The sequence below is a fragment of the Papaver somniferum genome, chromosome 7 (assembly GCF_003573695.1).
Source record: "Papaver somniferum cultivar HN1 chromosome 7, ASM357369v1, whole genome shotgun sequence".
Lineage (NCBI taxonomy): Eukaryota > Viridiplantae > Streptophyta > Magnoliopsida > Ranunculales > Papaveraceae > Papaver > Papaver somniferum.
Window position 1 is genome coordinate 245619560 of NC_039364.1, and position 70512 is coordinate 245690071.

At 36.5% G+C, this 70512-nt stretch overlaps 5 protein-coding genes and 1 long non-coding RNA gene across 19 annotated transcripts; 4 read left to right on the top strand and 2 right to left on the bottom strand.

The window, feature by feature from the left end:
* Positions 1-1454: 1454 nt before the first annotated feature.
* LOC113293592 lies at positions 1455-7526 on the top strand. Of its 3 annotated transcripts, none has more exons than XR_003332383.1 (6): positions 1455-1569; positions 3646-3734; positions 3920-4007; positions 4504-4730; positions 5470-5601; positions 7139-7526. It is a non-coding gene; the product is annotated as an uncharacterized LOC113293592 (long non-coding RNA). The 3 variants fall into 3 exon arrangements; XR_003332384.1 differs by having other exon boundaries at positions 4541-4730; XR_003332385.1 differs by having other exon boundaries at positions 4629-4730.
* Positions 7527-20702: 13176 nt separating this feature from the next.
* LOC113300040 (ubiquitin-like-specific protease 1D) lies at positions 20703-28176 on the top strand. Of its 3 annotated transcripts, XR_003335371.1 has the most exons (14): positions 20703-21102; positions 21386-21463; positions 21585-21853; positions 22356-22404; positions 23081-23163; positions 23247-23279; positions 23394-23489; positions 24612-24714; positions 25159-25253; positions 25861-25983; positions 26511-26637; positions 26975-27061; positions 27321-27428; positions 27504-27530. XR_003335371.1 is itself a non-coding variant. In XM_026549176.1 (13 exons), exons 1-13 carry the CDS (start codon positions 20770-20772, stop codon positions 27720-27722), a joined length of 1716 nt encoding a protein of 571 aa, XP_026404961.1. In that variant the 5' UTR covers positions 20703-20769; the 3' UTR covers positions 27723-28176. The 3 variants fall into 3 exon arrangements, 2 of the variants coding, with proteins under 2 accessions (XP_026404961.1, XP_026404962.1); XM_026549176.1 differs by lacking the exon at positions 26975-27061 and having other exon boundaries at positions 27504-28176; XM_026549177.1 differs by lacking the exon at positions 26975-27061 and having other exon boundaries at positions 27512-27708.
* Positions 28177-28446: 270 nt separating this feature from the next.
* On the top strand, positions 28447-32026 carry LOC113300041 (phosphoglucan phosphatase LSF1, chloroplastic-like). Of its 2 annotated transcripts, none has more exons than XM_026549179.1 (10): positions 28447-28935; positions 29226-29332; positions 29433-29892; positions 30010-30081; positions 30248-30342; positions 30443-30658; positions 30801-30906; positions 31067-31179; positions 31253-31400; positions 31485-32026. In XM_026549179.1, exons 1-10 carry the CDS (start codon positions 28609-28611, stop codon positions 31602-31604), a joined length of 1764 nt encoding a protein of 587 aa, XP_026404964.1. In that variant the 5' UTR covers positions 28447-28608; the 3' UTR covers positions 31605-32026. The 2 variants fall into 2 exon arrangements, with proteins under 2 accessions (XP_026404964.1, XP_026404963.1); XM_026549178.1 differs by having other exon boundaries at positions 28448-28935; positions 30221-30342.
* A 176-nt stretch (positions 32027-32202) lies between these two features.
* LOC113300042 (AMSH-like ubiquitin thioesterase 2) lies at positions 32203-35083 on the bottom strand. 3 transcript variants are annotated; one of them, XM_026549181.1, is made up of 11 exons: positions 34877-35083; positions 34734-34798; positions 34340-34412; positions 34088-34188; positions 33705-33960; positions 33499-33588; positions 33308-33370; positions 33119-33193; positions 32983-33045; positions 32843-32895; positions 32203-32683 (listed from the first exon to the last, which is right to left on the bottom strand). In XM_026549181.1, exons 1-11 carry the CDS (start codon positions 34946-34948, stop codon positions 32509-32511), a joined length of 1086 nt encoding a protein of 361 aa, XP_026404966.1. In that variant the 5' UTR covers positions 34949-35083; the 3' UTR covers positions 32203-32508. The 3 variants fall into 3 exon arrangements, with proteins under 3 accessions (XP_026404966.1, XP_026404965.1, XP_026404967.1); XM_026549180.1 differs by having other exon boundaries at positions 33119-33370; XM_026549182.1 differs by having other exon boundaries at positions 32800-32895; positions 33119-33370.
* Positions 35084-41358: 6275 nt separating this feature from the next.
* Positions 41359-45981, bottom strand: LOC113300044 (peroxisomal membrane protein PEX14-like). Of its 5 annotated transcripts, none has more exons than XM_026549188.1 (13): positions 45849-45981; positions 45613-45707; positions 44631-44779; positions 44424-44472; positions 44084-44265; positions 43708-43900; positions 43453-43608; positions 43150-43223; positions 42968-43010; positions 42787-42854; positions 42391-42435; positions 42220-42288; positions 41359-42046 (listed from the first exon to the last, which is right to left on the bottom strand). In XM_026549188.1, exons 2-13 carry the CDS (start codon positions 45671-45673, stop codon positions 41576-41578), a joined length of 1560 nt encoding a protein of 519 aa, XP_026404973.1. In that variant the 5' UTR covers positions 45674-45707; positions 45849-45981; the 3' UTR covers positions 41359-41575. The 5 variants fall into 5 exon arrangements, with proteins under 5 accessions (XP_026404973.1, XP_026404970.1, XP_026404972.1 ...); XM_026549185.1 differs by having other exon boundaries at positions 44631-44875; XM_026549187.1 differs by having other exon boundaries at positions 45613-45931.
* Positions 45982-56374: 10393 nt separating this feature from the next.
* On the top strand, positions 56375-60617 carry LOC113300045 (L-aspartate oxidase, chloroplastic-like). 3 transcript variants are annotated; one of them, XM_026549190.1, is made up of 9 exons: positions 56375-56562; positions 56999-57128; positions 57267-57386; positions 57628-57985; positions 58075-58317; positions 58500-58556; positions 58730-58810; positions 59238-59299; positions 59434-60617. In XM_026549190.1, exons 3-9 carry the CDS (start codon positions 57277-57279, stop codon positions 60443-60445), a joined length of 1923 nt encoding a protein of 640 aa, XP_026404975.1. In that variant the 5' UTR covers positions 56375-56562; positions 56999-57128; positions 57267-57276; the 3' UTR covers positions 60446-60617. The 3 variants fall into 3 exon arrangements, with proteins under 3 accessions (XP_026404975.1, XP_026404976.1, XP_026404977.1); XM_026549191.1 differs by having other exon boundaries at positions 57008-57128; XM_026549192.1 differs by having other exon boundaries at positions 57019-57128.
* The last annotated feature ends 9895 nt before the right edge of the window (positions 60618-70512 follow it).

Sequence of the window (70512 nt, forward strand, 5' to 3'; positions counted from 1 at the left end):
CCAGCGCCACCTCCTATGATTATTTGAAGCAGCGAAGAAAGAAATTGGCGGCCTTTTAGGTGGGGAAGGAATGAAGAAGATTAAAATGATTTTTAATTTTTTTTTTTTGCGAAGTCAGAAGATTAAAATGAAAAAAAGGATCTGAAGATTATATGGAAAGAGTGTTTGTGGCCATCCACGTGTAGGTATGATAAACGGTTTAAAAAATATAAGATAAAAACATTGATTTTTATTAACTGATATTAGATTTAACCAGTCAACTATGGTCAACGTCCATTTCCGAATACCAAACGCCAACCTGGACAAATGTTGGACCAAACTCAAAAGCTGGACAAAACTTGAGTATCAAAAACAAAATAACCCACCAGTTATAGGTGATAAAAAAGGAAAATTAAGTACTAAAATTATCAAGGTCTTGGTATCCAACATTGTCACTAGGGCTGCACATGGGCGGGTATGGGCGGGTATAAGCTAAAACCAACCTCGCACCCACAGACTGCGGGTTTTTTTTTTCAAAACCAACCCCGCACCCACAAACAGCGGGCGGGTTTTGTTACCCGCCCGCTACGGGTTGGGCGGGTATGGGTTTAAACGGGTTTAAACCCGCTTTATATTCAAGTATTTAGAGTAACTTCTATTCTCCTTGATTAAGTGAGAAAAAAAAACCAAAACCCCCAAAATATTCATATCTAGGAAGTTCACAGATGAAGATTAAGTGTTGAATCTGTTGATTTTTCGATTGTTGTCGATTTCTGGTGAAGATTTGAAGTTGTTGTTGTCGATTTCTAGTGAAGATTTCTGGTAATTGTCGTTCGTAGGTGAAGAAGAAGAACTGAGGAGGAAGAAGAGGAGAGGCCGAACAGAGAGAAGAGTGTAGAAAGTGAATGAGGGTTATCAGTTATCCTATCTACTAGTATTAGGGTTTCATAATGGACGACTAGGATTAGTTTTATCTAATGATATATAATCTGCGGGTTTTTTGGGCGGGTATTAGCTTAAACCAACCTCGCACCCACAGACAGCGGGTTTTTTTTTCTTCATAACCAACCCCGCACCCACAACGGGCGGGTATGGATTAAAAACCCACGGATTTAGCGGGTACGGGTGGGTTTGGGTATCGTGGGCGGGTCTTGTGCAGCCCTAATTGTCAGTGGCATTTCTATATGATTTTGAAACTTTTTACCCAAACATGAAGACGGAAAAATCGATTAGGCCAAAGGCAGTTGACCCGATTAATTTTGCAATTTTTCTGAGTAGAAATTGACGATTAGTCCCAAAATTAGTGGGCTTTGAACGCTTTAGTCCACTCATCCGAAGTCTGGTACTAGTTAGTCCAAATATTCCCCGTCCCCGGCAGTTTGGTCCAAATCGGACAAGTTACTCCAAATTCTACCGATTCAGAAAATATAAGTTTTTTCGTAATACCCCTAATAACGTTTTAAGCTGTTTCACATATAAAATTCTATTTTGGAAAAATTTTCATTTTTAGATTTCAGAATTTCAGGATAGAGAAACAAAGGGGAGAGACATCATGTTTTGAAACTAAAGAAGACGACTCTTTTCTCCCAGGTTAGTGGTTGATTTTTTATTACCTTTTATTGATTTTTCATTGATTCTGTATCTTTTGATCGACTTTTTTTTATGTTTGTTTGTCTTTTGATCTTTTGGTTACTGTTTTTTTTATGTTTGATTTTTTTTTGATCGGTTCTTATTTTTCATTTTTCATTTTTATGATTAATTTGATTTTTCTTTCTTTCAGTTAATTTGTTTTCTAGGCTTTAGATTTTGATAGATCTGTGATTTATTTATTTTTTATTTTAGGCTTAATTTGAAGATTAGAGAAATGATTTTGGTAGAATTTTCTAGATCTAATTGTTTTTGTTATGTGATATAAGACCTAATTGTTTCTGCCTTTTTGTGTTTTTCGGGTTCAATTTGAAGAACAATTTTGTGAGTAGATTTCATATGATTTCAATCTTGTTTTGTGGTTTAGAATCAATTAATCGAAGTTTATTTTGACTGGAAGATATTGAATTACATTTTGAACTGTGTAAACGATAAACACTAAGAGGAATATGAACAATTTTTTATTTATTCTACTCTATTATAAAAGCACAATTATTATGTAGTGCTTAATTAGTCTAGATTGAATATTCGATCATGAATTGTTCTGGTAACGTATTTAGCTAGTTTGGATCATTTAATAGTCACTACATACATGAACCTAATTTTTTACTATACAATTAAACTCCTTGAACAATTTATTGATAACTCTGTAGGCTAGGGGACGTTGATTATGCCGTTTGGAGCCGGAGTTCTAGTAATTCTTTGTCATAGAGATAAGTTATTGTTATCATTTTTATAGTCTTTGTTCATTTGGGAAGCAATGCGTAATTGATGTGTACATCTTTGTTCTCAGGATTTTATTAGATGTGTACATCTTTGTACACCATTGTCCCTTCTCATTGATGCATAACAAGTTTTATAGATATAAATGTTGGATTTTCAGGATTTTTGTAGATGTGTACATAGTTGTACACTATTGTCCTGTCTCGTGAATATATGTGCCATGTTTTACGCGTATGGATGTTGGATCCTCATGCTTTTTTGTAGATGTGTTTTGTACATAGTTTTACACAAGTGTAATAAATATGCATTTGGTTTTCAATCCCACCCAGTACCAATCACTTCTGCACATGCATTTCAGTGTTAAAAATGAACTTTCGGTCAACATTTTATCAAAATAAGTTAGAGTTAATTGGACAACAATATAGATTTCGGCATGAAATGTCTAAATGGGAGGGTTCAGTTCTTGTTAAAAGGAACTAATATTGCAGTCCACTTTTTTGTTAGTTCAGCTGAACCACTGTAGCTTGTCATCTTTATGCATCTGATAGCTCATTTAGGAGAATTATTGAAATTCGTACGGTCATTTCTAGGGGTGTCAACGGGTCCGGGTCCTCCCGGGTATCACTAGACCCGGACCCGGACCCTACTTATAAAGGTCGGGTCCGGGTCCTAACGGTTCCGGGTCTGATTCCTAAATTTGTGGACCCAGAACCGGACCCGTTTAAATATCCGGGTACCCATTGGGTCTTAAGAAAACTATTAAAAAAACCTCAAAAACTTAATATTTTTCTCTTTTTGGCTTGGATTTAAATAACTTTTATAAAAATTTATTATTATTTCTTATTAATGTACTAAATAAAGATTAAATGTAAGAGAAAAATTTAAAACGAGTAAAATATCAAAGCTAAAACTAGCAAAAACATGAATAGAGTATGAATAAACGGGTACCCAACGGGTATTACCCGTTTGGACCCGATTAGATTCGGGTCCAATCGGGTAATTACCCGTCGGGTCCTAAGTTGTTAATGGGTCCAACTTTAGGACCCGAAACCGGACCCAAGTCTACCGGATCCGGTTCCGGTTTCGGGTAATGGGTACCCATTGACAACCCTAATCATTTCCATGATGTTGACTATTGTGAGTCCAAATTAGTATAATAAAATTGGGACCAGGTAGCTCTTAGTGTCCTTCGATCATTTTTGGTGAGGTGATTACATGTACATGTATAGTTGCTTCTGCCAGCACAATAGTTCTTGGTATTCCATCTGCTGACTGGCTGTTATATTTCTACTTCAGGTACTCTCCAAAATTTCAAGTTTGGGTACAACGCTGCAACTGGTAAATAGTAGAATTTGATGGCAGCTGGAATCATTGACCATACTAAGGTAAAGATAGCGTACTGGTGTTAGGAAAATTTGATGGCAGCTGGAATCATTGACCCTGCTAAAGTAAAGATAGCGTACTGGTGTTTAGGGGGTTTATCATGCCTGGATTTTGACAAGTTGAAACCATATACCAGTTGGATTTTTCTCTAGCATGTTCTGATTCTCATATCTAATTTTACTATCAGGTTGTGAGATGCCTGGCTAACGAAGGTATTATAAGTGGATTTCGGAACCAACTTTCATGACTTGAACAAAGGAGTCTGTGGGAATCAGGTGAGGACTGTTTTTGAAGCAAAATGATCTAAGTTAGTACTATCATGTTATCTTGATTATCATGTGATGTGATACTTTAAACACTTTTCTTTCCAGTTTGTGCACATTTTTTTATTGAATTGTTAACATGTACAAAGTTGTACACATATTGGTCGTTAATGTGTACATAGTTGTACACCTTTTGATGTTTAATGTTCACATAGTTAGTACACTTGTTGACTGTTAATGTGTGAGACTGTCTCATTTTGAATCTGATTTCCTTCATTTTTACGATGTTGACTTGTTTTTGAATAAATAAAATATGCCTAGAGTTCCTTCTATGCAGGAGAGCTCCCCTCGCTTCTTTTATAAGTTCAGATAATACTTCTTTAAGATGTAATTATAAGCTTTACATGAATTGATTACAATGATTGCTTAATCTGAAAAAGAAACTCCTAACTATTTTCTAAATTACATAAAAAGTTATCTAATTTTAGAGTTGTCTTAATTGTGACAGAACATTTCTCATTTGCCTATTGATTCTTTGCACCCAGTGTTTTGAGCATCAATCGAATGTGGTTATCAGATGTCATTCTCATTTTTTTTGTCCCTCTTTGTCCTTCATTGGGATGGGTACTTCAGTTTCCAATTGCTATAGATTCTGATCGGTTCATTCGAGCACTTGAACTTCCAAAAGTCCAAGATCATATTAGAGAACTGAAAGAAAGATTTGTTGGTAGAAAGGTACACCTTCTTAACGTTCTTAAAGAATGTCTTCCATTTCTTAATGAATATCTTGATTGTTATGCAATCATATAACTATGAGAAAGCGACCATAAGGTAACTATAAGTATGCAAAACTTGCATTATCTGTGCGTCAACTGGGGCACATAAATGAGTAAGTTGCGCAAACTTTCACACAATCGAGCCAGTAAGACGAGCACCTTTTTTTGTGAACATCAGGATACTGTTCTGCTGATATAATCATGATTATGCTAATCTGATTACTTTAGCAAATGAATGATGGATGAATATCCGATTAAGTGCTTCAAATGAACAAGCTGAACTTGTGTGAGAGCCTTATTGTTATTTTGATAGAGATAGCATTTATTTTTATATATTTATTGATAAATTATATGTGTCCATATTGGTACACCAATGATATAAGTGTACATTGTTGTACACATGTGACATAAATTACATGTGTGCATAATATTCCACTTTAGGACTCTTAATTAAATTTTGGTGAACAATGTTTTTTCATTTCTTGGATGCCGAATCAGTGATGCTATGAGTCACTGGCCGTTGGTTACGACAGAAATTATACGTGTACATATTAGTACACTTATATTGTAAGTGTACATTATTGTACACATGTCACACAAATTACATATATACATAACAGCGCACCCTTTATAGATCCAATTCAGAGTGTGAATAATATTGTGCTTTCTTTCGTTCTGGCCTACTATTGGTCATGCAGATTTATGGGGTGAAAACACCAGTAAAGAGATTTCTGCCCCGTTAAGGAACTCATATAGACGTAATGTAAATAAGTTGCTGGATATTTTGTGGAAGATGCTGCTGAGGGTAAAACGTCGGATGATTTTACAAGGTAAAAATATGTAACCAAGTTGTCTGACAACTTTCCGTACTAGTAATTTTATCTAAGGAAAATTTTAAATGATTGATCATTTCAACTAGACTCACAGTTGTTTGTGAAGTTCAGGAAACATATTTACCTTGTAATTATAGCTTTTGAAATAACCAATGATATATCCCTATAACATCGATCATCCTACGACCTAATATACATTACCATTGTAATTATGCATTTCTTTCTCCAAATATCCAAGTCTGATGAGTAGAATAATTTGGATTGCAGTTATTTGGGTAGTTGGTTTTTATCAACATACCACCCTTGTAATGTACCCCTCATATTGTGCTTTATTATCAACATGGACTTTCTTCTTCCATTTCTTTGTAGGCATGCGTTATCATTGCTGTAAGATAATATTAACTGACAGGCTCAGGGAATTTTTTTTGGTTGCCCTGTCTTTTGCAACATTTTTTTTAGCCTACGTAAACCGAACATACATTTATTTCATAAGTTTAGGTATAACATAAAGATTCAACATTGGATGACTTCACTAATTTATTAGAGAAGCATCAACGATGCTTCTCTAGTTTAACTTTCATGCTTTTTTAGTTAATGTGTACATAATTGTACACCTGTTGATTATTTATGTGCACATAAATGTACACATGTTGATTCGTTAATGTGTACTTAGTTGTACACATGTTGATTGCTAGTGCGCGCATAAACGTACACATGCTGATTGTTAAGAATTGTGCACATTATGTTCTCCGGCTCTGCAACTTTGATGAAAACATTCTCACTTGTTACAGTGCCTCTCCTGTTCGGCGCAGTCCTATTCCTAGGAAGAGGAGTGCATCTCCTTGCAAGACTCTTCTTCTAGGGTGAAAACCCTGGTAGATGCAGTCATGAAAGTCCTAGAAAAAGGAGCCCACATTTTTGTTTATTTATCTTTGAAATCTCGAATTAGTAATTAAGCATGTTAGGCTGAACTTATATTGCACGATTGATGTAGGGTTTACATAATGGACAAGTCGTGTCCTTTGAGTAGGCGTGTAATGTGTTGTTTAAAACGCGGTGGGTATTTGCATGTTCTCTTTAAAGTACTGAGTGGGTGTATTAGTATACTTTGTTCGTTTTGAAGGTTGATTATTGCTTTGTTGAACTTATCATAGATGCACTTAATGCAGCAGTTAAGTAGTCTGCGAACCCATTTTCAGTTTCTCAAATATTTAAGTTGTCGGACTTGATCAATGAGTTAAGTAGTCTGTGAACATTTCTTCAGTTCGTAAATATTTAAGATTTTGTACTTGATGAATGAGTTACGTAGTCCGTGAACCTTTTTTTTTTCAGTTTGCCAGATATTTAAGTTGCCGGACTTGATGAAATGCATGTGGTTTGAATGTTTAATGGTTTGTGGCATGAGCTTTTGCTTCACATAATTTCCTACGCGCATTGGTTTTTCTCTATTTCTTTTCTCATATCGTTTTTAACCATGCATCTTTTGGATAGTGGGAGTTCTGACTGTGGTGCATCTTTTATACATGTTTTGCAGGTATACATATTGGTGCAATGTTGCAATCTTATGAAAAAGAAGGTTAGGGTGTGGTTATGAATTATTGATTTTAGGAATGTTTTGCGGGGGTATATGTATTGATGCACTAGTGTATTTTTCCATAAAAAAGTAAATTTGTGTGTGGTTATGTATTTTTAGGGATTTATAAGCTCAAAAAAGTAAATTTGTGTGTGGTTATGTATTTTCTTATGTGGTGTACAAACTGGTGCTCCTTGTACTGTCTTTGGATTTTCTAGATTTTTGTAGATGTGTACATGTTTGTACACCAATGTAAACTAAGATTTTTAAAAAATGAGAATTATATAGTCGTATGTGTACTCTATTTGTAGCTCTTGGAAAGAGCTTTCCGAATATATAAATTTTACGAATTTGGACAAACAGTTTGAAAGATAGATTGTTTTTAATTTTTTTTATATTATTTAAAATTGCCGACATCATCATGAGTTATTTTGGACTAAGCTGTAAATTTTTGGACTAAATTGTAAATCAGAAAGGTTATATGTGTACTTTTCATATTTCAAATAATTTTTGGACTAAATTGTACCTAGTTAACTCAGGATGGACTAATTTGTATTTTTTAACATATTTTTGGACTAAACCGTATTTTTCCTTTTTTCTGAAGGCAAAACAAGTGCTCCAAAATCATTTTGGTTCATGCACAAAACCTAGTTAATCCTCACAAGTTTTTGAAGTTCTTTTTCCGTGTTTTTAGCTTCTAACTTCAAGAAACCGATCTCAAACGACTAAAGCCTAGAATTTCAAGATTTATATAGAAGGTGACGCCTCGTACACCAAAGAACACAAGAGAAGATACAAGGAGATAAAGTTTGCTTTGCAACTTTGAATCCATCTTTATCATTTTAGGATTTTCATTAGCTTCTTCTTTCCATGTATTTTCTACCTGCATTTAGGTGCGACCCCAAAAGAATTAGGGACGACACAAAAAGTAAAAAAGGTCACTCAAACGTAAAATGTAGCTATCCCTTATCTTCCGGTTTTTTTAATGGCCAAACTACCCTTCACAATCGGTAGATAATTTTACAATCGGAAGTTAATCCACAATCGGGAGTCAATTTAGTTTATATAACTTCCGAATATAAAATATTCCCAAAATAAAATCCTATATCTTTTGAATTTTGATTATCCTATAATCGGTAGTAAATAAAGTTATCTTGACTCCCGATTAAAGTAGACCTTTGGCAAAAATGGTACCATAATCGGTAGTGAATTTAGGTTATTTAACTCCCAAATATAGAGTTGCCCCAAAATGAGATTTTGCAAAAATTCTCTATTTTTTGAATTTTGGTGGAGCCTATAATCGGTAGTAAATAAAGTTATCTTGACTCCCGATTATACAATAGACCTTTGGCAAAAATGGTACCATAATCGCTAGTGAATTTAGGTTGTTTAACTCCCGAATATAGAGTCGCCCCAAAATGAGATTTTGCAAAAATTCTCTATTTTTTGAATTTTGGTGGAGCTTATAATCGGTAGTCAATAAAGTTATCTTGACTCCCAATTATACAATAGACCTTTGGCAAAAATGGTACCATAATCGGTAGTGAATTTAGGTTATTTAACTCCCGAATATAGAGTCTCCCAAAATGAGATTTTGCAAAAATTCTCTATTTTTTGAATTTTGGTGGAGCCTATAATCGGTAGTCAAGATAGTTCATATAACTACCGAATATAGAGTAGCCCCAAAATGAGATTATGCCAAAATCCTACCATTATCGGTAGTCAAGATAGTTCATATAACTACCGAATATAGAGTAGTCGTTTTACCAAAATTCTACCGTAATCGGTTGTTTCGTGATGTTATTTATCTGACGATTGTGGTAGATAAAAAAAAATACATGGTTACAATCGGTAGATAAAAAAATACTAAACTACCGATTATGAAGGAACATATAAGTATTTTCAATCTATTTTGTCTTTTTGTGTCGTCCCTAATTCTTTCGGGATCGCTCCTAAAGATCACAGGTAACTAAATTTCATTGGGCCGGCCGACCGTAGGGCCCGAACAGCCCGCAGAGAGGGAGCCACTTTTATGACCACTTTTTTGTCAAATGAAGGGTAACCCAGATTTTCAATTTCACGAAAAGATTGGAAAAGAATATTCCTAAAAGATTTCTGTCACATTTTTGGTTACTTTTTCATTGGACAGGATTATCCCTCAATGTGCAAATCAAAAGACAACTATATCCTTTACCATCTCGTGGTTCACATCAACACGACCATGACTAGCTGCTCCGATAAACCAGCGACACCACCAAATTCATACACCATTATTCATCGCCACCATTTACCATCACCGACACCACCACCACCGTCGCTACTGCTACCACCGCCACACAACATCACCATCACCGCAACCACAACACCTCCTCCAGCTACCACCGCAACCACAACACCACCACCATCATCGTCACAACCCCCGGACAACCAGAACCACCATGGCACCAACAGTGCCACCTCTACTACCAGCAAGACAAAACCACCTCCGACGCCACACAGTACCATTGCAAACTTTTCCAGTTTCGGTTTCTCCAACAAACCACCGCCATCCTCCACCACCGCAACCGTAACTAGCAAAATTACATATTTTTTAAACCATTTCCTATATCACATCGCTTCTTCCTCCTCTCCTCTCCCATTGTCAGCACCACCATCCCACCACATCTTCCAATATTATATCCACATTGTCTCTAGCACCACCTTTATTTTTCACCACCAGAAACCAGCAACACCGTCACAGATTTTTTGCTTTTTTGAATTGAAACCAATTTTCCACCACCAGAAACCAGCAACACCGTCACAGATTTTTTTTTTTTTTTGAATTAAAACCAAACCTGGTATTAAATTTAAACTGAAATTGGGAAAATTGGCCGAAATCAAAATTATCAATTCATACCAATTACGTATTCAATTCATACAACAGATACAACAACCTTACAAATCCAACTTCAATAGATGTCTTGAGTATAAACCAATTGGAAAAAACAGTGGTGATGATAGTGGTAAGATCTACGGGTGGTGGTGTAGAATGAAGTATCGGTTATGGTGGTGATGGTAGAAAGATGAGAAGTCTAGAAATAGGGACGAAAATAATCAAACAAAGATGATCACTTCGTTACTTCTGAGACAAAATTATAACTTAGTTAATATCAAAGAAAATTATGGAGGCATAAGTTTGATGTTCTAAAGTACCTGATTCTTCAATTACTTTATCAGATCCATCAATTAGATAAAATGGTTCAAACTTATCCGAAGCAGGTAAAATTATTCACAAATATTTTTCTAAGGAAAAAGAGATTAGAAATGGAACAGAACATGGGCGGAGAAGATTAAGGTGTTGTTTTGAGTTTTGGTCTTCTGTGTAAATGAAATTACACTGTTGTGTTGGCCTAGGGAAATCAAACCACGCGTTGGTCATCGTATGTCCCACTTCACTTTCACACGTGCAAATAGACCTCAAACCAAATTATCAGATTATGTATCAAATGCATTTACCTAATTATGATTAAGAAAGAAAAAAATGACTCTTATAATGATTATTAAATTTTGTACACTATGTTATTTCGTTTTTCTTCGATCGGCCCTCTCACCGTGACATCGGTATTCTAGTATACTTGTGAAGGATATAATTTAAAATCTTAACTGTTATTTGATTAATATACATTTATTTTATTATCGTTTTTTCTACTAAGTATTTTTGTTAAGCTAAAAAGTGAAATGATATTACATTGTAACATCATTCTTAGTTGGCATCCGAGCAATAAGCTGGGCGCCAACCCCTTTTTGAATAGCAACACCCAATCTATGGAAAATAAAACTACCTAGACCACTACCAGCATCATGATTAACTAAACAGTTCTTCAAACGCTTGAAAAAGCAAGCAATGTCTTCACTGAGTTCCCCTAAGGTGGTGAACGCCAAAACTCCCAAACCAGAACCATGCGAATCACATTCACTCAAATATTTAGAACGTTTGCGCGCAATTGCTTTAGAAATAGCCTGCCCCAGAATGAAAGAACGGACTCCATCACCAGTAAAAGGTGAAACACCCGTGACATCCATGCAAACATCTTGGCCGTTTTCCCAGTTGAGAACAAGGATATCCTCTAGGCGTAAATCCTTGCCAGATTCTGAAGAAAAACCCAAAGAGACCTCTTTGCGTGCAGGAACACCAGCTTTGTAGCAAATACTCGCAATAACATCCCGAACTAAATCATGACGAAACTTCAACCCCACGTCATTAGCACAATGTAATGCATGGTCTCCAAAAATATCCATAGATCTATTACAACAAGAGCACAAACCATCTTCAACAAACAAAGGGATGCCGAGGCGATAACAAACAACTGCTTTAAACTGTCTGGGGCCAAGGCACTGATTCAACCCATTGATAGGGACAGGTAAGAGGTAGTCTTGAGCGTGTTTGATCTGATTGCATTGCCACAGAATGGAATCTCTTGCAGTCAAGGTAAATTGGACAGGGATATGCTTCTTAACTGCATCAAAATAAGTGACTGCCAGAGAATGCATGGAGGGGGGCAGTGTCATCGACGCGGTAAGAAGAAGGCAAACCACATACCTGAATAAATTTCTGAAGAGCCAACTGATAGGCAGTCCCGGTATCCGCTAAGAAAGAGCTACCAAGTATTGTCTTCCGCACTGAAGTAGTCTGACTCTGGGAGGCGAGATAACAGTAGGAACGGGTGTCGGCCATAGTATAAACACCAAGTCCCCCATCTTTGATAGGAAGAGTTGCCAGTCTTTGTTGCAAAGGCCCAAAACCAGGCCCATCCCCCGTGATTAGAAGCCTCAAATATCTGAATAAGTGGTCATCAAAGAGGTCAGAGGCCAGGTGCAGAGCTTCTGGATTGGTGGTGCGCATTGCAAAGTATAACCTGGATACACTGACACAGTTGCGGAGTAACAACAACTCACTTTGAGGATCCTTGAGCTTTTTGATAGCGGACATAAGCTGGATAGTCTTTTTCACCCTATTAAGCACCATGTCGCTCATGAAGTCCAAATCCAAACTCACAGGACCACCCAGCAGCTTAACTCCCTTGCTAGGTCGGCCAATATCGGGGGGAAAAACACCTACCTCAATGCTGCGTGGATCAAGCGTGGGCCAAAAAACCTCAGTCTTCTTCATATTGAGATGTAAGCCCCTACTTGGTCCTTCAGATTCTATAATGCTCAAAGCTCTGGCAACCTCCATCGTGTCACCAATGATAGTGCCATCATCCAGGTACCAAGCGTGCAAATCCAGCTGACAGCGAGAAGCAATAGATTTTACAAGGGGGTGAAGTGTCAGAGCAAACAAAAGGGGACCAAGCGGATCACCTTGTTGAACACCGAGCGCAGAGGAAAAGATGTGTTGGTCATAATAAAATTTAACAGGCCTTGCATAACAAAATTCTACCCAGCGAGAAATACCTGGGCAGTGAATCCGGACCTCCCGAATAAGACAAGACCTGCTTACCATATTGAACGCATTCGAAAAGTCAATAAGCAACATTGATATCTTGTTCGATTGCCCTTTCAATTCCAACAAACCATTGACAGCATGAAGTATACTTTCACCTCCTACCGGCACACCCACACCAAATTGAAAATCCCCCAAGTACGATAACATGTCCTTGCCAACTGAAAAGGCAGCCACCTTGGAGACCAAGCGTCGCCAAATAGTACCTACCGCGATAGGCCGAAGACCACCTCCAGGTTTGAGAAGAGGAGTAAGGGGTGCACTAGCAATTATCTCACCCAAAGCCTTGGGACACTTACCTGCCAACAAAAGGTTGACCACCCCTGTAATCGAGGCCACCAACTCATCCGCAACTGCCGCCGCTGCACCACTCAGCGCATCGACTAGATGTTGTGCACGTAGCCCATCACGACCACAAGACGTACCTTTAGGAAAACCCTTGATGGCCCCCAAAACAACCCTTGGCTCAACCGTGACAGGATCACCAGCAACAACATCGTCTGGAATGGAAGGTGAAGGAGCTTCAGGGTGTTTAGAATGTAGTTCATCCAAGGTTTGCACGCTGCAAGGAGCAACCCCATTCGAGGACAAAAATCGAATAGCTGCAGCAAAATTTCCCTGCTCTATCTTTCTCCGGCAAGCACTTAAATTTGACGCTTCAGGTCTATTATTTTTACTCTCCGGATTGGCTGAGTGTTGTTGGCATGGCTAACGAAATAACTTGGAAATCAGAGTGTAGCATCCTGACGGTTCCTTCCAAGTCAGGAGTGCCTGTTGGATGGCAGCTACTTGCAAGCGCTTCCTGTTGGAAGATTTATCTTCAACTGATCGCCTGGGCCTATACAACAGTAACGTGCATATGGGAAACAACAACAAGCGTATCTAGCCAATTATGTCAGCAGGTTTGCAAAGCACACTGTCAAGGAAAGCCTTCAAGGTGCGAGAAAAGCTTAGTCTACACTGATGGGGTATGCTAGAAACCGTGGTAAAATGACGTTGGAAAACAACGTTAAGTAAATCAGTCGAAAGAAAGAACGACTCATCTGGTTCAGCATCAACAGGCACACTCTCTATAGAGTCCACAAAGGCAGGAAAAACAGCAACATCAGACCTGTCCATGTCTTCTGCGAAAGGAGAAACTTCACTGGTGACAGCAGCAGGCCTATCAATCCCATAGATAAGAAAATCAGTTGTTCCCCCATTGAAAGGACCAGCAACAACACTGTGAAGGACTCCGTCTTTGCCTTTGCAGGGAGTTTTCCAGCCGTGTATGATCATGCAATGACCGCAAAGCCACATACGCGACTGTTGGAGAAATTTTTCCCAGGCACAATATATCTGCAACTCACTGGAGATAATCGCTCTGCAACTGGACCTACTCTCCTAAGTTAGTAAATGCTTGTATTGTAGATGATGTACAATGGATCCCCTAGAATAGCCTCTGCCATTCACACCATTACGACAACCGTCGAAATCTTTGAATGGACAATGGTTGTAGCCCCTCTGTGAAGCAGCATCTTCTGTTGGAGTTTGGCTCAGTTGACAGGATGAAGAAAGTAGCTGAGATGTACGCATATGGGTCTGAGAGCGGCGCGAACCAGAATGTAAAGAAGATGCAGACATGATAGAAAATAAAACTCAAACCCTAAGAACAACATGAAAAACCCTAAACCATGAAATAAAGAAAAACACGAACAAAAATCGTGGAAGGCAGACACAAAAAGGAAAACAAGGAAAAAGGTTGTAAAAATCAAAAAGAAAAAACCATTGGCATGAGACCAATCCATTGGAAAATCCAGGCTTTCAATCGCCGAAGTTTTCCCCTAGAGCTCATCGCCGGAGTTTTCTTTTTGTTTAATTTTTTTAAGTTGCCAATTGGATAAGCCTGAACACATATTTAAAGATATATGGTAAAAAGTTCATATATTGATACTCCATATATTAATAAACTATATATATTAATAAAATATCATAGTCCCAACCTGGGCCAGTTATAAATAGTAATAACATTGACATTTTAATATTAATAGATTTTTCTAGTCCCACCAAAAGGAATTTACCTCCATATATTAATATAATAGTCGTTATTGGAAACTTATAGATCTTGTTACATGAAAATTCAATATGAAATAAATACTTACCCATAGTTGTTTGAGAGAATATTAACTTTATTTGATTATTATCGCATGTTCTGATTTGCATATGTGTAAGATCCCATTACTATGCGCACCTTCTTGGTTGAAGCCAAAATATTTCCAACTTGTCGAGCATTTTAAAGGTTCTTGGCATGAAACATTTGGTATATCCATACTATCATCATCAATATTATCTCCCCCGCTTCTTATCTAATTCCATCGATGATTTCTAATTCGGTTAAGGCATATACGACTTGTTTCTCATTTGGATGATTAAGGAAGACATCTATATCATTTACATACTTTGAATTAGCAAAAAAAAAATCTTTTTTTGATATACCTTCCTATATTAATAAACTCCATATATTAATAATTTTGTGAAGTCCCGAGGCTATTAATATATGGAGTTTTTACTGTATTAGGGTTTGAGTTATGATGCAATCCTTAGAAAACCCTAATAACAAGTACAGTATAACCTCTCTATGTTAATACTCTTGGGCATCCACAAAATTATTAATACACGGAGGTTATTAATATAGAGAGGTACCCATTGAGAAATGTAAAAATTTAAGTTCAATGTATGGGAAATGTATTTGTAGTTGTATTTAGATGATATATATACATTTTTATAGTTCCTGTATACAAGTGCATGTATATATCTTGGAATTTATAGTTCCAAGAAGCTTTAAACATGCTCGACAAGTTGAAAATATTTTGGCTTTAACAAGAAGGTGTCTATGTTGATGAGATATTATGCAAGTTAAAAGATGTTGTAGTAATCCAAAAAATTACTTCTTTTTCTCAAACAATTATAGACAAGTATTTTGTTTAGTCATAAATTTATGTAACTAGATATATATATTTTTTAGTATAATAATGATTATTACTATTTGGAGGTAAATACTCTAATGCGGAACTGGAAAAAATCATTAATATTAAACTGGAGAGGTTATTACTATTTCTCAATGGCCCAAGTTAGGACCATAAATTTTTATTAATATGTAGAGGTTGTTAATATATGGAGGTTCTACTGTAGCATGTTTTGATTATTGTTTAGTTAGAAGGCAAATTATGCTTATGTAACCCATGACATCCAAATATGTGTATTGCATTTTACACCTTATTACGTTTTTACTGAAGGAAAATCAAAATAGAAAAAATTGGCACAAGATAAATAAAAAAAAACTCTACGATTCCAACCTATATGTTGTTGCTCGGAAAAGAGGAGATACACATAAAAAAAAACACCGCTTGTTTTATTTGAAGGAATAAAATCTCTTTTCAGGAAATACAATTCTATTTCCACATTTGAGAAATAAGGAATACGGATATAAATTTTCATCCCCTAAGCCAAACAAATTCAACTTTGTACACATTTTGGTAAAGAGAACATCTCCATACGATTGGTTAAATAGGTGATGATTATCCTCGCTAATATGCGTGCTACAAATATTATCTCTCAACATATAACTCTCGGAATTAAATTAAAGGTAGAAACCAGAATGTTTTACGAACACAACACACGTTACAGAGTGTGCACAAAATCAGACTCACAAACATATCATAAAAACTTAATCTGCCTGGATAGAGTGCAATTTACGACAGCAATCCAATGGTTAGGGAGATTTGCTTACATGGACTTCGGTACTCCGATGGGCAGTGCATCTCACAATTGGTACTCGGCATAGCAAAGGACACCCTGTTCACCACTTGTAATGATCCAGTCACGATATTACCTTATTCTAGTATTCTCCTCATACACCCTAAGATACGTATTATACTCTCTGTTTTTATATGAGATCTTTACTATTTAGTCCAGAAAACCCGACCCGGATTACTGTCTGGTCCAGCGGGATATAACAATTAATGACTAGTCCAATAAAGTTTAAAAACATGTTATTTTACCTATATGCCCTGGACCACGTGATGTGTACAGTTTCCGTCCATTTTCTTTTCATTTTTTTTCCAGTTGCATTTTCTATCTCTTCTGCAACCTAACTCTCAATTGAAAAACGCAAACTGCTTCGTCTTTCTTCACATTCAGAAAACTGCTCCCATCTCTCTTCTGCAACCTAACTCAATTAATCACCATTATCAGAAAAAGATCGAAAAATCACCATTATCAGAAACAGAAACTGCTTCTTCTTTCAGTATCTGACCTAATTTTCATTAAATTCAATTGAAGAAGAAATGGGTACAAGTAGAAAAATTAAGAGGACGATTACAGAAGAAATTACTGAAGTATCTCCATCACCAGTGAAAAGAAGAAAGAAATCTGACGATGATTCACCAACAGAAGCGTCCCCTGCTTCTAAATCTCCTACACTATTGAAAAGAAGAAGCAAATCTGTCGATGATTAAGCAACAGAAACCTCCCCTACTGCTAAATCTCGTACGCCAGTGAAAAGAAGAAGGAAGTCTACCGATGATTCACCAACAGGAACCTCCCCTACTGCTAAATCTCCTACACTATTAAAAAGAAGAAGCAAATCTGTCGATGATTCAGCAACAGAAACCTCCCCTACTGCTAAATCTCGTACACCAGTGAAAAGCAGAAGGAAGTCTACCGATGATTCACCAACAGGAACCTCCCCTACTGCTAAATCTCCAACAACAAGAAGTATGAGTAAGGTTCCTCAGGAAAAAGGTAAATCAAATCAAAAACAAAGCCAAATATGTACTTCATATTGACATGCAATATTCCCAAAACCTAAAATATGTACTGTTACATATTGAAATGTGGTGTTGTTTAACTAATACATAATAAAATTTAGTATGTCAATTTATATGTGTACTACATATCAATATGTTGTCTGCAATTTGTACTTCATTTTGACAAGTTATATGTTGTACCATACTGATATGTAATGTGTACAAAACTTTTTGATATGTAGTCTGCAATTTGTACTTCATTTTGACAAGTTATATGAGTAAGGTTCCTCAGGAAAAAAGTAAATCAAATCAAAAACAAAGCCTAATATGTACTTCATATTGACATGCAATATTCCCAAAACCTAAAATATGTACTGTTACATATTGAAATGTATTGTTGTTTAACTAATACATACTAAAATTTAGTATGTCAATTTATATGTGTACTACATATCAATATGTTTTCTGCAATTTGTACTTCATTTTTACAAGTTATATGTTGTACCATACTGATATGTAATGTGTACAAAACTTTTGGTTTACAAAAACAACAAAAATCAAGGGAAAGAAAGCAGATGATGCTCCTGAAGCAAAAAGAAAAATAAAAACAGCAGCGGCAACTACTAAAGCAAAAGGAAAAAAAGTGACAAAGGCTGCTACTCCTTCACCACCAGCAAAGGGGAACAAAATAATGCATAATGTCTTATGCAGCTAAAACAAAATAATGCATAATGTCTTATGCATCTAAAAAAAACTGATGCATAACCAGAAAAGTGAGAAAAGAAATGCATAAGACATTATGCAGCTAAAACAAAATAATGCATAATGTCTTATGCATCTAAAAAAAACTGATGCATAACCAGAAAAGTGAAAAAAAGTAATGCATAAGACATTATGCAGCTAAAACAAAAATAATGCATAATGTATTATGCATCTAAAAAAAACTGATGCATAACCAGAAAAGTGAAAAAAAAGTAATGCATAAGACATTATGCAGCTAAAACAAAATAATGCATAATGTCTTATGCACTAAACAAAATGATGCAAAAGACATTATGCACGTGCATAAAAATCCATAAATCAGAAAAGTGAAAGAAGTAATGCATAAGACAATATGCAGCTAAAACAAAATAATGCATAATGTCTTATGCATCTAAAAAAACTGATGCATAACCAGAAAAAGTGAGAAAAGTAATGCATAAGACATTATGCAGCAAAAAAAAATTAATGCATAATGTCTTATGCATCTAAAAAAAAACTGATGCATAACCAGAAAAGTGAGAAAAGTAATGCATGAGACATTATGCAGCTAAAACAAAATAATGCATAATGTCTTATACATCTAAAAAAAACTGACACATAACCAGAAAAGTGAAAAAAAGTAATGCATAAGACATTATGCAGCTAAAACAAAAATAATGCATAATGTATTATGCATCTAAAAAAACTGATGCATAACCAGAAAATACTTCAGTATGTAAATACTTCACTACTGGTGATAGATACTGACATTTTGATAGACTTAACAACATATTTCATTATTCGAAAATAACCACAATAACTACATTTTGATAGACTTATAATGTTTCAAAAACCAAAAGATGTTATAAGAAACAACAAAAACAGTATTTTCAGTACACTTGTAATGTATGTACTGTAAATTAAATGCTTATTAACCAAATTCAGTTGGTACTGACAAATCAAAAAGAAAAACGGTAGAATAGAACAAGGGCTAGAGGAAAGAATTGTGGAAAAGGAATCTGGCAACATCATTGATATAACATTCTGTTGCACGTTAAAGCCTGTGATAAAAGAAAAAGAGAAATCAGAACACTACTTGCTTAAAAGTACATTGTATTGTATCAAACTTACTTAATTAAGACATTAATATGTATCTGACTGAAATACATACCTGACACAAAATCATTCTTCAGAAAGTTCATACTGTCGGATAAGATTGCATGCAAAGTTCATACTGTCGGTGAGTCAACCAGCTCCACATATTACAGATGCAAAATTTCAAATCCTCTAAAGTTGAAAACGATGTAACCTCATATGCAAAATGATATTGCTTATGGTATACATGAGAATAGATGGAGAAGTCTGGTTTGGGAGCAACGTCAGACATGTTAACCCTGTAAATGATCAAAAAATTAACTAAGTCTCTGAATGGATATAAGTTATACATATTGATATGTATTGGCATCTACTGTATTGCACGATACATACTAAGAGCGCAGGCTATATGTAGTACGTGTTGGTATGTAACATGTAGAATAACTAAGTCTCTGAATTCCTATACGTTATACATATTGATATGTATTGGCATCTACTGTATTTTAGTAAGATATATTTGCAGGCTATATGCAGTACGTATTGGTATGTAACATGTAGAATATATTTTACAACATATCAATATGTTATGAGTTTCATCTTCTATAAATAGAAGAACTGCAGCTATATCAAAAAGAGAATACAAAATTACTACACGATCTATCTAACAAAACAAACCTATATCAAAAAATACAGTAAAACAAACCTATATCAGATTACAAAGAAACTAAAACAGAACAGCAGCAGAGAAAAGGTGATTATAGTAACATACCTTGTTCGAATCTGAGATTAACCTAATTCGATTTTAAGATACCTAATTGAAACACACAAAAATCACAATGTAAATCGAACGGAAACTGAATTGAACAATGTAAATCATCACAAAACTGAAATCATAAAAGAAAGATAACAATGTACATCATAGACAACTATTCTGATAGAAATCGGATCAGAATAAACCTAATTATTCATCAACATTCCAAGAACAACAGCAGAGGAAGATGATTTACGAGATAAATACCTTGTTCGAATCTGATTTCGAAGCACAGATGATTTACGAGATAATAGCTGTGATGAGCCTAATTGAAAGACGCTACCAGATATTGTGATGAACCAAAACGCAGGAGCAGAGAAAACCAAAGAGAAACAAATCTGAGATGAAAAAAAAGAGAAAGAAACTGAATTTGATTTGTTCGTGGAGTTGCAGAAAGGGTATTTTTGGTACTTTTGAAAACTTGTCTTGTGTGACCCGCACGTTTTGGACTAGAGAATAAACTTGTCATGTTTTTGGACCAACGGATAATTTTATTCTAGGAGTGGATTAGAGAGTATCGGTACTGGGTTTCCAGGACTACCTAGTAATTCGTAGTTTTTATATTTCTGTACAATGAATGAGAAAAAACCCAATTCACCTTCCGCCACACTGGTTGTTTTGTCCTCTTCTCTCTTTCTTTCTTCCCCAAAATCTCTTCCCGTTTTCGGAGATTGAAATGGAAGCAGAGAAGAAAAAACCGTTGGACCTAGATTACAACAAGCTCTTTTCTAAGAAAGATAAAGATGATGAACTTGTAGTTGTTCCAGCAATACAAACACCACAACCATCATCATCATCATCATCATCATCAACATGTGCTCAGCATTTTAAAGATATGTGTAGAACATTTTCTGAGTATGGACTGCAAGAAAAAATCTCTAGAATTAAAAATACTCTCGCAACCGTAGCACATAGCTTGCCTGACAAAGGTGCTAAGCTGAAGGGGAATCTTAAAGCCCTTGAAGCAGAACTGGAGAGTAGACATCACAAAATCGAAATCATCAAGAAGGTTGTTTTGCTTATTGATTTCTCTAGCTTAAATTTCATTATCGCAAGGGTTTCATTTATTTTTTCCAATTAGGTTTTTGTTGATTTTTCTATATGTATGTATCACATTTGGCGTTTGTTTTTTGAAGGATGCTTAGTTCCATTAGGGCATTTTACATGATTTTTAAAATGGGGTTTGCTTTTCTTTCATAGTTGTGGGATAACTGCTATCACTTCATCTTATTACAACTATATAATGTGTATGCTTATTCTCCATGATCTTTAACTTTTATGTTTGTTCTTAGGCTGATGACACTGTGGAGATGACGCCAGTCACGCCATCATCATTTGTCAAGGCATTTTCTAGAAAAATTGATGAAGAGGTAGGGAAGATCTGGATGGTGGATGTACCTTCTGTGTCTTTTTTCCCCATCTTTCTCATTTCTCATTCTCACGAGTATTTGAGCAACAAAGGGTATCTGAGCTTCAATGTCTTATCAACAGTCAGATTTTGTTGCTCGTGATAAAGACAAACCATTTGAAGAGGAACTTAGATATTTGGGCAAGGGTAATCGACAAACTAAACGAATAAATAAGGTCGAGGAAAATGGAGTGGGTTTAAGACAGTTACTTGTTAAATGCAATGCCAGTCTCTCACGCGATAAAGATGTTCATATACCATCTAACGGGGTTCAAAAGCAAAAGACTATTACAGCTGTGAAGTTCTATTCTTCTCAACAAGATGGAGACGTGTCTGATGGTTCTGCAAAGAGGTAACTGTTGTTATGGTTTCTTTTCTAGTATTACAAACTAGCTTGGTTTTCCTCATATGTCGAAACACCAATTCTAAAGTGTAGCCAGTCTAAAGCTGCCACAGAGTACAGTTTTCTAATGGTTTATACTTTCCATGATGTCAATAGTAAAACCTACTTCTATGCTTTGATTTGATAACATCGTCGATTATATATTCACCCAAATTTGATCTTCCATTTGCTGAAAGGATTCTTCTAAACATCAATGTCTCACTATAATAGCTGTACCCAGGGTTTATTATTAGTCTTCGAGAAGTTCGTTTGCAACTTATGGTGCTTAAATGTCACTTGTTTTGCTTTTTAGTTCCCTACCTTCATCCATCTTTGTGAAATGTGATCTGCTACAACATTTTGATTATGAGTAATCTGAATGCTGCTGCACTAGTAATTTGCATAAGCTTTAAATGCATGGATTCAGTTTGGTTTGTTTTTCTAAAAATTATTTGCGTAAATGTTTTACTAGGAGGAGGACTTCTGAACATCAACCCTCTCCTAGGCCCAGAAGGAGCAAGGTAAGTGCTTTGTGTTATTTTCCTCACTCAATTCTTTTAATCTTTCATCCCCAGTGCTTCAAAGAAGGTTATCACACTAGTCTTTAGTTACTTTATATACCCAAGTATGGTGCTGATGTATTATTCTTTAAATTCTTGCACTCTCTCTAGTGTTATTTTCAACTATGTCACTCATTAAGGCTTCTTGATATCCATGAGTTAGCCATCATGACAAAGTGAAGTGAACCTGTCATGAATGAAATTAGAGGTCTTGCTCATTTATGCACTTGTTTTCTAAGCAAAACTCTATACCATGATAAATTTATCGAAGAAGATTAATCCTATTATTGAACTTCTTATGTTTTTCCCCTTTTCTATACTAAATTTCAGTTATGTAATAGTCGATATATTCTATATAATCTATGTAGTCTGAATTTAGATACCTTGATGTCATTTTATAGTTTCATGGACTATATGTTTCTGTGAGGGGTAAATATTCTATTCATTCGGTTACTTAGGTAGCATTGGAAATTCTTACACCGAAGTGCTTGATTTATTATTTAATGCCACTTTCTAAACCTTGTCATGATACAATTGTGCTAACTTCGATTATTGAAATTAAAGGCAGTCTTCATTATTATTCGGTTTCTTAGGATTGAATTTTTCTTTTTGAATTGTTGGGAATGTTGTGAAACAGGTACAGAACGTGGTTGATCTGGACAATGATGATGATTGTCAGCCTATACAGACAGTACAGCAGCAAGACCAGTGCCTTGGACGGTGAATGCCTTTTTTTAGATATCCAAATTAACAAATTTTTGGGTGGTGGCTGTTTCTCATTTTATGAATCTCTGTTATTGCAGGAGAAGGGATTCTAAAATCTATTATCCGTCAAGGTGCACTTAGCTCTTTGACCTGAAGAGTTCATGGAATATGACTACTCGACTCTACATTGTGCTACACTTTCTGTTACATGGTTTTATGCTTATATAGTTGTTCATTTGGAACAGGTTGGAACCTGCGTCTGTTGAGATTTGCTACTCAGACATCGATTGCCTTGCTCCTGAAGCCTTTTTATCGTCAACTATTATGAACTTTTACATTCGGTAATATCCTCTTTACTTTTTATTTTATTATATATATATAAGCAATATCCTCTTTAAATTGAAGATGCCAAAACCTGAACTGAAGTTCCCATGTAATTCCTGTTTTTGTTATCCTTCAATTGTAGGTTGGATAATATTATCCTTTTCAAGTCCACTAGATAATATTATCATCTGGGAGAGAAGTAACCCAGGAATAGAATTAAAAACGTATACACTGGCAAGCGCGTGTGACTAAAATCTTATTAGTGAGAAAGAAAATAAATAATAATTGTAGCACCCCCTGATGCCAACAGAAAGGTCTATAATTCTGTTGACCTGACACTGTTTGTCCAACTAAGTGGATTATATACTGGGTTGCACAGATACTGGTACGGTATCCGATTCCGGTACGTATCGAAGAATCCGATTCGCCATCTCCGAAAATCCGAAAATGGCCGATACGGATACGGATGGATACCACATACATAAATATTTGCAGATGCAATCTTATAGGACTCAAGAATGTATTAGAGCACACAAATTCAATCTAATCCCCAAAACACTCATTGTACCCCTATATATCACAACATTCCAGTCTCACATTGCTAGCAAACTTGAAATTTCCTCTCTCAACCCTCATTATGAGGGAAGTAAACTCCTTCATTTTCTTTTCAAGTGTTTCTCCTCTTCACATGTACAAAGTACATGAAGGAAGAGAGACCTTAAAAAAAAAACTGAAGAAAAAACCTTTAGAAAAACTAATAAATTTTTGATAAGCCTTTTGGGAAGTGTCCGAGGGTATCGGAGAATCCGATTCGTGTACGTACATAATTCTCAAGTATCGGCGCAACCCAGATTATATAGTTCAGGAAATTGAGTTTGTGTTCATCTTTCTGTTTATCTGTTTGTATAGATTTCCTTTTATCATTGCATGTTACACTTCGGGAAGGGAAACGAAAAAAAAATGATTTTTCACGTTAAAGCTTCTTTAACCAAATTGGCCTACTGATTTTGTTCCTTTACATGCTTTTGTAAAGATTTGTTAGTTGCTAAGATGAATTTTTTTCCTGGCCTCTTGTGTGTTCGTCACCATTTAAGTTGTTGGCACCCATGTCCTAATAAGTTGCAATCCTGCTCTTGAAGATATCTGCAACGACCGGTGTCAGCAACTGGTAAATCAAGAGCTGATTACCATTTTTTCAATACCTATTTTTACGAGAAGCTCAAGGAAGCTGTTGCACCCAAGGTAAATCTATTTTCTTGAGTATGCAATTTCATCCACCGATTTAATCATGCTTTGTGCTATTTTATCCACTGAATTAATCATGCTTCTCGGCCGTGACTATGCAGCAATTCAAATGCAATAGGATTCGGTATATATGTTTGTAAGGGTTATTTATGTATTCACATTTATACCAAATTATGTCAATCCAGGTCAATCCAGGCACCTATTTGTAGGCTGTAGGCCCAAACTAGCTTTGAAATGTGGATATGTACGTTTCTTTCCATGCGAAGATAGAAACTACAAGCAATGGATACCTTGATTTATTTGTTATAATTTACCACCTTAACATAACATCTCCCTTTGGGGATTCTACCTTTGTTTGGATCTCTTCATGTAATGCCTTAATTTATCCCAATGTTTTTGTTAATTTTTTCTATAGCTCATCTTTTTCATTAAATTTTGCAGGGCGAAACACGTGCAACTTTTGCCAAGCTCAGGAGGTGGTGGAAAGGTGTTAATATTTTTCAGAAAGCATACATATTTGTACCTATACATGAAAAGTAAGTTGGCGAAGTTTGATACTGATGTTATAGAAGTCAGAGTAATAAATGAATAGAATTCAGCCTTATGCAGAGCCCTAGAAATTTTTTTAAGGGGAGAAAAGAATTAGAAACGTGAGGTTCAGACCCTGCTATTGGGTACTTGAGATTTGCAAATTTAGCTTACTTACTACAAGATTCTTTAAGACCCTCTTTGATTTCCAAGTTATGGGAGGGGAGAAAAGAATTAGAAACATGAGGTTCAGACCCTGCTATTGGGTACTTGAGATTTGCAAATTTAGCTTACTTACTACAAGATTCTTTAAGACCCTCTTTGATTTCCAAGTTATGGGAGGGCTGAAGTTGCTTTTTGATGTTCTTGCAGCTGTTAGCACATTACCAAATTTGGTCATTAATTTTATGTTATCACTATCTGCTTGTTGCTTCCATCAATAGAAGTTGGTACCAAATATGTACTGCTCGGCCTCTGACTTATGAAGTTCAGAAGTTGTATGGTTCTAAATATGTGGATGAAAGTGTGCTTAGCATATGGTTATGTCTATTTCACATTCTCCCATTTTATCTTTTCTCCTCAAGAGACGTAACTTATTTTGTTTCACGGAATCAGCGTTCATTGGAGCTTGGTGATTATATGTATACCAGACAGAGAAGATGAATCAGGACCAATTATACTCCATTTGGATTCATTGGGATGTCACGATGTTGATCAAGTATGTCTGAACATTAAACGGTGAGTCATTGACTGCATGCTCATTATTACTAATTACTTGTTTGACTTTTTTGCATAGTGTTAAAGTAATTTCTCGAATCATTTTATATCATTGATCTCTATCTCGGGGCTTCTCTAAGGATGTTTTAGCATTTAAGTAATTTCCGCTAAAGCTGGAAGTAAATTTGATAAACAGCAAAAACGTTTCAGTGTTCGAAGTTCAAACATAGCCTGAGGAAATTTGTGAGTATCCTCAGGAAGTTCGTAGTTTCCTCTTTGAGTCAGTGGTTGTTGAATCACGTTCAGTTTATATAGGATCATACATCCAGGGAAGCAAAAACTCTTGACAACAATAACTAAGTTGGAACAAATTCATCGTTTTGACATGTTTTGTTTAATCCTATGGGTCAGTATAACCACGACAGACAGACACACTCACGCAGAGATTCTATCTCTCTCTCATCTCAGTTGCATGCCTTCTTGATAATCTATTATTCTTCTTAACCGTTATTTCTTAACCGTGATATGATGTCACTTGTGCTTCCTAGCTTTTTAATCGAAGAGTGGAAATATATAGATCAACAGAGCAGTCAAGGGAGTATTTGTCCAGATACTTCTATTGCAGATAAAATATGGAAATATTTCTCCCGTAGAGTTGAAGATCGAAGCATCAGGGTAAGCTTTTGGAATAAATTCTCAAATTTATGGCAGTAGGTTGCATTTTATATTGCCCTCTGTGTCCCTTTTTATTTTTTTAACGTCTAGAAATATGCTCTAAAAATCCAACTTCTAATTTGTGTTTATACATATACATGATATAGGCAAGAATATATACTTGTAATAAATCATTATTGATTCAATTATTTTGGTCATTAAGTTTCCAGTGGAGCTATAAAGCATAGTGTTTTCCCTGAATACTCCCGTATGATCTTGTTGCTAGGTGCCCCGTCTCCACCTCACCACCTTTGACCGTTTAGGGATTTACATTTTGCTAATTGTTTTTTTGTGCAAGTTTGCGGAGCCTCATACATGATCCCAGGATACGTGTAACCTGTATTCAGAGATGAACCCTTGGAGTTATATTCTGTAGACAGTAAAAGTAAGCTCGTATGTCCATGTCTGTATCAAGTACAATTACTTCAGAAGTTCTCTGGTAGTAGTTTTACAGTTTCTTTGCTAAACTAAGTCAGTTTTGTCGTTCCTTTTCCTGTTTTCCTTGGGAACAATTTGGTGGATCTAATATCTAACACTTTATAGTAATCTAATAGCCAATCAAGTGTTATAAAATTCCTAATAGTATAATCTGAATCATTTCAGTTGGATCATGTTTGTATGATGACCTTTTGTTTTCCCATCAGGTCCCGCAACAGAAAAATGAGTATGATTGTGGCATTTTTGTGCTTTATTTCATGGAGAGGTTCATTGAAGAGGCCCCTGACAGGCTCAAGAAGAAGGATTTGGTGATGGTATATGGTTATTCTAGCTTTTGTCGGTTATTTCTCTATATTCTCTATATATCTGAATTAACCTTTGTAGTTCAGTTTGGCAGGAAATGGTTCGAACCAGAGGAAGCCTCTGGGTTAAGAAAGAGAATCCGTAATTTACTTCTGGAGGAATTTCAAAATGTTGAAATTGAGAGCGATAGTGGAAAGTCTTCTACTGCATCTTCAGATGCCGATGATTCTGCAGACTGCACCCTGCAACCTACTGAAGATGGTGGTGATTCATCAGTATGTGAGGTGCAAACTATTAATTCTTGAAAGAACTCAGCGCGGTAGAAAGTTTTGTTGGCATCACCTCTTGCCAATCGTCTAACATAAGTATAACTATGTGGATTTTGTGAATATAATGCTCTCTGCAGAGGATTAGAGAAATAATTGATCTAGCTTCAATGATATGGGACGAAAATGTTGCGAGTAGTTGAAGGATGTTTACCTTTCCAAGAAGAGGACTAGTAGATTCAGGACTTACTAGTGTTTAGTGGATTTCAAATTGTTCTGTATTCAGGTTGCATTGTGTTCTACGTAACAGTTGCAAACCGTTATGGAACAACTGAAAACAACAAAATGATGTTTTTTGGGTTCAAAAATTGTGATCTCTGTATTTTTTGCTGAATCAGTTTAGGTTCAGGGGCTGAAATTTTACCCTTGTATACTTTGTAAAGGACACTTGAATAGAAATGAGAAGTATTCTGAACTGAAGTTAGGCTGCTCAGCGTGTATAGAGTTGTTTGAGTTAATTTAGTAGTTGCTTATTTGCTAAACACCCTGGGTAATCCTTTGGGTGTTCTTATCATTGTTCTTTGCATAATTATATCTGCGGAGCATGCCTAACATGAATTTTCAACAAGAAGTACATGTGAACACTATCGAAGTAGTACTAGATATAAACCGTTCATTTCCCATGATATCACGTGTTAACATTATCTCGGCTCACACGTCTGCTAACTACATGTCCCGAAAACTAACCTTACCTTGTTTGACATCATTATGTGGCTTCTTTTCTTTCATCTTCGTACTCTCCCTACCATTTCCCTAGAAACATCGAAACCTCAATTTTGTTTTCAGTATATGAACAAAATCTAAGAAACAATTGTTTTTTCGGAAATGATCACCAGTTCAAGAAATCAATTCCAGTTTTTCTGCCATGGTTTCTCTACAACTCTCATCTTGTTGTAGTAGTGCTTCTAATGGATCTTCATTCTTTCTTTACAATATCTCTCGTAATTCTTCTATCGTTAATGGGTTTTCTCCAAATCTTAAAAAATCAAAATTGGGGTTTGATGGAGCAGAGAAAAAGCTCTGTTTCATCAGTAAGAAAAACAAGACTAGTGTTTTTGCAATGGCATCAAATGTACCTTCTCCTTCTAAAATGAATCTTAATGAGTATATGGTTACACTGGATAAACCACTTGGTATTCGTTTTGCTATTTCTGTTGATGGAAAGATCTTCGTACATGCCCTTAAGAAAGGGGTAATTCTCTATCACACACACACACACTCTAGTTTGACATTTAGTAATTGCATTACATAGTTTCATAATTTTTATTTTCTTTTATTGTTGTTGATTTCCATGGAAATGATCTTGTTTTTACTATTTTTGGAAAGGGTCTCGAACTACTGACCTCAAGTAACAGAGTCAGCTCAGCTCAGTAGGTTGAAATCTGGAAATGATCTTGTTTTGTAGTCTATAGTTCATATATGAGAATTTAATGTTGCCCAAGGACAATTTGTTATTAATCAACCAAAATGGTGTTTGCGTAGGGAAATGCGGAGAAAACTAGAATAGTCTTGGTTGGGGATACATTGAAGAAGGCAAGTAATGGGTCTGCTGATGGATTTGTTGAGATCAAGAACTACTCGGACATACAGTATGAAGTTTCATCTTTTGAGTCCTTACACAAATATATATAGAAGATAACATCATATTCAACTCTTGAATCTCTAATGAATTCTTGGGTATTTCTACAGGAAATTTCTTAAGGAAGAGAAAGGATCTTGCAGTTTAGTTCTGGAAAGACCCTTTGCTCCTTTTCCTGTTCAACAATTGCTTAATGCGAGTGTGGACGATATGTTATTCAATAAAGGTCGGGTTTCACTTGTTTCTTGGAATCAAACGGTATTGGCGTCATACTTAGAGCCATCGTCTGAGAACAAAGGGAATTCAGGGTTTGCAGTATTCTCTCCAAAGCTGCTGGCAGCACCAGGGTGGAAGTATCTTAATAATCAGGATGGTCAAGTTTCTTCGCGAAGACAGAGTAACTTTTTTGCTCCTCCAATAAGCCAACTTGTTTGTGTAGTCTCCGAGGAAGAAGTCGAAGAAGCAGAATGGGCTCATGGGAGTTTTCCTTTGGAGGAATATATTAAAGCGCTCGATCGCTCTAAAGGCGAGTTATACTACAATCACTCACTTGGTATGCGTTACAGTAAGGTATGAGTATTTGCTTTATATGCATACTATAGACGTACTGGTTAAGATGTGCCAATAAACTTGTAAAAAACTGCTAAGAAAATAACTCTTGACTGTAGAATCTTTCTTGTATTACAGATTACGGAACAGTTATATGTCGGATCATGTATACAAACAGAAGCTGATGTAGAAACATTGGCTAATGATTTGGTATGCTTAATTCTTTCAACTATTCTACGCTATTTCATTCTATGCTAAAACTGGAAATTTCTTGAATATTGTGAATTTCTCCTGCGGTAGAATTGTTCTACATTTTCTGTTACTACAATGCTACATATCTTTGCATCAGGGAGTTACTGCTGTGTTAAATTTCCAGAGTCCAAATGAATGTGCCAATTGGGGAATTAATTCTGAATCAATCAATGACGCTTGCCGTCGTTCTAATATCCTCATGATCAACTATCCTGTAAGGTAACAATTGACTCGCATAGATGACAATACTGATTTCCATGCAGTGGTTTGTACAAGTACATAGTACATTCCTTAATTTTCTATGTAATTTCTTTTGCAGGGATGTAGACTCATTTGATTTGAGGAAAAAGCTTCCATTTTGTGCAGGACTGTTACTGAGGTTGTTGAAAAAGAACCTTCGAGTTTTTGTAACATGTACTACTGGGTTTGATAGATCCCCAGCTTGTATTGTCGCATATTTGCACTGGATGCAGGATACTGACCTTCAAGACGCATACAATTTTGTCGCTGGCTTACACCCATGCAGGCCCAACAGGTATCTTCATACAAACTTTTAGTTAACTGTTGTACTGATCTGGTAAACTTTTCGCAATGTTTATAGAAAATTAACATGGTTTCGGGACTGTCATAGCAACTAGTTGTCTAGAGACAAAGACTCATGATACAATCTGATGCAGACCAGCAATTGTCTGGGCAACATGGGATCTTATTGCTATGGTAGAAAAAGATAGACATGATGGGCCTCCGACTCATGCCGTGACTTTTGTCTGGAGTGGGAGAGAGGTAAGTGCATACTTCAACTTTTTTCCTCGGCATATTTTTCTAGTTTGATTTTAGGCCTCCGAGATTGATTCAAATACGGACTTGAGATTAAATGAGGACAGAATCTTGTACTGCTTTCTCTTATCAAATGTTTTTCTTTAATGTTCTCTTGTGTCAATAGGGGGAGGATGTATCCTTGGTTGGAGATTTCACTGGTAATTGGAAAGAATCCTTTAAAGCTGTTCACATGGGAGGTCCAAAATATGAGGCTGAAATCAAACTTAACCAGGGAAAGTAAGTTTTGATCCCTGTATCATTTGTCCGAGCATATCCATGTATAACATATAACCATACAATTTGCCATCAGGTATTGCTACAAGTTCATAGTCAATGGGAACTGGAGGCACTCAACAGGGTCACCAACAGTGTGCGATGAACATGGGAATCTGAACAATGTTATTGTGGTAGGAGATACTGCTAGCATACGGCCTGCTACTGTGCAGCAACAAACTAAGGTACTGATATCGTGAGAAGAAAACTATCTTTTATTGATTCCACTATATATATAGATCATTGTTTTTTATGGTGTGATTTTGTAGGATTCCTCGGTTGTGAAGGTGATTGAACGGCCGCTGACAGAATACGAGCGTGTAATGTTGGCAAAAGCTGCTCGATGTCTTGCATTCTCTATCTGTCCTATCAGACTAGCTCCTAAATAGATTATTCTGTGTCCAACTGCATGCTTTTACCCTACATTGAACAAGAGTATATGGGTGAACTTCCATTTCATGTAATCTGCTCCTGCTCAATGCAGCCTTGATTTGAAGCACAAGTGAGCCAAAGTTTCACTTCAGGATCCCCCGGCTCTATAATCCCCAAGTTGCCTTGGCATATTCCTCGACATGTAGGTCACCTTAAAAAGCAAGGTGTTCTATATGTTGTAATTTTCACTTCAGAACCCACTGGCTCTTCCAATCCCCGGTTGTCTTTCTGATTATTCCTCTATATGTAGGTCACCTTAGACAGCAGAGGTGTTCTATATGTTGTAAATTTTGCTATGCGGCTCTGAATTTTGTTGTACTTATTATACTGAAGAATTGAACTCTTTTTAATATAAAAATGTTCAGAGAATTGCCCATTTACAAGTTTTGAGATGCCCGACTGTTTGGACTTCACAATTCCATTTGACGTTTGTATTATTAGGCCTAACCGGTGCCTCGACGGAACAGGCGTTCCTTTGGGATGCGTTATCTTTAAAAAATATGAACTGGGTGTACCCCAAAATTAATCTGAACATTATGTTTGCTATTAGTACACTTCCATAAGTTACATTCATAAGCCTGATTCTCATTCGCATCTTGAGTAGTCATATACGCAACTACAAGTCGAAATGCAATTTGAGAACCGTCTGGTCTTTACCATTTAATACACCGACAAAGAAACAATTATGTTATCTTACAATTTGTTTGGCAGTTCGGCAAAGAGTGAAGTGAGAAGTCGCATGTACATTACAATAGCGAAAAAAACAGGTGAATATCCTTGCTTAGCCTTCTTTGGTGGTTCTTATGGAGCTCTGGACTCAACGAGCAACACACTTTCTTTCACATTCAAGTTGTCCTTGAATCAGCGTAGATCAAAATTTTCCAACCTGAGATTTGGGTTGATATAGACATTGGAGCACTCCTCATAAATGGGACTCCCATCTGATGGTTCTCGATGAGAATGAAAACCTCTCTCATCGCACTCCCTGATGACATTAATGCCCCCTGGGTTGGATAGTCGAAATATACCATAGTTCCTGTGGGGGAACATGATATGTTAGTTTCAGGGTATGCAGCTCATCATTATATAACGTCATGGATCACTAATAAAACAGATTTTGGACCAGGCACAGCATGAACACATCTTAGCAACCTTATATAGCTGATAATTACATTACGGTGCAACACAAGTGCACCTTGAGGGATCTGTTGGAGCCATGACTACAGCAATTGCTTCAGGGAGCATGACCTGGCCACAACCAATACAGCGTGTAAATAGCTCCACATGCACAATGAAAGCATATAAGCAACTGTAAAATACCAACATGTCAGTTACCTGGTAGGAGAACTGAGTATGTAGATCAATGGATGACATAAAACAGGTTTGAGAAGGGTGTGTCTGAAAATTGAAGTAAGATTCGGTAAGGGTGGAATATAACCAACCACGAATTGACTAAGCTAAAGGTACCTACATGGATCCATCCGAGAGAAAAGAGGGAATGCTCATCTTGTATGGCAAAGATCTCTTCCTCATTCCTAGCCTGGCACTGCCATTTGTTATACTCAATGGATTGATTAGTCGATAAAAATTTCAGCACTTCGGAGAATGGTGATATATTGCAGAGACAGACACCACAACAGGGAACTTCAAGGGAGCTTACCGAACTGGAAGTTGCCTCCTGCTTTGGTATTATCAAGGTCGTCACATAAAATATATTGTCCTTCTGTACATAGGAAATACAAAGCAGATAATCACTCAAGTACTTCTGAAACTCAACCATCCTATCTCTTACAAACAGTGGAGATGCATCAAATTAAGCTTGGGATCCATGTGAAAGTGTTGAGATCTTACAAGAAAAGCACCAAGAATACCACAGGTCTCCACATCCTGTTTTGTGTTGTCACTAGCAAGTTCCATAAAATCATCCATCAATCTTGCTGACTGGGGGAGTTAAAAAGTATTCACCCATCATTCACTAAAGAGGACATTCATTAGGAAAGAATTCTAGGAAGGAACCTTGGAAGCTTATTGAACAACAAAGAAATTTTTGTTCTTACAATGTGTATGTCTTTGTAAGCATATCTTGAATACTCGCGGGTCGACTCAGCAATATCGACGTGAGATACACCGGAACCACAGGGCATATCGTGTACGAATGAAAGAGCGCGAGAGGGGAAAGATTGAGTAACAAGATGATTATTGACGATGCAGACAGTCTCTGCGTTTGAGAAGGTTGAAGAAGGCGATGAGCAACTACTGCAAGAGGTCCCTGTAGTAGCAGATGTCAACCCAATATTTCCCTTACTGACAATGCTGAAACCGGAATATGGCGTAGAAAATAAGCACTATTTATAGTGATACTGGTTCTGTTAGTTTCAAAATTCAGTACCCCAAAGAGCAACATCATACAGAAAAAAAGAAAGAAAAGTTAAGTTAATACCTCTGATCACTGTTTGGAGGGGAGTGATCACGTTCACTCAAAGAGATACAGCCCAGTTGAGGTTTCAGAAGTTCCAATTGTTCGGTGAACTCCTCGCATATCTGACCAAATTATTATCCAAGAAATTTCACATTTCAGGTGAAAAAGAGAATCAACAATGGAACAATCTCAAACCGCACAATCAAAGCAAAAAATATACCAATTTTCCTATTGCAGTGGTAATATAATAACTTTGATGAGGTAATTTTATACCTTACTATGATGAAGCTTTTCTTCAGAAGAGTAGGTCGAACAACTTTGGTGTCGAGCTATAATAGAAACCAAACTGCACATAGAGAACAAACACACTCTCATTCGACCGCGATGAAGATACTATTTTACCCAAAATGATTCAAAATGTGCTAGAAAGGTTTGACACCTTAGGGTTTCAAATAACAGGAATTCTACTATGTTTGCACTTTGCACCCAACAATAACTGTTTTACATAAAACTGGACACAAACAGTGCAGAAAATTTACAGCATATACTGTCAATAAACACTACAATAAACAAATATACATGAACATTTGTGATCAAATTTCCGTTCAAATATTGTAGTCTTCATTATTCGATAAAGAAAAAAAAATGAATGAAGAGACGCATGTACCTGCAGTATCTGTTGATAGTCCAGTAAAGATCAGTTATCTTCTTTTCATTTCTACACTGATTTGCCTATAAAAAAAACCACAAAATTATACATCAACGGAATGAAAATTTTCAGTCAAAACTAAAATATGAAGAAAACAAAACCTGGGTAATAAGCTGATCAGCAATTCTATAGTAGAAAGATAGCTTGATGGGATTGGGAACTGAGACTTCCATCTCTCTCCATCTCTCTTACTCTAAAACCTTGTGTTGAATACTTTGATTACAGACGTCTCGTGATATTGAAGAGGCATTAAAGAAGTGGGAGAAAAATGGATGAGCTATGGAAAATGACTATGAGAACAACAGAGAGACGTGACGTTTTGGGGATGCTGGCTTTTCTGTAATACTACTGATTTATTACAGTATTATTGTTGGGTGCAATAATCAAAAACAAGGAAAAATCAAATAAGCAAAAATTATTGATACTTAACTCCTTTATAATGGAAGTGATCGATTTGATGAAACAAATGAGCTCCCTATATCTCCTCAACAGCAACAAGACAAAACTTTGGAAAAACAGAGTGAGTCACGTGTTCAACACGTTGCCCTTAAGACATTAGCGCCCGGATACACTCAAGAGTGATGCTATAGCCCTCGCAGGACGGATATTTCCAGGATAAAACACCCTAATACACCTACTACTAGCATATGTAGTAGATGCTCAACTTGAGCTTGGCAACTCCGAAAAAACCATAAAGGAAAATCTCGAACGCTTGAGACAACAATATAAAATATTTTTTTCCCTTGGGGGTCCCTCTGAATATAGAGCAACCCATTTCCCATAGATTTTACAAAAATAGTGAATTTGTTTATATAATTGACAAATACAACTTAAGAAGAAAAACTCCCCGATGTGGGACTAAAAGGTTTATATAGTTTCTTAAAACTACTAAAAATTGGAAACTCCACGATGTGGGACTAAAAAGTTTCATTCACAAAATAAAACAATAAATTATAATTTTTTATTAAAACTTTAAAAAATTATTTTTTTATTAATCGTTTTCCAACAATCCCCCACATGAATGAAAACTCAATAAAACATGAAAACACAGATAGATCTTGGTAAATCAACATCCCAACCTCACGATCCAAACAGACTGATCGTGCAAGTGTTGAAATCATACTAGTCATTTCTACGTCCTCTCCCTCACACTAAAGTGTGTTGACCCCAGGGTCATATTATGGATTGCATAAATCATAATAGTATTGAGAGCTTTCATCTTTAGTTCTCACATGGTGAGACTATAGGTATCTTTCACCAAAGTGAAAAAGCATGAACTAGTGAACCCTTAGTGACCTTTAGGTCCTAAGTTCCAGTAATACCAAAACCATCAAAACGAAAATCACATAAAAAGCGCAGGAAATACCATTTTAGGCAGAGGTGTCCATGAGGTCTTGAACCTTTGCTTAGTGAGATATTACCGGAATTACTTGCTAGAGACAGTGAACTATGTCTTGAACTGCTAGCATTTGATGTAATTCGTGATAACAACCACGGGTGATATCTCCAAGATTGCTGCCAAGCTCGTGCCGTTTTGTCCAATTTGGCCCTGGACATATCTTGTTTCTCAGAATGCTCTAGAGAATCAAATCTCATATTCTCATAGGAAGCGGCCCACTTCCTCATTCAGATAGGTGAGTTTCCATAAAGAGTGTTACTGCTACACCCCACTTCAATCTTAAATTGAAACTATAGAACTCGTTAAGACTTCTTAAAAGTCATCCTTCACATGCAGTCACACTATCACGTCTACACCATAGGGAAGGGACAGAGAATAAAATTCTCTGATAGTGTTTACCTTTACCCACCACAAATTAGTTGTCTCATTCGAAACCTTGATCTTGGGATCTCCAGTCAGCAAGGTTGAGTATCCTTCATGGCAAGTTTAATTTATGAGCTTAAGCCCCTTCCACCTCAATGCATTTCTAACTATCTCTTGGGATATACCTTTCGTCAAAGATTGCGCGATATTCTCCTTGGACTTTATCCAATCAATGGAAATAACGCCGATTGAGATTAGTTATTTTCAGCTTTAGCTATTATATCTTGGCTAACACAATGTATAGATATAGCTGGAACAGGCCTATGCCAGAGAGGAATGTCTTCTAAAAAACATCTTAGGCACTCAGCCCCTTCTCGTGCTTTATCTAACTCAATACTCTCAGATTCCATAATGAATTGAGCAATATATGTTTGTTTGTAAATCTTCCAAAATCAAACTCTGATGCTGGAGTGAAACATATCCACTCGTAGACTTAGACTCCTTTGAGTCAACTATCCAGTTTACATCACAAAGTCCCTCAAGGACATCAAGATACCTTTGATAAATCAAATAAAAGGTAATAGAGTATTTTAGGTACCATAATACTCTACTCAGTGCATATGAATGCTATTGCTCTGGACTATAATTATATCTACTTAACTTACTCACAATATAGGCAATGTCTGGACTCTTACAGTTCATTAATTCATCAGACATCCTATAACTCTTGAGTATTCAAGTTAAGATACTCCATTACCCTTTTTTCTTGAGTCTACAAGAATAATCGTACGGAGTACAAGAAGGCTTACAATCACACTGATTGTATCTCTTAAGCACAAATTCAAAATAATGAGAATGACTAAGACTACATATGTTAGATTATTTTCTAATCCTCATCCCTAAGATTACATCAACAGGGCCTAAGTCTTTCAAGTCAACGTTCTCATTCAGCGCATGTTTTTAGTGGAATTAATCACATCTATGTTTGTATCAAGTATAAGCATATCATCAACATACAAGCATACAATCACACAGGCATCCTTAACAAGTTACTTGTAAATATACTTGTCAGATTCATTAACTTAAATCCACTACACATTATCACATGATCAAATTTTCCATGTCACTGTTTACGTGCTTATTTTATAAACCATACAAAATTTTGTTCAACTTACAAACTTTGTCATCATAACCTTTCACTACAAAGTCCTCAGGTTGGTCTATGTAAATTTCTTTATCTAATTCACGATTTTAGAAAAGCTGTCTTAACATCCATCTGATGTATCTCTAATTTGTTTATGACAGCAATAACAATTAGCATCTCAACGAAGTAAATCTCGTCACATGTGAATAAGAATCAAGGAAATATACACCTTCTTTTAGTTTATAGCCTTTAGCTACCAACTTAGCCTAATATTTTTCTACAGTTCCATATACCTAATGTTTCCTCTTAAAGACTCATTTACATCTCATGGTCTTACTCTCTGGAGGTAAACTATAAACCTCCCAAGTCAGGTTCCGACGGACTGAGTCCATTTCACTAAATGAAGCTTCTTACCAGAATGGGGTTTCAGTAGATATCAAGGCTTCTTTACAAGTCCAGGGCTTAGACTAGCTAGGCATGTTATGAAGTCGGCTTCATAAGAAGTCTCAAGTCTAATTGTTTTACTTCTCTTAGGCTCAACCTTAACTTCATCTTCCTTTAAGATAAGTTATGACTATTTGAAAATAAATCTAGGGGATCAACAACACATCTCCAATGAGGTACAGGTTTAAGAATAAACATGTTCAAAGAACTCAGCATCCCTAGATTATGTAATAGTATTCACAACAAAGTCAGAAAAATCACACCAAAAGTATGAAAAAATCAGAACACACAACCAAAAATCTATATGTAGAAGTATATCAGCATACCTTATATGAAGACACAATCACCATTTTTGGTTTCTATCTAGTACTTCTAGGAAGAGGAATGACAATCTTAGTCAAACACCCCCACACTTTGACATATTCATAAGAAGGTCATCTACCTTTCCATAAATCATATGGAGTTTCATCTGATCCTTAAGGGTACTATATTCAGGATATACTAGTTAAGAGGACTTCCTCCTCCCACAAGACCGCAAGTAATCCTGAACTAATCAACATGGTAATTATGATCTACTTAAGGATACAATTAATATGTTCAAGGCTTCTAATTGGTTATCAACTTCAATTTTATACATCTTAAGGCTTCTAAGGCATCATCCTTATCCTTAAGCAATTATACAAGATAGTACCTCGTACAATCATCTACGGAAGTTATAAACCATCTTTTACCATAGTGGTTTTGGGTTGAACTCATGTCAACTAGGCCTAACTGAATTAATTCTAAGGGATTAGAATTACTATGAACATTTGTGCTAAAAGATTTTATAGCATATTCATTTCACTTTTGTGTTCAAGATCCAAACTAAATTTGGGTACGAAGCCTATGCTAGGAAGTTTATACATTGACTTATAATTTTACGGTTCCAAGTCTACCATGCAAAACATTCAAAGACACACAAAAGAAAGCACAAGAATCAACTATGTTCACTTCATCAGATTTTCCTTCAAACTTATATAGACCCTAAGTCCTATAACCGTTGCCTAAAAAATCAATACCCTTAGTTATAACAAGTTTTCCACATTTAATTAAGATCTTCAATCTTTTACCATCTTCAAGAGAACAAGATACAATATTATTTCATATGCTCGGAACATGAAAACTTCATTCAGTGTGAGAATATTACAGATATGAACTTATGCTCGACCTTTCCCTTTTATGCAACCTCTGTCGCAGATGAGTTACTCATATAGAGTTTTTCGACATCCCTTATCCTCTGATAAGAGGTGAACAAGTCTCTGTTTCAACAAACATACTTAGTGGCTCCAGAGTCCACCCACCAGTCTCTCACATTGGTTATTAAAATAACTTCCGACATCATGGTTCATTTTGTTTCAACTAAATTAGCATTAACTTTCTACTTATTAAGGTTTTACGTTGTCTATACTTTACTGCCGTATGGCCAGGAATTTTACAAACATAACAATCACCCTTAATTAAAGTAATGTCGGATTCAGTTTTACGAAACATACCTTTATTATGAAGACTATGCTTAGAGTTGTGTTTGATGTTCTCGCCTTTGTCAGCTTTGGAAGACTTGTGTTCATCCACATGCGCCTGGTAGCCATGTTCCTTTTCAATTTCATGTCACAAACTTCGTTTATACTCTGACCACGGACACGGTAATTTCCCAATCACCTAATACACCATATCTCACAAACCTTAGTTCAGATAAAATATGAGTTTTGAAGATAATATCTAGATTTATAAACTTCGTTTAAACCACCATATCAAAAAACTCATGGTTACCCCATAAAAACTACTTTAGTTAACAACTCAGGAACGTTTCTCAGTTTTGTAAAATATCAAAAAAAATACTTTTAAAACTCCAAAATTTCTGAAATTTTACGCGGGTAAATAACAGGATGTCTACTACTTTGTGTCAAAAGGGTTCATCGAAATTCCTTCTAGGTTAAGAGATAAACTCGAAACTCTACAGCTGACCAAAAATTCGTTTTTGTTTTTCACTCCACAATTAACATCCATGACTCACAAACCAACCAACCATTTTTTTATTATTACAAATTCTAATGTCTTAAGATTGTTGGGTGCAACAATCAAAAACAAGGAAAAATCAAATAAGCAAAAGTTATTGATACTTAGCTCCTTTATAATAGAAGTGATCGATTTGATGAAACAAATGAGCTCCCTATATCTCTGCAACAGCAAAAAGGCAAAACTTTGGAAAAACAGAGTGAGTCACGTGTTCAACACGTTTCCCTTAAGACATTAGCGCCCGTCTACACTCAAGAGTGATGCTATATCCCTCGCAGGACGGATATCTCCAGGATAAAACACCCTAATACACCTACTACTAGCATATGTAGTAGATGCTCAACTTGAGCTTGGCAACTCCGAAAAAACCATAAAGGAAAATCTCGAACGCTTGAGACAACAATATAAAATATTTTTTTCCCTTGGGGGTCCCTCTGAATCTAGAGCAACCCCTTTCCCATAGATTTTACAAAAATAGTGAATTTGTTTATATAATTGACAAATACAACTTAAGAAGAAAAACTCCCCGATGTGGGACTAAAAGGTTTATATAGTTTCTTAGAGCGTCCACGATGTGGGACTAAAAAGTTTCATTCATAAAATAAAACAATAAATTATAATTTTTTATTAAAATTTTAAAAAATTATTTTTTTATTAATCGTTTTCCAACAATTATAGTATTATTCCCTATTCTTTTCCCGGCCAAATCATTGGCCTTACAACCCGTTCGGTCGGGGGAATTGGAAATCTAAGAATTCAATTATGGGGTAATCCAAATTCTTGGAATTGGATTCCAAGGAATGTAATTCAAATCCTAAAAATTCATGTTCGGTTGAGGTAATTCAATGATCTTTGTTTTTACTCCGGAATCCAATTCCAATGCACTATTGGACCAATGCAATGAAATTATACTATTTTGGAGGGAATTGGATTCCTAAAGAATCAAAATTCTTAATTACAAAAAGTTCATTTGCACCGTTCGGTTCAAAGAATTGGGTGCATTTCCTAGGAATTAGAATCCAGGGAATCCAATTCCTTGAAATGAACATGCTGTTAGTGTTATTCAGGTGTGCCACCGGACAGGACCATCAATTAAAATTTAGAACCCGTTTTTGTGCCGACGGAGTCGAAGCACAGCGATGATTTTTAGTAATGTAAATCTAATCAATGGACGCACATTGACGCAACCCAGTAAAATGAGCATCAGATAACAACAATCCGACACATTTATTAGTAATTACTACATGACATCAATATTCTGAAACTAGGATCAGACCATGAGAAAGTATGATCTATTTCCCTATCCCTATTATTACTGTTAATACATCAAGGGTTGTATTTCTCACATCAAAATCAGCTGAGATTTCACAATTCCATCCTATTATCACATGCATATCACATAGCCTCAATACCATCAACCTCTTGGTCTCCTCGAACTACGGATAGAGATTCATCTGCATTAACCTCATTGATCTCAACTTGTCCCCCGGATTCAGCTAATTTTGTGATCCTCTGCAACTCATCGACCTCAACCGAAGGGTACGCAATCAGCTTTTCCTCATCTGATCGCGCTGGTTGAATTATTTGTTTTGGCTGTCTAATTGCTGTTGCTGCTTCAGCCATGGCAATAGGTGGGGGTTGTGGAGGAACCCATGCACGCCTAACCACCTGCTCAGTGGCCGGTGCACGGTAGGATGATTTTGATTCGTCTTCAGCTTCGTATTCTGAGATCCTGACATTTTTCCGCTGCCATGAAGGCTCCATACCATCACCATTTAACTGAGATGTGGGCAAGTTAGCTTGTGACCTCATGTTTGAACCCTCAGTATAGTATGATCCATTTTGGGCTTGAGCTGTTTCCCATGGCTGTAGATAAGAAAGACACAGCAAGGAAAAAACCCTAGTTAGCAATTAAATTGACCCGTCGTCATGGGCTGAAGAAAAGTCAGGTAATCCATTTCAAATTTTAAATTTTTTGAATGTAATGATTAAATTGATAATCAGGAAAGAGAATACGATAAACAACTCAGAAGACAAACCTTGACTCTAGGAGCTAACCGAGGATTAGATGGGGGCTGATTAGGGTTTGGAGGTAAATCATTGATCTCCTACAATTCCCAGCCGGGAAAAAAAAGGATTATGTTTACTTGAACTCATAGAAATTTTGGTCAATTACGAATACGGAAAACCGAAGGGCACATGGTGTTTACCTTGATTCCAGGAGGTTTCTCCCCTCGTTGTATCATTTCCATGATCTGCAACACAAAATTTTTGTAATTCATATTCATTGTAGACGATATTTAAAATCGAGAAAGTAACTCTTTATTTATCTGATCAAATATTATGCTTATTTCCAGGACTTTGTAGACTGATTTCTTGGTTCACAAACCATATGTTGGATGTGTTTCTACTTTTTAGATATGCAAGACACGAATCAATCACTTTCAAAGGTTGTGTAGCCAAGCAGTTAAGTAATTGGTGTCTATTATGGTAATGATTGCCTAGTATCCTCAGTGGCCACCTTATTTCCATACTGAAGCGACAGTCATATAGATCGAGAAGTTATCAGATACCACAGAATAAAAGCGGAGAAAATGTATAAATACCTCCATGTAAGATTTAGGATGTGGTGCAACAGAGGGCTCTGTAGAGGCAGGTGCTGATGGAGGTCTACCTGCAGATAGGCCATAACATATAAGAGTAAGGACCTAAACAGGTGGGAAATTTGCGAACAGATGATTAGTTCTATATCAGACGAAAATCAAGTGTTTCGCCAGAAAAGACAACCTGAGCCTAAGTCGATGTTTGCTATGCCGTTTGCTGTAGCTTGCTGAAAAAGAACATTGTTATAGAATCAAAATAACTATTTGAGAAAAGGAAATAGACATAGATAAGCGCAGAAGTAGATCCATACTTAAAAATAAGAATCTTAGTTTGCTATTTTCTTTATAAAGATTTAGGGAAATTACCTTTAAACCTGAGTAAGAGACTGTTTCATAGTCTTGGTCAAACAGAGAATTCATCAACTGGGTATTGCTTGGTCCTGCACATTAGTAGCAAAAAGAAATGGTGAATAGATTAACAGGAAATGAGAGCATAAGGAACTGAGCCCTACAATACAAAGTGACAACTTTGCTGCTATTCCTTCGTCGTTATTTCAAAAATTCAAACTACAAGACCTGTTTTCCTTGTATCTTTAAATATATTTTTATTTGTTTAACCCAAGGGAATTACCAAATGCTCCAAATTCTCTAAATGATAAAATTACTTACCAGTCCTTGATGTAGATCTAACTGCTTCTATATGGTTGTTTGACGAGATAATTGCTTCCCTTGAACTTTCCAATTTGCGGATAGCATTACTCATGTTTTTCATTTCCCCCAATTGGACATCCATCATATTCATAAAGGCCTCTTGGTATTTTCTTTCTGAGAAATACATGCAAAGGTCACAAATTCAAGTAACTGGCGAGAAAATATATACATAGGCAATACTGAAGCCTCAAATCATTCATTAGATAAACCCACCTTCAAGTTTTGAGTTCAACATTTCCTGACTCGCCTTAGCTACATCTGAAGCTGCAGCTGCAGCAGCTTTTGCGGCTGCTGCTGCCTCTTCAGCTGGGTTTGGCTTTAAGGTATTTTTCTCTAGTGAGTCATCACCGTCTTCTTCCAATACGACCTTGCGGATCCAAGACTTCAATCTAGGGACAACAGCATTCTACAAAAGAAATGTCGAATCAGATAGAAGAAGAATGAAGAGTTTTATCTAATATAAATCCAGTAACTGAAAATTCATCTTGCAACTCATACCCATATCCTGAATTCATATCCATGCATGGGTTATATTATCTTGTGCAAGAGGGCTAAAGTAAGTTATATTAAGGAGAAGCTTGAATGATACCTTAAAAACAAGTGCAGTACCAGCTCCTGAAGCAGCAAGAAAGCCTATGGCAAGAATAGCATGAGACCAGTGAAATCGGGCTCGCATTTTGGAAACCACGCCACTTGGGGGAGGAACTGCAGGCTGTGGAGCTTGTGCTTGTACCTGAGGCTGCGAATTGATAGGTAAAGTTGACTGGCCATCTGAAACCAATAATCAAATTAGTAGACACATTAGAGAGTCACACCAGGTAACCAAGAAGGATTCTGCTCAAAGACTTTTTCTTGTAGCATATAAGAAGGTCCATACTAGCTTTCATAGCTCAATTATTTGTAATGAGAAATTATTAACAGCTTCATACCTTTATTTGGGATAGCTGCCGGTGTAGTTGTAGCTGGTGGGGGTGGATCCTGTAATACAAAGAATATCATGAAATTGCTCATGGCTTGAGTAAAGAATTCTGGACTAAAAGTTCCTTTTGTCAAGTTCATTGGTGCAAGCAAGGAATAAAGTTTAAAGGCTAAATATTCTGAATGGCAGTAAAAAGCGGGAAACAAATTTAGCTTACAGGCACTCTACGGAAAGCTTCATCTATCTCCTTGCAAGAGAGTCCCTTCTTCTCCAAAAAAGATCGCCTGTACATGACAGGGGAACCTCGAACTTTTGGGTGTGACAGAAATTTAACAGCATTTTGCACTTGATCCTCTCTTATTGGTTCTGTATTGACAAAAACAGAAGGAGGTGAAGTAATTCTTGTGGTCTCCCCTGGTGCACCTTGCTCAGCTCCATCCAATGGTTTTAGAGGATCTGATCCTGAAGTTAAGGTAATATTATATCCATGTACAATAAAGATTCTGGAATCCAGGAATATTTTTTTTGAATATCTAAAAGAACATATGTCGGGGACAAGTTATGTGTTTCTCACAGAGTAATCTAATTATGCAACAAACCCCATACCATTCTCCATCATTTGACTTGGGCAAAAGCAAATCCCACCTAAAACTAATACTGTATAATTCAGTGACAACTAAACAGATCTCTGTATGCAGTAATACTCGGTTCTAAACAATAAACTGTAAACTAAAATCTAGGGAAACCATCCAGTTTGTGTTGGATGGCTCCCCCAAGAAGGTGGGAATTCAAACAAGTGATGAAGGAGGGAATTCAAAGAAGTTTGTCTAAGCCTCTAATTAGCCCCCTTCTCCAGGTGGTGGAGAAAACTGAAGACATAACCAAATAAATGTACCCAACTATGCAAAAACATTAAATACTAAATAGACATAGAAATTAAGGGTTTCAAATTCTAAACCAAATATTCTAGAACAAACAATCAACTACAACCCATGATATTTTACAGAAGTAAATACTTTGGTTTGCTCTTATAATACATCCTAAAACAACAAAACAGGAACAATTTCTCAACAATTATAGATTACAAACTTAAACTACAGCTAACAATGTCTGAACATACTCTAAAACTGACCTAGAAAGTCGACAAATTTAAAACACAAATTGAAAAGATAGATGAACCAAACAAAGAAAATTAATACCTGGATTTTGTGAATTATCATCAGTAAGAGTAGTTGGAGTAGAATTTGATTCACTCCCCATCAGTCAACCACCAATCTCCTTGGATGAATCCCACCTGCAAGTTAATTTGATAGATGGATAGATGGATCTATTGGGGAATTTTAAATCAGAGAAAAATAACAGTACAAGTACTAGTGAATGGTAGATTTTGGATTTCAGAGGGACAGAGAAAAAAATTGAAGATAAAGAGTACTACACGTCAGATATTGCTCATCTCGAAAATGTCCGAAAGGAGCCAAAAAGGAGTTAAACAACTTTCAGCCTCAACAGAACTCAGGAAAAGGATAATCAATTCTCCGCCATTAAGTAATTTACAGTGTACACATCGAAAATCCTAGGGTTAGTACGTAATTAACACGTCACTCTGGCTGGCTGTCAATATGTCGTGGGATTTTATTGAGATGTGTGCTGGGATGTGATCAGATGGATGATTCTAACTGACTATGCAAAAAGAAGACCCTGATACTCCACAAAAACCGTAGCCAGCTCGGCCAGTCATACTCGTTGCTCAAAAGGTTCAATGTTTTGTTTTCGGGAGGTTTCAGGTTCGAGTTTTTGATGGTGTAATACGACAGAATTTGATATGGAAGGTAGTGTTTAACTTATTCATTATCCAAGTTTTTGATAACGTAATACGACAGAATTTGACATGGAAGGTAGAGTTAGCTTACTCGTTATCCAATAATAATATGTAAAACTTAAGATCTTGAATTTGATTTTCTTTTCCTTTTAAACTGTTAGTTATATAGAAGAAGGAGGATTTCCAGAGATTTCAGGAAAATGAGAGATTCCAGTGAGAAATTTAATATTGGGGAATTTTACCTCACTAAGAAGAAGGTGTTTACGTTGCTTTGATTCTGATTCTCAATTGAAGAGCCACACAAGAAAAATGAAGAAACTAAAGATGCAATTGTACTCCGAATAAACCTTTAGATACTCAGTTATAGGTCCAAATGAGGTTACATATAAAAACAAAATTGTTTGATTCGAATGGTTAATGACGTGGGCAGACCTGGAGTCTGATGAATGTCATGTTGACTTAAGGAATTTGTTCATCATATAGCCATGCTAATAGTAGGTAATTCGTCGATTTATCAGGCAACAAGCGACATAATCAAAGAAATCCAACAATACCTACATAAATGTTGATGGTTGATTTTCGACGGAGGCTAATATCGTAAAATCATAATTTTGTGTATTTCTGACCTAGCTTCAGACGAATGCACGGAATTCATATTTCAAAATCTCGACATGAAAGCTCATGTCGCCATGATCTCTGACTGAGTATCTAACCTCTTCAGAGCATGCATGAATATGCAATTATTAAAACCTCTCAGCTGAGCTTTTAATATTATGCATATTTCATCATTTATACTGAGCAATTCCAGTACACATTTTTGTGTAGAATCAGCGGCTCCTACATGGATTGACCGCTAGTATAGAGCAACAACGTCTTCAGGATGTCGCAAATGTTCCCTGACTATGCAGAATAAATATTTCAAACGAGTATGATGCTTCTACTATCTTGACTCTCGAGTAAATATAATGCTCCTAGACAGATTGTCTGCTAGTATATAGCCATCAATTAACTAATTCTAGTGCAATATTCATCAATTTAATTCCTAGAAAATATTCTACTTTCATTATAATATTTCATTACTTCAATTCATGGCTTTTCTCAGCTGAATTTCATGGATTAGTAATAGATATTCAACTTTCGGGCATATGGGCCACCACCAAGTAAGCCCAGAGAAAATGGTGCAGGTGTACTTAACAATAATGCATGAACGAGCATCCAGAAATATGGATGAATATGGAAATGCGAAGAGCTATGCAAAATAGGAAGAAAAAAAAGGCGCGCATGAGACGGGCCGGCCACGCCTCTCCAATTCCCTTATTTTATTATTATTGTTATTATTATTTCATAACTCTTGATCTCCCACACTCATGCAAACTATTATTTTTCCATATTTCTCTAAATATTGCTCAATTCTCCAAAAAGTCTAGTCCCACGACTATTAGGTTTTTGTACCAATAATAATATTTTAATATCCTAAAATATTGGACGTGTGAATAGAAAACCCTAATTGATCATTCATGCAAAAATCAAGAGTTTCGGTCAAGATCAAACTATTCTGAAAATACAAAATATTGCACTAGTGTCCAAAATATTACCTGAAACTCTCAGGAATGGACGCACATGGGACATGGTGGCCCGTGCACCACCATGACCGGACTGTCCGGTCCTTTGGCCATCATGGCCGGCCGGTCCCACGTTTCTTCATTATTTTTGGAGAATTTTCCAACTTTGGATAATTCTCCATATCTTGGATATTTCTTGGGAATTTTAATAAAGTGCCACACTTTCGTTTTCCGGTTTAACAAAATGCCATTGTTTTTTTTCAAAATATATAAAATGCTATCTCTGTTATCATTTCCGTATGGGCCCACGTTTTTGGTAAATTCTCGTTGACATAGTCCATTTATCACGTGATTAAGAACAATTTTGGAGACGCAATTACTACCCTATCCCTCCATTCCCTTTCATCGTTTCTAACAGTACCTTATTCTTCATCCATGGGTTCATCAATTCAACTTATTGATGTTTATTTGAATTTCAACCGATCAATTATAGTTTGTAAACATCAATTAGAGGATTCCCCTAAATATGGTGGTAATATGGGTCAAGACTTGGTAGGGAATGGATCTGATGTTGCCATTATTTGGTGGCTGATTTCAAAATGGCTAAGATGGGTTTTCAGCAGTTGATTAAGATACAAGACAAGAGTGTGAACTCGTTTTGGATTTGGTAGATTTTAAGCTCGAAAGATCACTTGGACCTGTTCCTGCAACAGAGGGAATATAGAGGTTAATGGCAGAAATTGAGAGAGATGAAGTTGATGAGATGAAGAAGATGAATCTGAAGTTGGAGGTGATCTTTTGAGTTGCCGAGAATTAGGATTTAATCTCGGGTGCTTCCATCAACACAGTCGACATAAAATGTTATTGTCGTTAATTTTATAAGATGCATAGCTTAGATCGGTGACATTATAGAGATTGTGTATGTTTTGATTGTTGGGTCTCTATCGTATTCATATTTGCAGGGAAGATTGGTAGTAAAGGATTCTTAAAACACAACAGAGATGTGTCCACAGTTCACCATCAGTAAGCACATCACCTGTTCGATAGAAGTTCCCTTTGAGTTCACTAACCAGTTCTAATTACAGTTCCACTCGGTAGTAGTGATTCATGCTACTAAGTTGATTCGAAACAGTTGTAGTTAGATGATTTGGGAGGTTTAAATGTCTTTTACTAAGACTGATTACTGCCATATAAGGAATAACGAAAGCTAACGGTTTCTTGAAAAAAACTGGATGGAAAAGGTCAAGAGTATGGCATTAAATAAATTCTGAAAAAAATAGTGGCACTTTCTTAAACATGAAATGAGAAGTGTGGCACTTTATTAAAATCCCCATATTTATTCATATTTTGGTGAACCCCTTTCCACCAGTTGGACAATTCTCACGCTCAACCATCTATCCACCACCAACGGCCAAGGTTCTCATGCCCACTGATTGGTCGATATTTCTCCTGCTACATTGGACAACTCTCTATCTTCAGGATCCAGAGTTCTCCAAAATTAGAGTTCTAGATTTATGATAATTCTGATAAACATCAATAATTTTCATATTGATCCAGTTATCAATATTTTAATTAATATTTAATGTTCGGTCTTGCTACCAACATTTTTGTTGCTCGACTGTCCGAAAATAACATGATTTGGACGACCATCACTCGGCCGATCATCCAATATTTAATTGGACAACCATTGATCATTCAATATTTATTAATACTCTAATTCCTACTTTGTCATTCGACAATGCATGACATATCAGAAAAATGATCGAGTAATATCATTAGACCAACCTCGCCAATCCAAATTATCAGAACATCATTATTGCCTCAACTGGTAAAATTATACATCATAATTCATCATACTCGACCTTTGTGCATTATTATTATCCCAGCAGACACCTTATGCTCAATCCATGAGTCTCATAGCATATCGCATTCGTCCATTATGCTTGACTCATCATGTATGCCTTGCAAACTTCATATGCATGAGACATCAATCATGTCACATGGGGGGATATTCACTAGGGTTTTAGTATGACGGCCTACATCACGTGCGATGTAAGAGTACATCCACGATAAGAAATGTGAGTAAGTCGTGCTATTAGTTGAAGGAGTTAGCAAAGTAGTGGATAAACAATCAACCAAATCTCTCACACATGTGGAACTGGTTCAACCAAGATTTCCCACTCCCACACTCTTCCACTCATCTGCAACCGTCACACTTACTGGAGATCAATGTATTAACTACTTCCGCAATATAAATAGGTTTATCAACCTATGATAACTTAACTGATCTTATCTAAACACAACTTTCTTAGTCGAATCTTATCTGAACAAAACTTAATCAATCTGATCAGAATTCAATGACATTCATCAAACTTGCAGAATTCACCAACACTTCCACAATCCTTCAATCATCATTGATCTCACACAATTCTCAGGTTCCCTCCTACAGATCGACACACATCTTTCTTTGTGACCAAATTGACTCTGGAATGGCCATTATCTTGGTTTAGGACGGAGTCTTACATATTGATCTCTCGAACTCAAAGCACTCTAGTGCAGTGCATCTGTTAAAAGTTTAGGCATTTTTCTCAATTGAGGATCTTCCTGTTGCGCAGCCCTTCACTTTTCCTCAAAAACCAGTAAATAGTTTTTATCCGTCAACAATAAGACATTCAACATTGATGCTAGAAGATGTAGCTAACTTATATTGGGGCATACCTCAGTACCTTCATTAAGTTAAAATAAACTTCAAAGAGGATATGTTTGATTTAGATATCTACATTGTAATCAGGAACATCCAAATTTTGAACACACATAAACTGACTAAAAACAAACTGAACTGCACTAAATCCATTTACATAAATACATAGGCAACTTACCGGCTTGCAAGATCATTTTCACCTAGGGATTACATACGTTATAAATCTAATTAATCCTGGGGATGTAGGAATATTCTAAGTGCCAACAAACATAACTTACAATATCGACTTGTATAATTTAAATGATAACTCTAACATAATCAGGCAAAAACAAGAAAAAATAAGGACCTCTTTGGATTGGTACAATAAGTGCGATACAATGAAGAATTTGTCTTGGTCACACTTTTTAAGTTTTTAGGAATATATTAAATTATCATAATCTTTTTTTCCACCACATATACACTTGATGATGTTTAGAACCACAGGGTTGGTGGAATTGTGGATATTCACGGGAACAAGGTATTTGTGGTGATAAACCTTAAGTCGAATAATTTGGGCAACATTGCACGAGTATACCACTAGAATTAAATAAAGGACTGACATGAAATAAATATATTTAGTGAAATGAAACAAATCTAACTAGTATAAAGAAAATGACTATTTTCACCCGACAAGAGTTTACTTAAATACCAATCTATGTTTTTATTTATAACTTCATAAAACGTGTAAATCTAAAAATAATGAAACTTTAGGATCGTATCCAAACTTCCTATTTTCTTTTGAATCTTTTCAATTTACTTTTTCGTCCCAAAATAGATTCTTTAGAGCATCGCTCGGTCGAACTCACAAGTTTTTTTTTTGTTTTTTATCTCAAGCTTGTTGTTAATGTTAGTTGCATAAAACTATATCTTGATTTCTAGTCTACTAAAGTCAAGTCTCGAACTAGGATTATAGTATGGTAGTTGAGTATCAGATATCACTGAATACCCTCGAAGATTGAAGACTGAAGTACAAACAAAAATATTGCGAGAACTTCATTAACAAAGAGGTATGTGAAGACTGACCTATCATATTTACTCATCGTATTTTCCATTCTATATAACTTATGTGAAGAATGACCTATCATATTTCCTAGTTCAAGTTTGTTTATGGTTAAACTCTTGAAATATAATTCAATCAATGGATGTTCATAGATCCTTAGCAATCTTAATTAGAACAATTTATTGTCCATAAATTATTTTTGTTTATGTTGATCATTGGAAATTTCCCAAGCAAACAATGCAAGCTGTTTATGGTTATTGAGAATGTTTCAAATTTGTTAATGAAAGAATTGCAAACCGTTTTCATCTGAGTTCGGAAATGGGGGAAGGTATGCATACCTAGTTTTATACCCTTTGATCCCGACTTCGTGAACTGCCAAGAGGTGTGCATACCTGGTTTGCATCCCTACCCATTTCCACATGCACAAAAGGAAAAAACTCATGACTGCCCAAGGCTAAGCAAACTTGTTTTTCCATACCTTCTTGTGGCTAGTTCACTTTTGCTACATCTCTTGTATAGACTTTTAAGATAACTTTATTCACAAAATCTCTTTGAGCTTGTGGATTATTGTTTGATTCTTGAGTGTTGTTGAACACTATTATTGCTTGTAAGTTCACAGGCTTACTTAGCCGTCATGGACTATCATTGTGCACGGTTCCAACTATCCGGACCATAGTGCATATCTTTAATTATGTGTAATTTCAAGGCATACTTCTCACATGCTTACATAAATTCCTAACTAGCAATTTCATCTAAACTGGGAAGTGTTTGATTAAATCTCAAGAAACCCTAGCTTGAATCAAATAGGAAGACTCTTGCAACATGATTTCTTAATCCACGACACTCTTGTGTCCTAGATGCATAGCTAGAGTCGTCCTATATAGCCTAGGTTTCTTTACAGAACTGTATTAAGTTATGACTTTGAAGACTTCACTTAGGGATTCATGAAGCCCAGTCAAACTATCTTTTTACCTGATAGTTTTTGTATCCAGATAGCGTTCTACTGGTTATTTAAGTTCACTAACTTTTTATCAGAAATAAATTAATATAAATCACAAAGTTCTCTTCATTTTTGACTTTGTGATTCCTCAAGATAGATATCAAAACTCTTTCTTGATTTATTTGGATTGTTCTTGAGAGGTGGTTAGTGATCCAGGTTTTTCTTTGATAAGAATGTAAGTGTTCCTGATCCGTGAGGTTTTCTAGACTTGTCTAATGCAATTTTTTTTCCAAACCTATATTGCAACATATCAAAAGGGAACCAAATAGTCTTGCATGTTAGAGGAAGACTGGTAACAGAAGTTCTCAGCGAGGTTGAAGCAACTCTTAGGCTGTAAAGAACTTCTACCAACGGAATCAAGTGCGTAGGATCTTTCGAAATTCAAGAGAGGTGAGGATAATAATTGCACCTGAACTGCTTGGAGGATGAATTCAGTCTCCACTATAGTCTAGTCCGAAGTCTGATAGTACGCTAATGTATGTAGAAGTTTAATATAGTGTGGTGTTCAAAGCTAAATGAGGTCCCATGATTTTTCTTTCGGTGCATTTTCCTCGTTAACAAATTTTTGGTGTATTTTGTTATTTTCTTTTCCGCATTATATTGTTTATCTTTATAGTAAGAATATAATAAGTAGTACGTAATCAATCTAGATAATTTAAGTCGTTACTGTTTTAGATCAAAGCAAGACTAGTTATTGTTGAATTCGTATCTTGAAAGACAAATTAAATTTTCATACTTGTTAGAATTCAAAACTTTATAGTTCGGATACAACTAGATTGATCCTGGATATTGATTTTTGAGATCGTCCAATAACTCTTCGACACAATCAGGTACACAGACCTATATACAATCTAATTCAAGGGTCTTTGCTTTGATATGCTTATGATTGTATTAGGTTTATCCATGCAGATTTTCGAACAAAAAAGTTGGTGGTGTACTTGGTATCCTTTCCTTTTCAAGATTCAATGATAAACCTAGCGAAACAAATTCTTCGTCCCAAGTATAATTGAAATCGACGCAATAGAATGAAAATCAACATATTTCGAATCCAATTTCAACATATCAGAATCATAATTTTTATTAACAAATTACTTATTAGCGTATTCACAATATTGATTTGAATAAAAGAAACCCCTTATTACTAATTTTTAGTTTGGGATTAAATGTTTAATTTTTTACATACATCTACCTGATAGTTGAAATTCATACTATAAAATAATGTTCAATTTTGATAAAAAGAGGTGTGACATATATAACTGTGCAACTAATTTATTTGAGTATAGAGTAAAAACGTATGCAAGTGTGTCATCTCTGATGTTAAATAAATCCAAAATTTATCATGTATTGATGAGTCACGTTTGATCGAGACATGCTATAGTTGTATTTAGATTGCTCCAAAGCAACATAGGATGTGTGGTCATGTTCCTGTCACGGGCTTATTTCTAATACAATTTTGCTTACCCCTTAATCTCTTAACTTAAAACTCCAAAGACCAAAGTGAAGGCCTAATTTGCATGCCACACCAGGCATGGACACATTACTCTGTCTTATAAGTTGTTTTTTAAATTTTGATTACAGTTTCTTTAACCATGCAGTGAGGTCCTTGAGGAAGAGATCTCATCAAAGTTCGACACTTAGTGATACTTCATTAGAGTGCAATTATGCCTTTAGCTCCAGATCCTACAAAACTAAACACTTACAAGCAAGGAAAGAAATGGGATGATTTGGTTCCTGCATTCATTGACCTTGATACAATTAAAATCATGTGATTATGTAATTGTTAGATATATGAATAGATTGGAGTTACCATTACTACCAAGAGAGATTATTATCCTCCAAGAATAAATCCTAAACCTGGAGATGAGCACAAGCTTTACTAATTGACGGACCTACAGAGTCACTATACAGAAAGCAACAACTGAATTGGGATGATTTTAGTATATGATTTCAAACAATAGATAATTTACTTTCGGTGCATCTTTTCAAGGGAAGTAACTTGTTCTGGAAAAGTTTTGAGTACTGACTTTTGGTTTGTCTTGATATATCGGTCTTTAACGTCTGTGTTAAATGTTCTTTTATTTTAATGTTTTTGTTTTATAAAATTTTACTGAATACCCTTCTGAAATAACATCGCGTAACTAATTTCTTACTTTTTGATTTTTAGAAGTTAAAAACTACTTCTCGGTATATATCCAAACACCCTGTGAAGATAATAAGATACCAAAACGTGTATATCTAAATAATATTACATCGCCTGGTATGACCGGTCCCAACAGTGAAATCCAAAGATTGTGCAATACTGAAGTTAGTAGTCTGACTGATGGAGCTGCATAGTCCGACGATGTAGCGCCAACATGGCTGAGATAAGAAAGGCTACTTAGCACATGCATTACTATGTGATAGTGTTGCATATCCTTATTCAGAGTTAGCCCAGCTCAAGGAAGGAAGGAATGATGAAATGAAAGTCAAAGAATGATTTAGACATTGTTCCAGGCATTAGCCAAGGCTTGGACAATGCATATGCAACACTAGCGTTGAAACATGCGACATTGTTGTCTATTGCCCGACAAAAAGAATACAAGTGATGCACCTAAAGTATAAAGCTGAACCAAGCAGCAAGGCGAGAGTCGATTGGCATGGCTTTACTCGGATGTTGGCATCCAAATGAGCGAAGTACATGGACGAGATGAATGTAGCGCTAAGTTGGCTGCATACTGGAATAAGCCAAGTTGTGTGCAGCGTGATGTTGGTTGTGCATTGGCCTACGCCAAGTTGTGTATAGCGCGATGTTGGTTGGATGTTAGCTAAAACTATCAGTTACGAAGTATGTCTGCATCACATGCATGCCAGAGAAAAGAGTGAGTTAGAAACGGTTATAAAGTGGCTTTATAACCGAGTTTGGCATATCCTAGCTGTTCAAGACATGTTTGGCCTATTTTTGCAAGCCAGCACAAAAGTTAGCAGTTAAAAAGGCATTATGGAAGTTACGGAAACTGCCTATGGACAGATTACTGTTCATAGGCTGTGCAAATCAGTTTTGCGCAGATTGACCTGGTTCTTGGCAATATAAATAGGCCAAAGAACCTTTGCAAGTGCAAGTCTTCACGTGTAGAGGAACCACACCGCAATAAAGAGTGTTTATTTAGGTTTATAGAGAGAATAAGCATGTAAGTCCATTGGTTTGACAAAATCTTGTAATCTTCCCCTTAAGCTAATGAAAGTGAGCTTGTTGGTTTGGATGTTTGCCTTAGTATTTTGTTGATTCGAAAGTACTTCCCAAGTTCCGTGAAGCATATACATGGTATCAACCCCTTTTTGTAGTACGGGCTGCAAGAGAGAATTTAAATAAGCCTTTTGTTACGTACTTAGAGTAGTGTGGCTGTTTGCAAAAGTGCAAACTTATACGGCTCAAATACGAATAGGTGATGAGAAATTACTCAACCACCGTGTTGTCGAGTCATAATTGCGCAAAAATTTACTTTGAGGCATGGCGTAACACATGGCTACTAGGTGCATTTTCATTTTGACTATCGCATCTGCCCGACAACACTATATATATTTTTTTCATTTTTCTCTTGAATACGATCACACATATATCAACATGCTTCAAAAAAGAAAAAATTACGAGTCAACGACAACCCAATTCATAGGATTTTAGATTTAGAATTTAAAGTACCATAAAAAATGATGACAAAAGTAGAAAGTAAAATATTAGTAAAAAAAGAAGAGAACGAAACGAAAAGAAGGAAAGAGCGTGGGCCACGGATTTGATCGCCAAATTGCACGTAGTTCAAGGAGGACGTTTCTTGACAAAACAAAGCTCTGCCGCCGAGAGAGAAAGAAGACGAAAAAGAAACAAAGGAAAAAGTTCAAGATACTAGAATTTTTCATTTTCAATAAAATATAAAATTGAAGCTTGAGAATCTCTGCGGTTTTGTTTCTTTGTTTTTTAGATTGATTGTTTTCGAATATCATAAAAACCAAGGAGTTGGAATTCACACTTGGGCTAAATTCAACAGAGAAGAACAGTAAGTGTATTGATGATATTCACTATCTATTTGATTCATTCATTGTTGTAAAAAATATCAGGTTTTGCAATTTGCGTTTGTTCTATGAGTTGTTTTATTTGATTCAACATCTTTGATTTTCATTTAGGATAGACTTCAAATATTTTTAAGACATGGGTAGTCACCATATATTTGGTTTTTCAACAAGTTTATTATGGATGCGTTATGTTGGAGGACATGCTTCAGTTTTTGTTTTGATTATGGAGGCGTTATGTTTGGTTTTTCAACAAGTTTATTATAGTGAAGCTGCCTTCTGAGGAAAATTGAATCTGTTAAAGGATCCAGTGTTTACCTAAAGTTCGATTTTCTTTTGTGCATTCATTATGGTATAGTATGGATGATCTGCAAAGACTTATGTTAGTGCATACTTCTTCATGTTTTTTCTGACTACACTCAGTTTGTGAAGCACACTTAAAGAATCTGCTAGCGAGGAGGAATCTTGTGTAGTTGGAAGCATCTGTTTGTTCGAAGAATAATCAGCAAGTTTGGAGTTTGTGTCTTTAAAAGAGCAGCTTGGTCGTGTACTGGTATGTTTCCATTTCGGCTAAAAAATATTTCTTCTGTTTTGTTTCGACTAACTATAACACTTACTGAAGAAAACAAATGTAAGTTCCGAAGGACTTCCATCATTTTGACACCTAAACTTGATTGCTTTTTCCTAGCAGAATTATTGCAATGGCGACAGGCCTCGTATCTGGAAGTTCCGTTTTGTACTGTAAACTTAAGTTGTATAAGCAACATGGTTACAAAGAAGCTTCTTGGGCATCTGGCGTGACTTTTAAAAGGTGCTCAAAAAGAGAGATTTCGTGATATGGATTCAATTTTATAAATTTCTGTCTTTAGTACTATCTAATTGAATGGTTGGCTATTGCATCTTCCCATGGAATCATGTAAATTCGACTATATAGATTTAATTTCTTTTCTAGGCTGTCATGTTAGAAGATACTATATGTTGTCACTTAGATAGCATTTGTGTCATGGTTATTGTTTAATGGGAAGGCTAAAATCTTGCTGACGATGTTACAGGTCATGTGGAGTTTCCAAGTGCTTGCAGGTTCGAGAGCACGAATTCTTCAGAACTACCTTTACTAATAACAGAGCCCCATTCAGACCTCTTACTACTGTATCATGCCTCGGAAATGATGCCACCAAGTATTTTGACTTTGCTATCATTGGCAGTGGAGTTGCTGGCCTACGATATGCTCTCGAAGTTTCAAAACATGGATCTGTTGCGGTGATTACAAAAGCTGAGCCTCATGAGAGTAACACAAATTACGCGCAAGGTGGTGTCAGTGCTGTTTTGGGCCCTTTAGATTCTGTAGAGAATCACATGCGGGATACCATTGTGGCAGGGGCATACCTATGTGATGAGGAAACTGTCAGAGTAAGTTCCACTACAGAGTAATCGTAAATGGCAAAAATATTGTTCGAGCCTCCAGGTCTCTCTCAATTTTATTTTTTAGCTCCATACAGGTGGTGTGTACAGAAGGTCCTGATAGAGTCAGAGAACTAATTGATCTTGGTGCGTCATTTGATCATGGAGAAGATGGGAACTTGCATCTAGCGAGGGAAGGAGGGCACTCTCATCACAGAATTGTTCATGCTGCTGACATGACAGGAAGGGAGATAGAGAGGGCCTTACTGAAAGCAGTTCATGACAGTCCTAACATATTTATGTTTGAACACCATTTTGCTATAGATTTGCTGACTTCTCAGGTTTCCTATTCCTCTTGTATTAAGATCAATTGCTCTGTTCATGTGAAGTATTACAATGAAATAACTTTAAAGTAGCAGATCTTGCACTTATAAGAGGAATTTTACTTCTTTTTGTTTTCGGTTTAAAGAAGCTTCAATATGTTGATTCGTTTTCCTCAAAAACATGTTTGTATGAACTGCAGGATTGCTCAGAAATTTATTGTCATGGGGTGGACACCCTGAATTCCGAAACACAAGAGGTGAAATAACTGAATTCTTAACAGTAACTCCTCATATTCAGAACTTCATTTTGTAGAAAGCAATCCTTGTCTTGGATTTTTTTTTATTTACCATTAAGAACAGTTCAATGATGGCTGATCACAAACCCTCTATAGTTTTACTCTTTTAACTTCTCAAAGGTGTGAAATTTCAGGTGGTTAGATTTATGTCAAAGGTAACTTTACTTGCATCTGGTGGAGCAGGGCATATTTACCCCTCAACTACTAATCCGCCGGTATTTCTTAATCTCTGGATTTGTTTCTGCTTTTTTTTCAGAAGCATTTACTAGTGTGGCTTAAAGGAAATGGGATTCTCCATTACAATTTCACCAGTTTCAATCCACATACTAGTGTGTTTTCTTAAGTTCATTCTGTAACCCTCTTTCTAGTTTCTAAGTCAAGTTTTCAATTACAAGTGCAATTAACATTTCTACCAATTCAGAAAAAATTGACGATTATATATAAAAAACACCTACTATCATATACAAACCAACCACCTGGGTTATTAGATCCGGCAACCTTATTATCATATAGTAACATAATAGTTTTTTTCCGGATGAGACAGTAACAAGATACGAGTTTTATTTTTCTATAAAGTATATCATCCCTTGCTCAGGTTTTGCACATTCTGTTGCCATCTGATTCATCTGTGGTATTTCACAGGTAGCCACTGGTGACGGGGTGGCCATGGCTCATCGAGCACAAGCTGTGATCTCCAACATGGAGTAAGTAATTAACCATTAAATTTTTTGATGTTATATGTGCTGGTGCCAAAACATATGAAGTGTAATGGATCTTTAATAGGTGATGATTTAGTTTGATGATTGAGAAAATTTTAAGTTCCTCATTTGTTTCTCAGGTTTGTGCAGTTCCATCCAACTGCATTGGCAGATGAAGGTCTTCCAACCAAACCAACAAAAATCCGGGACAACTGTTTTCTCATTACAGAGGCTGTCAGAGGAGACGGAGGCATCCTATATAACCTAGGTATGGAAAGGTTCATGCTTCAATATGATGAAAGAGCTGAACTTGCTCCAAGAGATATAGTGGCTAGAAGTATAGATGACCAACTAAAGAAACGTAATGAGAAGTATGTCCTACTTGATATAAGCCATAAACCAAGGGAAGAAATCCTTGCCCACTTTCCGAACATAGCTGCTGAGTGCCTACGGCATGGACTGGACATTACCAGTGATCCAATACCTGTTGTCCCTGCTGCTCATTATATGTGTGGTGGGGTCCGCGCTGGACTCCATGGAGAGACAAACATCCGTGGGTTATATGTGGCTGGTGAGGTAGCATGTACTGGGTTGCATGGCGCAAACCGACTTGCAAGCAACTCATTGCTTGAAGCACTCGTGTTTGCACAGCGGGCGGTACAACCTTCTATCGAGCACATGGAAGATTCACATCTTGATCTTAGTGCTTTAGATTCTTGGGCTCGTCCTGTTATACCTGTCTCTTTAGGGAACTCGGTACTGGAAGAGATAACACAGAGAACGAGGGATGTGAGGGAGGAGCTTCAATCAATAATGTGGGATTACGTGGGAATTTTAAGGTCCACTAGTCGACTGAAGATGGCAGAGCGAAGGATTGGAGAGCTAGAGGCTGAATGGGAAGAGTATCTGTTTCAGAAAGGGTGGGAAGTGTCGATGGTGGGACTTGAAGCAGGTGAAATGAGAAATCTGTTCTGTTGTGCAAAGTTAGTTGTCAGCAGTGCACTATCACGGCACGAGAGTCGTGGACTTCACTTTACTATCGATTTTCCTCATTTACAGGAGAGCAAGAGACGGCCTACAATCATCTTCCCGTGTTCGCCAGTAAAGGGTAGATGGAGTTCTCAACAACCACACAAACAACTTCATTGTTGAAATTAGCTGCGAAGGTAAAAGAAAGAAAGCAAAACGAAATTGTATTTGAATCATATACACATCTCATTCTTATAGTTTACCCATTTAATCATTTAAAAGCACAAAACTATTATTGGAAGCAAAACTGTAATTGAAACAACAGTAAAAATTGGAGCCATGTTTATCTTCATCACACGGGAGCATGAGCATACTGTTCATGGTTTTGTCACATGCATCGTTTTTTCTTAACAATGATGAAATCGCTTTTCAGTGGGCATGGAGTTAAAAATCTTATCCACGGTGCATCAATTATTACTCGATCAAAATTTTGTTTTCTTTCTTAACACTGGTAGTCTGGTACATTACAAGGCCCGCCCTTCAGGTAAAGGTCTCTGGTCCCTTTATTAGGAGACCAAAATAAAGAATAAGTCACAGAGATAGAGTTTTACAGTCTCTCTAAATCTTTGGCGTGGCCTAATAGGCTTGGCACTTGAACTCTCCAGCCATCAGTTGTTGGTAGATGCATATTTTTTCCATCTATAAGATAGCGGCATACCACCAAATGTATTTTCACTTCCCTACTCTTGGGTTGGCTTTACACCATGAGACTTTTACCCAATTATCAGGCATACCCATTGACAGAGGAACTCGCATAAGATTGCAAATTTTTGGTGCACAAGAACGGGATGAATTTGGATTGTAATGTATAGATTGTTTGCTCCCTTAACAGCAAAGAATTTTAAAAAAATAAAAAATGAAGCAATCAGAGTGGGATGCTGAAAAGGAAGAAGAAAGAAGCAAAAAAAGACAATACGACCACAAGAAGTTACACCCGAAAATTAACATGGTTTAAGAAATAACACGAGCTGGTATTAGAGCAAGTATGATAAGATTGTTTTCTGAATATAGAAAGACAAAGATAACAACATTCAGGAATAAATGGAAAGGTGGTTTTTGATGTGGGTTGTGAAAAATGTACTATTCCCAAATAAGAACGATATTGTTTCGAGAAGCTGGCTAAGGATATTTTAGATCTGAATATACTTCAAGTTATTATGGTATCTATTAACAGTAAACATATTAAATTATTTTTTTCATTATTGTTGGACGCTTGATCAATAGTCGTCAATAATTTTTAAGTGTTTATGGTTTTGTAGCCTTGTTTTTTGTGGTATTTCGGATGTCTATTCCCAAACATAATAGACTTCAGCAAGGAAGATTTTCATCCTTCACCAGACGGTCGGTTATATAATGAGAAATAAAGACAGAAAGGAAGAGGTGGACAATATGATATTGCTACTCATTCAATGTCAGCGGTTCGTAACCAAATGGACAACTAACCTATCTTTCAAACAACATGGATCCTGTGGTTGGGAAGTCGATGGAAAAATAAAAAAGAGGCGGTACATGCAAAATGCATTTCCAAATGACATAAAGTGTTTTTTGATCCACTTGACAACAATACTGTGTACTTATGAGAACTGTGTCTCAGACAAGTTGCTGAATTACAGCAGTAATCACCAGATACGCTGATATACATTGTTGCCAACTAATTGTACGCCAAATATGAACCTTATACCTTAAAAATACAAAGAGGTCTACGATGCGGAGTACTCAGAGTGGTGGAGTCGAAAATCTGTTGGAACCCCGAGATTGTTAAACATGAAGGAAAAGAGATGTGTATGTCACAAGATCCTAATGCTTATGTTCATCGCTCATCAAGATACATTGATCCACTTCCCCTTACATAATGCTTTGAAAATCCATATGTTGTGGTATAATAATACTAAATAATTCTCCACATTTTTGTCAACAAGATTGACAAAGGCGAAAAACAAGGATCGTAATGAATTAAAACAAAAGAGTTATCCAGATTGGAGAACACATACCAGCTTTTGTTACGATTTCACCATGTAAATTCAGTTTCATCAAGGGGATATATAGGTACAAGCACACGTACAATTCCACAGCCACACTCGCCACAAAGATATGACAGTTAAGCACATGTTCAAATTGAACTCTCCCCCATTTGATGTCATCCCCAAAATAACTACATGAGCAAACTTTCTCTAATAAAAAAAGAAAGATTTTATTTGAACTTAAAAAAAATTTATTGGCAAGTTACGAACAAAGTAGATCTGTATCCAATATTTTTCTCTCTTCTCGAAAATTTCGAACAAATAAGTTAAAAATAACGAGCCTAATGTTAGAGGCACCAAGATACGTTATTTTCATGTGAAATAATCATCGACAAAAATTATTCTCTATCCAGTTACAAACAAAGAGGACAATTTATTATCATATATGGATGTAGAGATTAAAATTCTCGATCTTGTTCGCCGGCAGTTACGCATTCAAGGAGGAAATGCGAGAACTGCGACCATATTACGAAGTACATGCAACATATTCACAAAAGTGTAATCGTGGGAAGATTAATATTGCAATTCTCAAAATAGTTTACTCCTCTTTTAGCCAGTGACGAACATAAAGAGTTAAGAGCTTAACCTATGAGAACATATGAGGTATCTGTTCTAATCACCAGGAATATGATAGCAAAGAAGTAAGTATTGACTAAAGGGGAGAACATATCACCGTAGTATTGCTTCAAAGTTGTAGTGCAATTGAACTTTGAGGAAGGTAACAATACTATATTTTTGGTATAACAACCATTGAGTTCATTGATTTTATCACTCTAGAATAATCAGTTAGAGCTACTCAGGAATACTCGTTTAGAACTACTCGGGATTATTCTCATAAGTTGTTAACACTGCGGAACTTCAACAACAATGCAGCTGAAATGATCATATGCAGAACCATAGAAGAAATTGGAGAACGAATAATTCCAGATGATGTTGAAGAACCAAGGAAATCAAGCATAATGGATGTTGAGCTGAAAGATCGATTTATTTTGGATCCTTCTGTATTGATAGTTTTGTCGCTAAAATGGACAAAGGGGGAGATCGTTAGAGCACTGCTCGATCTAACTCGCAAAAGTTGCTATCTCAATCTTGTTGTCAATATTAAATGCACAAAACTATATTTTGATTTGTATTCTACTTAAGTCAAGTCTCGGACTAGGCTTGAATATGGTAGTTGAGTATCATACATCATTGAATAAACCTCGAAGATTGGACATCAAACAAAGATATTTGGAGAACTTCATCAACAAAGACGTATGTGAAGAATGAACCAATCTATTTACTCACAAGTATTACCATTCTATCCATATGAGACTATGTCGGATGACTTCTAATAGATATTGCAAAGAAGAAGTTTCAAGTCAAGCTTGTCTTGTTAAACACCTCAAAATATGATTCAAGCAATGAATGTTCATAGGTTCTTAAGAATCTTAGTGCAAAACAATTTATTGTTCAAGAACTATATTTGTGGATTATTTGAAAATTTTCCAAGCAATCATATTTATATATATGACGATTGGGAATATTTCAAATATCTAAAAGAGGTTTTTCAGACCTAATGAAAATATGGACTTAGGGTAAATACGCATACCCAGTATTCGTACCATGGATATATGAAATTCCAGAATATATGCAAGTAACATACCTAGTATGGGCACCGTTGTGTTATAAATTCGTGAATGAGAGAGGTACGCATACCCAATACGTGTACCCCAAGGGCCTGAGTTCTTAAATATCCTTAGGGTACGTATACCTAGTACGCGTACCTTGGCCATCTGAGTTGATGAACTGGTTCATAGGTACGCGCACCCTTTCGCATACCTATGATGAGGTGTCAAAGTCACAAAAAAATATATTCCTTACTTTTCTTACACTAATGAATGACACAATGATAAGAAGGTTCGTTCCTACGGGAGAGTTGAGATAAAGTTACCGATTTAATTTCTGAAAATATGAATAATGCAAAAACTACAAAACAAATATGGATGTGAACAATGAGGATGAGAATGATTAGGGGGTCTTTCTCCACTAGTGAACATGATTCTTCTTCAAAATACGTTTATTAACAATCCTAGACAAGTTATAAGTTCAACAAGTCCATTAAACTCCAAAGGCACTTTATGGAATAAGTTCTCTACTCGTGTCTAGTCAATCAATCCACTTTGAATAAGATCTCTAGTGTAACTTAACTAACCGGTATGTTCTATGAGTCGGATTGATCCTAACCACATGCTCATAAGTTTGACATGTTAACTTAGGGTTGTCCAATACACATCAAAGCCCACAAAATCCCATTGCAACGTTGATGCTTTGCTACTTATGATTATGTCATCTTAACAATTACGGATTAAGACTCCAAAATCTAGCATTAGTATTGCAAGCAAGTTATCTAATTGGCCACTCAAACAACTTGAAAACAATTCATGGTCATAAACGCGGTAAAAGACAAGCAATAAAATGATATAGAGAAGAAAGATTAACTCATAAATTCAAGTCACGTAGTTTCAAAATAATCCCTAACCAAACAAGTATTTAACTACTAGAGTTCATGGTAAACAGCGAAACATAAATTCTAAACCAATTAAGCAAACCCAATTAAACAGTAGGTGGACTGGTGGAATGGTGACGGCGAAGTAAGAACTACTGCTGACTTGGTGTTGTAGTGATGATCTAAGAACTGATGCTGCTGTAGTTGGTGATTGCGAAGGTGTTGTAGCTCTCTGAAGGATCGAATGGTGGTCTGGAACTCGCAGCAAACTTGGTGATGATGTAGCTAATGGTATGCAGGTGGATAATGATGTTATGCAGGTGGGAAGTGATCTGTGGATGTAGGAGATAGTGATGGGAACAGGGTGTTCTGGAGGCGGATGTGGTGGAGATGTGCAGGTGGTGGATGAATGCAAACTGGTATATGTATGCAGGTGAGATGGATGTATGCTGCGAACTGTGAGGAGGGTTTTGGAGAGGAAGGGGGTATGTATCTCCTTTTATATCTATTTAAGTCCTGCAAATCTGAATCGTGCAAAGACCCAACTTTCCTTGTCACACACGAATTCTAAAACCTCTCTTGAAGCACATTCGTTCATCCACAATATTCAACGACTACAGTTTTCCTTTCACGATCGCATATTCATTAACTGGCGGCAGAACGATCTTCCATGTCTTTTCGGCTAACTCAAACCATTGAGAAGTTAAACTCACCTCAATCTCTTCCGGCAACAACTCACTTCTTGCTGTCCTGTTTTCTTGCTGCCAAAACTGACCCCAAACCTCCTCAAACTCGTACCCAATGTCTGCGTGTTTCTTAGTTTCTAAATCCAGTCCTAACCCATTATGAAAATGCAGGGGTACAACAACCACACCCAACAATTTGTTTGGCAATCTGAGAGGACTTGCTCCAATATACTTTATAGAGAATCAACTAGACAGTCAGACTCAATCTAGATTAAAGTATATCAAAGAGTTTAATATCTCTAACTCTTAATTCAATCCGCAATCAGCAAATAGAAATCTGCGAGCCTGATTGAATATAAGAGGAATTACTTGAACGGTACCAAAAACAAATGTTCAAGTGTCAATCAATGTAAATCAACAACCAAAGGTTGGATATTCTAATTGTTTGATCTTAACGCACAACCTGTGATATTTCAATTATATAACAAAATGTAATGCGGAAAAGAAATAACACAGACACCAAAATTTTGTTAACGAGGAAACCGCAAATGCAGAAAAACCCCAGGACCTAGTCCAGATTGAACACCACACTGTATTAAGCCGCTACAGACACTAGCCTACAACCAATTAACTTCAGACTGGACTGTAGTTGAGCCCTAATCAATCTCACACTGATTCAAGGTACAGTTGCGCTCCTTACGTCTTTGATCCCAGCAGGATACTACGCACTTGATTCCCTTAGTTGATCTCACCCACAACTAAGAGTTGCTACGACCCAAAGTCGAAGACTTGATAGACAAATCTGTCTCACACAGAAAAGTCTATAGGATTGAATAAATCTGTCTCCCACAGAAATACCCAAGAGTTTTGTTCCATATTTTGATAAATCAAGGTGAACAGAAACCAATTGATAAACCAGACTTATATTCCCGAAGAACATCCTAGTATTATCAATTACCTCACAATAAACTTGATCGACTAGTGAAACAAGTTATTGCGGAATCACAAACGATGAGATAAAGTTTGTTTGTGATTTCTTTTCTATCTTGCCTATTGGAGATATAAATCTCGAGCCAATTGTTCCAACTGCACTCAACACGATAGAAACAGCAAGATCATATCACATAAATACAAAGATAATAGTTGGGTCTGGCTTCACAATCCCAATGAAGTCTTCAAGTCGTTAACCTACAGGGTCTCGAGAAGAAACCTAAGGTTAAAGGAGAATCGACTCTAGTTATGCAACTAGTAACACACAGGAGGTGTGGGGATTAGTTTTCCCAGTTTCTAGAGTTCTCCTTTATATAGTTTTCAAATCAGGTTTTGTAATCCAAGTTACCTTGGTAACAAAACATTCAATATTCACTGTTAGATGAAAAACCAGATTCAACCAAGATAATATCTTTCAACCGTTAGATCGAGCTTAGCTTGATACACATAAATGAAATGTACCCTCATTTAGGTTTATGTAGCCGTACCTAAACGTGTACACCATATTGGTTCACAAATAGTTAACCAAGGTTAGCCATATGATTACTCTCATATCAACCTTATTCATCCTAACCATAACTAGTTCAAATGACTCAAATGAAACTAGTTAAGAGTTTTTCAACTGTTTAGAAAACACAATTGAAATCAAATCGGTTTGATTCACTTGAATCAATCATGAACATTATAGCCACGGTTTGCAAAGATTGCATTCCTTATGATTTAAATGTTTAAGTTCATGAACTTGACCGATTTGAAAAACCAGCTTAAGTATGCGTACGGGTATGCGTACTTAAGCAACCGGTTTTGAGTTTGTGAAGTTTCCAAACTCAGCAAAAAACTTCGGTTCAAAAACTTCCACCAGTATGCGTACGAGTACGCATACTTAAGGTGACTGATTTGTGAGCTTTGTCAAATCCAAACTCAGCAGAAATTCTCGGTTTGAGAACTTCCGCCAGTATGCGTACGGGTACGCATACTTAACCTATCTCCTTCACCAAATCCATATACACACATATGCATACTCTGTAGTGATCTACACTACAAACAGCTAGAATTAGGGTTCAATCTACATGATATACACTGTAAGACTGAGATAAACCTCAAAGAGGCAGAAAATACTTTTCATAAAATCTTCCTTGGTTCTATTAGGGATTACAAGAGCAATAAAAAGAAAAGAGTGTTTTGGGTCACACGAGCCAAACACATGCTTACAGATATTCAACTAATAACACTTAACATAAGGATAAGGGCACCCCTCCCCCAATTAGCCAAGTCAGAACAAGGTTATGACAATGCCCATCCCTACAGCACATCCTTGTCCTCAAGGATGAATTTAGGGAAAGAAGATCTGATGAAAGCTGTGTCTTCCCAAGTAGCATCCCATTCAGCAGTGTGAGACCATTGGACCTGCACTTGTGGAATCTGTTGGCGGCTCTTGATAAGAACTCGAGTACTCAAAACCTTAACAGTCCTGACTTTGAACAATCCTTCTTTGTCCAAGGTGGGAAGTACTGTTTGTGGAAGAAGTCCTTGTCCAATTTTCTTCTTCAATTGTGAGACGTGGAAAACTGGATGAATCCGAGAAGAAATAGGTAATTCAAGCCGATAAGCAACATTACCAACTCGTTCTAGTACCTTGTAAGGACCAAAGAATTTGGCTGCCAGTTTAAGATTTTTGCGTAGCTGAACTGATGTCTGCCTATAGGGTTGGAGACGTAAATATACCCAATCGCCAACTGTGAAGGATCTCTCAATTCTGCCTTTGTCATCTTGTTGTTTCATTCGATGTTGAGCAGTAAGAAGATTCTGGCGCAGGACATTTGTCATAATGGTTCGATGATGTAAATAATCGTCGACTAAAGGATTTTGAATTGTCCCAGCAGCGTGTAGTCCAAATTGTGGTGGAGAATAGCCGTAGAGAGCCTGAAAAGGTGTTAGCTTGAGGCTCGTGTGGTAAGAGGTATTAAACCACCACTATGCGAGAGATAACCATGATACCCACTTGACAGGTCTGTAACTGCACATACAACGCAGATAGGATTCTAAACAAGCATTAACACGTTCTGTTTGTCCATCCGTATGCGGATGATAAGCCGTACTCAGACGTAAGGATGCGCCCACTGCCTAGAACAATGCCTGCCAAAAACCACTCAAAAATACTGCATCTCTATCGGAGACAATGGTTTCAGGGATGCCATGTAGTTTAAGGATGGTGTTAATGAAAACCTTGGCTACTATTTGAGCTGTGTAAGGGTGACTTAACGCTATAAATGAGAGTACTTTGTGAAACGATCAACAATTACCAGAATTACGTCTCTTCCCTCAGATTTTGGAAAACCAGATATGAAATCCATGCTCAGGTGCTTCCATGCTTGATCAGGTCATCCAATGGTTGTAACAAACCCGCAGGTAGCTGATGTTCCACTTTATGTTGTTGGCAAATGTCGCAGTTGCGAACGAATTCAATTAAGCTCTTCTTCATGCCAGGCCAATGGAAGAATGACTTAGCTCTTTGATAACTGGATTGTATGCCTGAGTGTCCTCCAATGGCTGAGGAATGAACAACTGCAAGAATTTTTTGTCGTACTGCACCACTGGTGCCAATATATATCCTGCCCTGCAACTTCAGAAGACCATTAATGTAAGTATAACCCTCATCATTTTGAGGAGAAATAATGAGCTTGGGAATCCAATCTGAGGCAAGAGGGTCAGCCACATAGCTAGTAATCACTTATTCGAGCCATTTTGGTTGAGTCGCAGATAAGGAAGAACAACTAGCACGAGACAAAGCATCAGCTACGCGATTCTCTGAGCCTTTTTTGTAACATAAAGTGAAGTTGTATTCTAACAGCCTAGTGAGCCATTTCTGCTGGAGTAAGGTGTGTAACTGCTGCTCCATGAAGAATTTTAGGCTTTGATGGTCCGTAAAAATCCTAAAATGGGAGCCCAATAAGTAAGGTCTCCATTTGGTCACGTCAAGGACTATGGCCATTGATAGGTGTCTAAAACACCTTAATATTTATCTATTGTTTATGCTTTCTTTGCTATGTTTTCTTGCAAATTATGTATCTTATGTTTGCTTTTGAGTGTTTAGGTACTTTGGAGTCATTTGGAACAAAAGAAGAAGAAACGTCGCTTAAAAGGCAAAAAGGTGCAAATGCTGTTGGAGACGGACTACTTCTCATTATTTGCTTTTATTTCTTCATCTCTGTCTGAAAAGCATGTCAGCTTTGGTGATGCAAATTATTGTCTGAAAAGCATGACAACTTTAGTGATGACTCTCATTGAAGAGAACAAGTGAATCTGAGAAGTAAGAGACGGATGCGGTTGGTGAAATAACTCAAAGAAGTGGAAAGCATTCATTTGGAGCGAAAAGGAGCAAAAAGACCAATTCTCAGACGAGCGAAGCTAGCTACAGTTGAGAAAGAAAACAAAACGGTTTGTCAGTTCTCTGGAACTGACAAGCCAATTGGTAACAGCGTGACCTGTATCAATTCTCTGGATGCCTATAACAATTTCTATCATTACCTGGCCCTCACTTCAAGAGAAGTGTTCATTTTCTTCTCATTATTCAGTCCGAAACCGAGAGAGACGGCTTGTTGTTGGTAGTGATAATAAACTCAGGGGAGAACGAGAAGAAACTGTTGCTGCTGAGAGAATCAGATCGATGATCGATTGAGAGCTATTGAGGTGGTTTCTGCTGAGTGATTTCATCGGAAGAGAAACATGGAGCAACACAGAGTTAGGGTTTCAGATGATTATGAATTTAAAATGATTCTGCTGTTGATTCGATGGGGTTTAGATTAATTAAGTCTCAGAGATTCGGGGGTGTGGTATGTGCTTGAAGGTTTAGATCGAGAAACAGTAATGGAACTGTTGAGATGAGGAAGCAGAGAAGAAATTGGGGGTTTTGCTTTCGGTTCTGAGATTGAATTAGTGGGATCGATTCATGGGGAAGAATTAAGAGATAGAGCTTCTAATGTTGCTGTTGTTGTCTCAGGGAGA

What these genes read in the sequence shown, in the direction of transcription:
- LOC113300040 (XM_026549176.1), top strand. Translation starts at nt 20,770, where the DNA reads ATGGAAGCAGAGAAGAAAAAACCGTTGGACCTAGATTACAACAAGCTC. An exon ending in AAAATCTATTATCCGTCAAG is followed by an intron (nt 23,280 to 23,393) that starts GTGCACTTAGCT and finishes CATTTGGAACAG; the next exon opens with GTTGGAACCTGCGTCTGTTG. An exon ending in AGGAAGCTGTTGCACCCAAG is followed by an intron (nt 24,715 to 25,158) that starts GTAAATCTATTT and finishes TAAATTTTGCAG; the next exon opens with GGCGAAACACGTGCAACTTT.
- LOC113300041 (XM_026549178.1), top strand. Translation starts at nt 28,609, where the DNA reads ATGGTTTCTCTACAACTCTCATCTTGTTGTAGTAGTGCTTCTAATGGA. An exon ending in TTGTCTGGAGTGGGAGAGAG is followed by an intron (nt 30,907 to 31,066) that starts GTAAGTGCATAC and finishes TTGTGTCAATAG; the next exon opens with GGGGAGGATGTATCCTTGGT. An exon ending in CTGTGCAGCAACAAACTAAG is followed by an intron (nt 31,401 to 31,484) that starts GTACTGATATCG and finishes GTGATTTTGTAG; the next exon opens with GATTCCTCGGTTGTGAAGGT.
- LOC113300042 (XM_026549180.1), bottom strand. Translation starts at nt 34,948, where the DNA reads ATGGAAGTCTCAGTTCCCAATCCCATCAAGCTATCTTTCTACTATAGA. An exon ending in ACTATCAACAGATACTGCAG is followed by an intron (nt 34,413 to 34,733) that starts GTACATGCGTCT and finishes CTCTATGTGCAG; the next exon opens with TTTGGTTTCTATTATAGCTC. An exon ending in GTATTCTTGGTGCTTTTCTT is followed by an intron (nt 33,371 to 33,498) that starts GTAAGATCTCAA and finishes TCCTATGTACAG; the next exon opens with AAGGACAATATATTTTATGT.
- LOC113300044 (XM_026549185.1), bottom strand. Translation starts at nt 45,673, where the DNA reads ATGGGGAGTGAATCAAATTCTACTCCAACTACTCTTACTGATGATAAT. An exon ending in TAGATCTACATCAAGGACTG is followed by an intron (nt 43,224 to 43,452) that starts GTAAGTAATTTT and finishes ACTAATGTGCAG; the next exon opens with GACCAAGCAATACCCAGTTG. An exon ending in GGTTAGCTCCTAGAGTCAAG is followed by an intron (nt 42,047 to 42,219) that starts GTTTGTCTTCTG and finishes TCTTATCTACAG; the next exon opens with CCATGGGAAACAGCTCAAGC.
- LOC113300045 (XM_026549190.1), top strand. Translation starts at nt 57,277, where the DNA reads ATGGCGACAGGCCTCGTATCTGGAAGTTCCGTTTTGTACTGTAAACTT. An exon ending in TCTGGCGTGACTTTTAAAAG is followed by an intron (nt 57,387 to 57,627) that starts GTGCTCAAAAAG and finishes ACGATGTTACAG; the next exon opens with GTCATGTGGAGTTTCCAAGT. An exon ending in GTGATGAGGAAACTGTCAGA is followed by an intron (nt 57,986 to 58,074) that starts GTAAGTTCCACT and finishes AGCTCCATACAG; the next exon opens with GTGGTGTGTACAGAAGGTCC.